Genomic DNA, 66,113 nt, shown 5'->3' with positions numbered 1-66,113 from the left:
AAATATCTTGTGTTTTTGTTTTGGCCTAGCCACAAACAAGAAAGTAAAAATATTTGGTGAAAAAAGTAGACATTTGGCTGCAATAAGCTAGTAAATATAATGAAGATTAAAATAACCGTGTAACTACATATGAATCGTGTGGTTTAATTAAAATCATGATTTGGACAGTGTTAGCTTCAAAGGTAGTATACTACATAGTTTTTGAACTTAGAAGCAATAAATGTATTTCTCCTCCACTTGGTTTCATTTAATTTTAATATATTGCTTAATGTTTGATCTGATGATACATGTTCCTTTCTAAATCCATCATTATGTTTCTATTTTTCTTCTTTTTCGTATTTTAAATTCATAAGATTGAAGTGGTATTTTTTTATATATAATACATTAGATATTTCTATGATTATCCGTTACGACATTTTGATTATAAAAAACAAATTGTAGGACACTCGAACAATTTGTAACTTTGTTCTCAGTGTTGCTAAAAGGACCGAACCAATACAACTCATTCCACAGACATTAAATCGTTACTAACCGCAGCATTGCTCCAAAAGACAAAAGTGTTTTTCAAACATCAACAAAGAGGCATTCGTTTTATCGGCCTTATTTAGAAGACAAGAATCTAAAGCGAAAAACATTTTTGGTATGAGAACATCCAAGTGCCAAGTGAAAAGATTGAAAGAAAGCTAAGATTAAAAACAAGTGAAGAGAAGTTATAACAGTGTATTATGTTTGTTAAGATTACAATAGCGTATTCCAATATCATCCAACTATCCAAGATATAAACTATAAAGGACTAAAACCTTCCAAACAAAGAAATGTCGAAGTTTCTACTTGGATAGAGCATTCTGACACATAAATAAAGTATAGTATTTCTGTATTTGTGATGAATGGCAAATTCTTTTCCAACAATTTTTTTTTAAATAGCAAGAGGATATTTTGGTTTAAGAAATGTTTTGTAGTTTACTCATAGCTTTTTAAGTGTTTTAACACGAATCTTATTTTGTCTATTATTTTTTTCAAAAAAATATTTATTTTTGTTACATAAACATATTATCTAATCAAATTAGAACACAACAATAAAAAAATTGTGACACAAAAAATATTCTACGTAACTATTTACATGTTAAATATCAATTTATCTATTTTGTCTATTTTTTTTTTGTGTAGTTTAATAGAAATGTTGTGTAGTTTACTCATAGTATTTAAGTGTTTTAACACGAGTCTTATTTTGATATTAATTTATTTTAATTCAAAAAAATATTGATTTTCGTTGCATAAATATATATCTATTAAATTAAAATACAACGTTACGATAAAAAAATATAATACAAAAAATATTCTGCGTAATTATTTATATGTTAAATATCAATTTATCCATTGACGAAAGTACCAAATGAATACATACTTTTAGAATGATATTTTAAAATAATGTGTTACATTTCACCAATATTTTGTTGGTACGTTTTTGTCATTTTCTAATAACAATTGACATTTACCTATACTCACTTCGTTTTTTATTATTCACCTAATTAATTCCAGATGATTCGAATGTATTTATAACTATGTTAGAAAACGTTTTTGAATAAATATTGGCCATGAATGGGTTTTATTCAAAAAATATTTGGATATCCTATTCTTTTTTCTTCTATCTTTTTTTTTCTTTTGTTTTTATGTTTTTATAATGTTACAACTATTCTTGTGTTTTTTTTGATATAGAAAACTAAGGATTTTTTTTTTTTTTTGGGGGGAGGAACTAAGGAATTGTAATCGTGGGCACTAAAAGAGCATCGACTTGTAAGGAAAGGGAAAATTAGTGTTTCGGAATGATCTTTGGTTAATGGCAAAAGACCATTTGCTCATTTAGTGACAAAATATCGAAAAGTCTTTAATTGCCGAAGAAAACCCTTTAATGCATTGCTGACAGAAGCCATTTACTACTAACAATTTGCAAATTTAGCGTTGACAGAAGGCCTTGTACTGCTATATAGGAAGGTTCTTTACCTTCTTTAGTGCTGTGAATTGAAGAAGGTGGTCTCGATGGCTAACTTCTAACTATTAGTATATCATCTTACTGTTGGAAATCGAATGCATCAATTTTAAAGAAAAATACAATCAGAATAATAAATTATGATGTTTTGATAATTCCGACCACTTGAATGTTCAAAATATACATCACGAGTTGGATAAGATGATTGATGGGTACGTTGTCATCATCATAGTATCCTACACTCTTAGAAGTTGGAAGCCAAAACAAAGAAACTTTTAAATTGGAGTCAGTACATCATAAGGTCGAATAATGAATTATTATGTTTTGACACACCAAAGTCTAGGTTAGGTACTTGAGTTTACGTTGGTGAACGTCTAAATCATCACATAAATCTCACATACAAAACATTGATGCCCATCGTATACCCCTACAGAGATCTAATTAGGTGACACAAAATCTCATTCGTCAGCTTTGTCATAGGACCATGTAAGTTTTGAAACACATTCATTATGTTTAAGATGTTAGACTGACTTGCATATAGTGTGAGACATTGTAAAGTACAACGGCTAGTCTTATTGCATTAAAATTGTTTTGATGCGTATAGGTATAGAGTATAGTATAGGGTATATCATCATGTTTATTGCTTTGATCTTTTAGGATATCTATAAATCGGCATTAGAATCATGCATGTTAGCATTTAGACTACAACATAATTTTGGAATTGTGATACAGTGATATACTAACTTTGGATCATATTCATAAGTTATGATTATAGTAGAAAATATGAGATCCTTTTTATATAACTGTTTCTAACAGGGAGGGGATCTAACATTGAACATGAGATTATGCTTTATATAAGATTGTGAAAGTATAAGGCAACAGACCCAACCTGCAAAGCCTTCTCAAAGTCCATCTGATCACAAGTCGTTATCTCCTCAATATAAGTGTGGTCCTTCTCTGCATCAGAAACAGAGTGGTCCTTCTCCGTTACAGTGTCCTTCCCCGGAACATATGCCGACAATCTCACAGCCGATGCAGAGCATGACGACGGCTACTCCAACTAGCTGCTCACCCATAGTATTAGCTAATCAGTTCAATGAAATCTTGACTGAGGTGTGTGGCTAGATGTTAGACAAGTGGCAGCCGATCTTATACTCTTGTAGTACTCTAGAATGTTCTCTTGGTTCTATATATGTAAGCCCTATGGGTTCATTGTAGGTTGAGAGAGGAAGTTTAATAAGAAAAGTATTATTCAGTAAATTCCTTTGTTTCTCTATTTTTCACATGGTATCAGAGCTCTCTTAAACCCTAACCGGTGCTGTCATGGCAGAGCGTCCTGGTCCTTACCCGTTTCCGTCGTCTCTCCACGTCGCTAGCTCAGTCACAATAAAACTGAGTGATAGCAACTATCTTCTCTGGAAAACCCAGTTTGAATCTCTCCTTCGTTGTCAAAGACTTCTTGGTTTTGTCGATGGGTTTGTCGCAAAACCTCCGGCGATTACAGTCACTAACGCCGTCGAAGCTCCAAATCCGGAGTATGAAGCTCGGATCTATACAGACGAGCTCATAAAGTCATGGATATTTGGTACTCTTTCTGAAGAAGTGTTGGGGCTAGTTCATGCCCTGCCCACATCTCAAGATGTCTGGTTGTCTCTTGCCGGAAACTTCAACAAAAGCTCCGTTGCTCTCGAATTCGACCTGCAACGCCGGTTGCAGCTCCTAAACATCAAAGGTAAAAACTTTACCACCTATTGCCGTGAGTTTGGGGCTGTGTGTGACAGTTTAAGCTCCATTGGCAAACCAGTCGATGAGAACATGAAGATTTTTACTTTTCTTAATGGGCTAAGCCGCGAGTATGACCCCATAGCCACAGTTCTTCAAAGTTCAATGTCTCGCACTCCATCTCCAACGTTCAATGATGTCGTCTTGGAAATCTCTGGTTTTGATTCGAAGCTGCAGTCTTATGAGACTCCACCTGAGGTATCACCACACATTGCTTTTCAAACTCAGAGAGGTGGTTGTCATGGTCCTGGACAGAGAGGTCGTGGAGGCCATCATGTACGAGGAGGCTATTCCACCCGTGGTCGAGGATTCTCCCAACAAGTTAACTCCTCTGGTTGGAATCAAAATCAGTCTGGTAATTCTGCTAACCCTCGTCCTGTATGTCAAATATGTGGTCGCACTGGTCATGTGGCTCTTAAGTGTTGGAATCGGTTTGATGCGTCATACCAAAGTGATGATGTTCCCCAAGCTCTTGCCACATTACAAGTCTCCGACAGCAGTGGTCGTGAATGGCTGACTGACTCTGGAGCTACTGCTCACATCACTCCAACGACGGATTCTCTCCAATCTGTGACACCATACAATGGGGCTGAGAATGTGATTGTTGCTGATGGCACACATCAACCTATTACTCATGTTGGATCCACTACTCTTGCCACAACCTCTGGTAGTATTCCTCTTTGTGATGTTCTTGTTTGTCCGTCAATGCACAAGTCCTTACTCTCAGTTTCCAAGTTGTGTGATGACTACCCCTGTGGTGTCTTCTTTGACTCTAATGTTGTATATATCATTGATTTATACACTCATAAGGTTGTGACAAGAGGGTCCCGTAGTGAAGGGCTCTATGTGTTGAGGAATCCAGAGTTTGTAGCTTTTTATTCAAATCGACAAGTTGCTGCGAGTGACATAGTGTGGCATCAACGTCTTGGTCATGCAAATCTTCAGGTTCTTCAACTTCTCTAAACCAGCAAGGCAATTCCCATCAATAAGAGCAACACTACTTCCGTTTGTGAACCTTGTCAAATGGGAAAGAGTTGTCAACTTCCTTTTTATTCTTCTACTTTAAATGTTATGAACCCTCTTGATCAACTACATTGTGATCTTTGGGGTCCTTCCCCGGTTGTATCAGTTCAGGATTTTCGTTATTATGTTGTCTATGTGGACGAGTTTTCTCACTATTCATGGATCTTTCCTCTTAAAGCAAAGTCTGATTTTTGTGATGTGTTTATTGGTTTTCAAAAACAAGTTGAAAATCAGTTCAGTAGAAAGATAAAGGTTTTTCAAAGTGATAGTGGTGGTGAGTTTATAAGCGGTCGCTTTCGCACACACTTACAGAACATGGTATTCGTCATCTCATCTCATGTCCAGCAACGTCCCAACAAAATGGTATAGCCGAACGAAGACATCGATACTTAACTGAGCTCGGGTTATCAATGTTGTTTCATAGCAAAACATCTCTCAAGTATTGGGTTGAGGCGTTCTACTCAGCTAACTTTATCGGTAATCTGCTTCCGTCTAAGGTTTTAAACCAGCATAGTCCACATGAGAAGCTATTCAACAAGAAACCGGATTATTCTTTTCTCCTTATATTTGGTGCTGCGTGTTATCCCTGTCTTCGGCCGTTTACTCAACACAAGTTTGAACCTCATTCTCTCCAGTGTGTTTTTCTCGGATATCACCCTCAATACAAGGGATACAGGTGCCAATACCCGCCAACCGGTCGTGTCTACACTAATAGACACCTTTATATTTGATGAATCGTGATTTCCCTTTATGGACAAGTATAGGGAGCTTGTTACACAACATAAAACTGGTCTACTTGGGGCTTGGCAATCTGCTGACACTCAGTTCCGCACCTTGCCAATTATCTCACCACAATCTACAACTAGTTCTCCGAGTAGTACGATATCTCTTGATTGTGTGGTGGAATATCCTCAAGATGACACACTATGTGCATCCCCGAGTCTTCCTTCTTCACCCTCTGATAATGACTCCACTCTCACCACAGAGGACATGTATTCTTCTTCATCACTTGTTACTGATGACAATACCATTACCACCATCTCAACTCACCCAATGACAACACGGTCTAGAGACGACATTCGCAAACCAAATCCACGGTATGCTCTTGTGGCGAGTAAAACCATCCCCTCTCTTCCCACAAGTGTAGCCGAGGCACTGGCTCATCCAGGGTGGCGACAAGCTATGCTCGATGAACTTGACTCCATCTACAAGAATCATACATGGTCATTGACCCCTGCTACTGCTGACATGAATATCTTAGGGTGTCGCTGGGTGTTTACGGTCAAACTCAATGCAGATGGCACGGTGAACAAACTTAAGGCCCGCCTTGTTGCTAAAGGTTTCAATCAGGAACCTGGAGTTGATTTCAATGAGACTTATATTCCAGTGGTCCGGACATCTACAATCCGCATTGTGTTCACAGTTGCCACTGCAAAGAACTAGGATATCACTCAACTTGATGTGAAGAATGCATTTCTTCATGGTGATTTGCAGGAACAAGTCTATATGATTCAGCCACCGGGGTTCGAAGATGCTGCTTATCCCAATCATGTCTGCTCTTTGAAAAAGGCCTTATATGGCTTGAAGCAAGCTCCATGTGCCTGGTATGACAAGTTCAGCAATTATCTCTTGGAGTTCGGTTTCATATGTAGTAGAGATGATCATTCTCTGTTTACTTATCATCGTAATGGTAACACTATGGTCCTTTTACTATATGTTGATGACATTTTGCTCACTGGATCCAACCCTACTCTGTTTAAATCTCTCATTGCTGAGCTCATTTCCCGCTTTGCAATGAAAGATTTAGGGAACCTGCATTACTTCCTTGGGATCCAAGCATAGTCTTATCCTCAAGGCTTGTTCCTCCATCAGACCAAATACACTGAAGAGATCCTTCATCATGCCAATATGTCCACCTGCAATTCTTGTCACACTCCATTGCCGCAACGTCTTGATCATGTTTTTCGTGATACTCGATTGTTTTCTGAGCCATCCTATTTTCGCAGTCTTGCTAGGAAACTCCAATACTTGACCATCACGAGTCCTGATATCCAATTTGCCGTTAACTTCGTCTGTCAATGGATGCACTCTCCCACGGTATCTGATTTTGGTCTTCTCAAACGCATTCTTCGGTATCTTCGTGGTACCTCTGCGATGGGTCTGCATATTTCCAGACACACAAACCTCTACCTTGTCTCCTATAGTGACAGTGACTATGCAGGATGCAAGGACACACGTCGTTCCACTTCTGGCATCTGTGTCTTGCTAGGCTCAAATGTTGTTTCTTGGTCTGCTAAACGTCAACCGACGGTGTCCCGGTCCTCTACTGAGGCTGAATATCGAGCACTTGCCTCTACTGCTTCTGAGTTAACCTGGATTTCCTCTGTTCTTCGTGATTTGGGAATCTCACAGTCTCATCCTGCTGTTCTCCGGTGTTACAATCTCTCTGCGGTTTACCTTACTGCCAATCTGGTTCTTCACAATCGTTCTAAACACTTTGATGTGGATTATCATTATGTTCGCGAACGTGTTGCGCTTGGTGTGTTGGAAGTTCAACACATTCCTGCTGAGCAACAGCTTGCTGATACGTTTACTAATTCTCTGGCTCGTCGTCCCTTCCAAGCTCTACGTCACAAACTGAATGTTCAAGTTTCTCCCATACTCAGTTTGAGGGGGCATGAAAGTATAAGGCCACATGCCCAACCTGCAAATCCTTCTCAAAGCCCATCTGATCACAAGTCGTTATCTCCTCAATATAAGTGTGGTCCTTCTCTGCATCGAAATCAAAGTGGTCCTTCTCCGTTACAGTGTCCTTCCCCGGAACATAGGCCGACAATCTCACAGCCGATGCCGAGCATGACGACGGCTACTCCAACTAGCTGCTCACCCATAGTATTAGCTAATCGGTTCAATGGAATCTTGAATGAGGTGTGTGGCTAGATGTTAGACAAGTGGCAGCTGATCCTATACTCTTGTAGTATTCTAGAATGTTCTCTTGGTTCTATATATGTAAGCCCTATGGGTTCATTGTAGGTTGAGAGAAGAAATTTAATAAGAAAAGTATTATTCAGTAAATTCTTTTGTTTCTCTATTTTTCACAGATTGAACATCGAGTGACCACAACTGTAACCCTCAAACACTACATACACCTCACGGTGGAAAGAAACATTCGATCTTAAGTAGAAAGTGTTTCTCTTAATTCGTTCATCTCTTGCACCAATTTCGTTTGTCTAGGAACAATCCTCCCAACCGCACCTGCCTAATCACACTAGCTCATACAATAAACACAACGTCCCCGACAAACTTGACTAACATTGTTTTGATGAGGATTAGAAAAATCAAAGTCTTAAAATTCGCCAAACAGTTAAGTTCCATTACAAATTTCACCCAAAAAAAAAGAAGGAAAAATGGTAAAATCTGTAACAAATCACTTCCTTCCCAATTGATCGAATTATTTACAGCATTGGTTTAAAAAGTTAGTGGTTAATAATATAACATATAAAAAGATAAAGGGTATTATCTGCAATAAACATAAAATTTAAGGCACCAGTTAAACCCAAAACCCTTGTCCTTTTTTTTCTCGCGCCGCCGACGGTCTCAAACTTCTCATCGTTTCCTCCATCACAAAGCTTCTTTGTGATTCAATTCTTAAGTTTCCGTTGTCTTGATCATCATCGTGACGGCGAAACCCTAATTTCCAGCAACCTCAACCTCAGAGTCAAAACCAGCCCTGTTTTGAGAGCAAACCCTAGTCACCATGGTTGTGAACGCGAAAGACTCGACGGTTCCTAATGTCGAAGACTTCAGGGAGCTTCACAATCTCGTCACACATCATATAGAGTCGTTCGATTACATGACAGATAAAGGTCTCGATGTTATGTTCAATCGAATCAAACCGGTTACTGTCTACGATTCAGACTCCGACAACAACTTGAGCAATATCCTTTTTTTAATTTAACATTGGTGTTAGTATCTTTTGCTTTGTGCTAATATAATGTTGAATTTAGTGTTTGTGAATGTGATTCCCTTGACAAGTATGATACTTTGGTTAGAGAATCCTGTAGTATTCGCTCCTCAGAAGGAGAGTTCCAGTTCAACATCAAGGAAAGAGTCTTTGTTTCCCTTTGAGGTGAAGTGTTTGTTTTTGAACTTGTATCTGACTTGTTAAAGGTTTCTACTTTTTGGTTATGTTAATACCTTTTTTTGTGTGTTTCTTGGTTTCTTGAATAAACAGGCTAGGCAGGCGAAGATTTCGTATACAGGAACGTTTATGGCTGATGTTTGCTTTAAGTATAATGATGAAGTTGTTGTCAGAGACAAATTTGATTTTGGGCAATTTCCCATTATGCTTATGGTTGGTGCTCTGTTCTCTTCTTTACTTTGCTTTATTATGATTGCAAGTCTTTATTGATGAAGCTAATGGAAATTGATCTTCGTATTTTGTTATTGCAGTCAAAGCTTTGCAGCTTAAGAGGTGCTGATTGCCGGAAACTGTTAAAGTGTAAAGAGTCAACTTCTGAAATGGGAGGGTAAACGTTCTTCCACCTCTTATGCGTTCATGATATATCTTTCTTTCTATAAGTCGATTGTGATAATAAATTTAGCTTTTCTTGAAATAGGTACTTTGTTTTGAATGGGATCGAGAGAGTTTTCCGATGTGTTATTGCACCTAAGCGAAACCATGTAAGCCACTTCGGCTTTTAACTGACTTAAGTTTATGAGTATAGTGTTTTGCTTATAAAGTTTATGGGTATAATAATGTAGTCCTATGAAGTTACTTGTATCTTGTCTCTCATAATTTATCTGACTAAGATTCTCTTATAATAGCCAACAAGTATGATCCGAAACTCATTCCGTGATCGTCGGGAAGGATACAGTGACAAGGCAGTTGCCATTAGGTATGTGAATTTTATCTCTTTGTTATGATCTTTCATATAATAATAATGCCAATCTTCACCTAAAGTAGCGATATATCATATAGAGTTGTTCATGCGGTTTTCTTCTTCTTAATTCATAGGTGTGTTAGGGACGACCAGTCATCTGTCACTGTTAAACTGTATTATCTTCGCAATGGAAGTGCCAGAGTTGGATTTTGGTTAGTTTTAGTTAACTTGACATTTGGAATATGGAAGACATTACCTGCAATTTGAGCTACATGTTAAACTTATCTTCTTATGGACACAGGATAGGAGGAAGGGAATATTTGCTTCCTGTCGGTCTTGTTCTCAAGGTATTAGTGACTCTAATGTATCTTTCTCCTATATCATGAGAACAAAACTTAATTTAAGGAGAAGTTTTTTAGTATATTCTTACATTTGATGGTTCTGGATGCATGTGTTTTCTGTTAGTAAATTTTCTTATTTTATATTATCATTCAGTCCTCCATTTATTCCTATCTGTCCTTATATATTCCTAGGCTCTCATTGAAACCAACGATGAGGAAATATATAAATGCCTGAACTGTTGCTACAATGAGAATTATGGAAGAGGCGATGGAGCTATTGGAACCCAACTCGTTCGTGAGAGAGCCAAAATTATTCTTGATGAAGTGCGAGACTTGGGTCTTTTTACCCGGGAACAGTGCCGGAAGCACTTAGGTGATCTAACTGTCTCAGTGTTTATTTATGCTTATCTCAAAACTAGTAAGCTAATCTTTTACTTCTAAAACCAACAGGAGAACATTTTCAACCTGTTCTTGATGGGTTAGAAAAAGAAAAATATCCTACTGTAAGTTTTCTTGATCATTCTTAACCTCCTTTATTGGTTCATTACTACAATAGAGGTTTTGTTTGCAAAAAAGGTTTCTTTGCAGTAGGCTTTCTAAACAATGATAAGTAAAAAACTAACTTCTTTGAGATTGGGCTGTTAGCTTCTTGGATTTCCTGATTAATTTCGTAAACAAATTTTTACAACTGCAGTAAGTCCTTTCTAATTACTTTTCCCGCTTCATTCTTACATATTTAGGTTGCTGAAGCTGTGCTCAGGGATTTTATATTTGTTCATCTTGACAATGATGACGACAAGTTCAATTTGCTCATGTAATTTCTTACTTTTGCTTCTTGATGGCTCTCACGTTGAGTTTCCTTTTTGGTGTGGTTGTGGTCAACATTCTTTTTTTTGGCTTTGCAGCTTCATAATTCAGAAGCTCTATTCTTTGGTGGATCAGACTTCTTTACCTGACAATCCGGATTCTTTGCAAAATCAGGAAATTTTGGTCCCAGGTCACCTTATAACTATTTACCTTAAGGTATACAATAATTTTCCATATGGTAGAAACATGTATGTCGAGGCTCATTATATAAGAGCATTTGATTTTGTCATTATCAAATGTTTCTGAAAATCTACAATTCTGTTTTGCATAACCATGAAGTGTTGTGCTTACTAGACAAAGGTTTTCCTTCATTAAACTGACGTCACATGCATTGGTCATCTAGGAAAAACTTGAAGATTGGCTGCGGAAGTGCAAAAGTCTTCTTAAAGATGAGTTGCATAACAAGAGTTCGAAATCAAAATTTTCCTTTGAAAGCCGTAAGTCCTCTTTTACTGTTTTCCCTTTGTATTGCTCTATCCTCTGCATTCCTTGAAAGTTGAAACTATGAAACTCATTTGTTTTCATTTGTTTGTTCTCTTCCACAAATATGTCTTGTGCTTGGTGATGACTCCTTAACTGAATGCAGTTGCTGATGTCAAGAAGGTTATTAACAAAAATCCTCCCAGGAGTATTGGTACGTCAATTGAAACATTGTTGAAGACAGGAAGAATGAATACCCAGTCTGGTTTGGATTTACAGCAGGTAAGCACTTTTAGTTGATCACTTGCTTGAGAAGCTTTTTTCTTATATAGCTAATCTCCATTGAGTATGATGTAGTTCGTTCGATAGAACAGTACTAACATATATATTCTCAATTCTTTACCAGAGAGCAGGTTACACTGTTCAGGCTGAGAGATTGAACTTTCTCCGTTTCCTTTCATTTTTCCGGGCGGTTCATCGAGGTGCTTCTTTTGCTGGACTTCGTACAACAACTGTGAGGAAGCTGCTTCCTGAGTAGGTTCTTTCACTTTGTACCCATCAAACTCTAGATGTGATGATGCGGTCCCAAAATAGTATTCTTCACATTTTTCCTGTTTCATTGTTATCTTGTAGATCTTGGGGGTTTCTTTGCCCTGTTCACACTCCTGATGGGGAACCTTGTGGATTACTGAATCATATGACTCGTATTAGCCGTGAGTTTCTCAAGCTCCCTTCTTCACGCATCATTTTGTGATATTCACTATTCTCCAAACTTGACATGTCACTAAACCAAGTTGGAGTTTACATAGAATCATGTTTGTTTAGTTAGAGTGTCTTTTACATATAAATTTTTAGACTTGGTCATTTTGTTACAAAATAAGATTGTGTTCCCTCGTCATACCAGAAAATGTCACTTTTCTCTAGTAGTACAACTTTACTTGTTGTGTTCTGATTGATTATGGTGTGTTCAGGAATCACTTCTCAGTTCGATTCCAAAGGAAACATCCGGGATTTTCTGAAAATAAGAAAGTCAGTTGTTGAGGTTCTTGTTGGGGTGGGTATGGTACCTTCATTGCCAAAGCTAGTACGAGCGGCACCACCAGAAGTCATTCATGTTCTTTTAGATGGTCAAGTTGTAGGCACGCTATCTTCTAACGTAGTCACGGACGTTGTCTCCTATTTGCGGAGACTGAAAGTGGAGGCTCCTTCAGTGGTAAGGCATATTCACTTCTTATCAGTATTTGTTTGACCGTAAATTATTTCATTCGAAGATAATTATATATGTGAATGCTACTCTACAGATTCCTGAAGACCTCGAAGTGGGATATGTACCTACAAGCATGGGTGGATCTTATCCTGGATTGTATTTGGCATCATGTCCTGCAAGATTTATTAGGCCTGTTAAAAATATATCTATACCTTCTGAAAATATTGAACTTATTGGACCGTTCGAACAGGTAGCAGATCCTAAGAATATGTTTATCATATCCACCTTTCTCTGTACAATCAAATTAAAAAAAAATTATTTCTACCATACCAGGTTTATATGGAAATAAGCTGTCCTGATGGAGGAAATGGAGGAAGGAATAACTCTTGCTCAGCAACTCACGAAGAAATTCATCCAACTGGGATGATAAGTGTGGTTGCTAATCTTACACCTTGGTCAGATCATAACCAAAGTCCGCGTAACATGTATCAGTGTCAGGTATTAACTAGAAAATTTGATTCAAGTTTTATATGATTTTTCTACTGGACGTTGTTCTCAAAATTTTACCTTGTACAGATGGCGAAACAAACCATGGCATATTCTACTCAAGCTCTCCAATTTCGTGCCGACCAGAAGATTTACCATTTGCAGGTCAATTCTGATTTTATTAGCTTATTTTTTAGAGATCTAAAAGTACATGGTACAATTTTCATTTTAACATTCTGTCTGTTTTGGTCCCATGTCTTACTAAATTCTTTTGTTCTCTACAGACTCCTCAATCCCCTGTTGTGCGTACCAAAACATACACCACTTACAGTATTGATGAGAATCCTACAGGGACTAATGCAATTGTTGCTGTCCTCGCTCATACAGGGTAAGAAACTTCTTTTGCATATAAGAGCTTGACAATAAGCTTTTTGCATTACTGTTCTCTTATCCCTTTTTCCACCTATCTGTCTCACAGATTTGATATGGAAGATGCTATGATTTTGAACAAATCATCTGTGGAGCGGGGAATGTGCCATGGGCAAATATACCAGGTTCGAGTTCCCATTCTCATTTTTTTGATTAAGAGTCCTGAACTTTAATATCCCCTGCACTCATTTTTATATGAACCCCAGAGAATAATAGTCTTGTAGTTGCAGCAAGCAATTTAGTACATATTTCAGAAATTTAATCTTCTTATTGAATTTCTAACTCTTGTTATATGCTCGTGCAGACAGAAACTATTGATCTATCAGATCAGAATAGCCGATATGATAGTGGTCATAAAAGTTTTAGGAGGAGTCATGCTGACAAATCAGTTCATTCTAGTATCGATGCTGATGGGTTACCATATGTTGGGCAGGTAAATAATGCTTCTATAGGTTAATTATTTGGTTTCCTTGTCACTAATTTGTTGGGTGTAACGCAGAAAATATATCCAGATGAGCCGTATTATAGTGTCTATGATGAGGTAACTAGCAGAATAAGGACCACGAGGCGAAAAGGTACCGACCCTGTCATAGTTGACTTTGTCTCTGTTGACATGAAAAGCAAGAAACATCCTCAAAAGGTGAGAGTTAACTCCCAACTATCGTTTAGACTGATTACGATTTGTTTTAAATCTAATTTTCGAGTTTCTTGGCAGGCGAATATTCGTTTCCGGCATGCAAGAAACCCCATAATTGGAGACAAGTTCAGTAGTAGACATGGGCAAAAGGGTGTTTGTTCCCAATTGTGGCCTGATGTTGATATGCCGTTTAATGGAGTTACTGGAATGCGTCCAGATCTGATCATTAACCCTCATGCTTTCCCATCAAGAATGACAATTGCTATGCTTTTGGAATCTATTGCTGCTAAGGTATCCTTAGAAATTTGTCTGATTCTTGGGTTCCATTGACGCTGTTGCTGTGCATATTATGTTTGTGTGTCGTTTAACCAACTTCCCATTTTATTTTGCTGGTAAGTGAAGTATATATAATGCTTATATCCTCGGCTTTTGCAGGGAGGTAGTTTGCATGGAAAATTTGTAGATGCAACGCCGTTTCGTAATGCAATGAAAAAAACAAATGGAGATAAGGAGAGCAAGTCCAGTTTGCTTGTTGATGATCTCGGTTCCATGTTAACGGAGAAAGGGTTCAACTTCTATGGGACTGAGAAATTATATAGTGGACTTTTAGGAGTAGAACTGGAGTGTGATATATTTATGGGCCCTGTTTACTACCAAAGATTGCGTCACATGGTCTCAGACAAATTCCAGGTTTTGCAACCCCTCTGGTTTCATCTCTTTTATCATATCGTCTCCAACTTGCACTTCTCTCATCTTCGTCTGAATCATAATATTCTGGCTTGCAGGTTAGGTCCACTGGACAAGTGGATCAACTAACTCATCAGCCAATCAAGGGAAGGAAACGAGGTGGAGGGATTCGGTTTGGTGAAATGGAAAGAGACTCACTACTTGCTCATGGAGCTTCCTATCTATTACACGACAGGCTTCACACTTCTTCAGATCACCACATTGCAGATGTATGTTCACTGTGTGGAAGCTTGCTCACTTCGTCTATTGTGAACGTTCAACAGAAGAAGCTAATTCAAGTTGCTGGAAAGTTACCTCCTGGTAGAACTCCAAAGAAGGTAACTTGCCATTCCTGTAAGACAAGTAAAGGCATGGAGACAGTTGCAATGCCATATGTGTTCAGATACTTGGCTGCAGAGTTGGCTTCAATGAATATTAAGATGACTCTTCAGTTGAGCGAGAGAGAAGGAGCAACCGATGAAGATTTAATACCAGAGGAAGAAAAATAATTAGATCTCGCAATGTACTAGTGTGTAGAATAATATTCTTAAATCATTTTTGGTTTTGCTTCGTTAGTATCTTCCCTAGTGGAAAACGTTACCTATTTTGAATCAAAGTGATTGTCTTAAACATCTGTGTATGATGACTTGTATGGATAAAACCAATGCGTTTGATTCTACAATACCATTAACTTGATTGGTGACATGTTCAACTAAGTTGCTCAATTGTGATTGCTGCAATTCAGCAAACCTAATTTTATAATATTATCATTGTATTTGAAGAGATAAGTATGAGAGAAAAGCAGAGTTATTTGATTAATGACAAATCATACAAAAGTCTTTGCAAATTTTACATCTAAAACAACCTCTCTTTCTCCTCTCACACACGAAGCAAAGACTGAAACAAATTACAGATAAAACTCCGCTCACTTTCCGGGAACAAAGTTGGTGGCGAAGGCCCATGCGTTGTTGTTGACTGGATCAGCCAAATGGTCAGCAAGGTTCTCTATCGGTCCCTTACCAGTGACAATGGCTTGAACGAAGAATCCAAACATAGAGAACATAGCCAATCTTCCGTTCTTGAGCTCCTTAACCTTCAACTCAGCGAAGGCCTCTGGGTCGGTAGCCAAACCCAATGGGTCGAAGCTGCCTCCGGGGTAAAGCAAGTCCTCGGCCTCACCAAGTGGACCATCTCCTGCAACTCTGTAGCCTTCAACGGCTCCCATCAAGATCACTTGAGTGGCCCAGATCGCCAAAATGCTCTGAGCGTGGACCAAGCTAGGGTTTCCCAAGTAATCGAGACCTCCATCGCTGAAGATTTGTGAGCCGGCCTTGAACCAAACGGCCTCTCCGAACTTGACTCCGTTCCTGGCCAAAAGCTCAGGGAAGACGCAGCCAAGGGCTCCGAGCATGGCCCACCTGCTGTGGATAACTTCTAGCTCACGGTTCCTTGCGAATGTCTCGGGGTCAGCAGAGAGTCCGGCGGTGTCCCATCCGTAGTCTCCGGGGAACTCTCCGGTAAGGTAGCTTGGTGATTCGCCGGAGAATGGGCCCAAGTACTTGACTCGGTCAGATCCGTACCATGGGCTGCCTGATGGTCCCTTTGGCTTGGCAACAGTCTTCCTCATTGTCACACGGCCGCTTCCGAGGACTTCTGATGCCGCTGGGGAAAGCTTGACAGCCTTACCGGCGAAGGCAGGGGAGGAGAGAGCCATTGTTGAGGCGGCCATTGCGGTTGAAGTGTTGCACAAAGTAAAAAAAACGTTTAAGAGTTGTTGTTGTAGGCCAAGAAATGGGTGGTTTGGGATCGATGGAGTTTTCAGGTATATATAATATAAAAATCTAAAGAACGTCTTATCTTGTAATATCAATCTCTAGAGTTTCTATTGGCTGGTCACAACTATTTTTGAGACTTTAGATTTTTTGTTTGCTTACGTGGTGAATAGCACGCACTTCGCAGATTCGCAGTTGATTTGTGTCTTAAGATATCTTGGTGCGTTTCAAGGATGATGAAACACCCACTCATGACGTGACACGTATAAGACTTGATCTCTCTATCCTTTTGAAATCCTGAGACTATCAAACAAACAAATCTCTCATAATTACATTTTATATTGTTGACCAAAATAAAAAATTACATTTTACATTTTATTGAACCTTTTTGACAGCTGGTGAAACTTTTCTATGTATATGCTCTTTTTCCTAAATGTGTTCTTATAAAGTTAAAAAAACAAATAATAACAATTCATTAGATATATAGTCTGATAGTCATATAGACAATTAAAACAAAGTAGATAAAACGATTACAAGTGTTGGAAATAGGTTATCAAATTTATATAAAAAAGTAATGGGGACAATTATTTAAAATGCAGAAATGTAATCAAACTTAACCTCAAAAACATAACAAATTATATATAACCTCCTAAAACCCTGTATTGACCATAGTATATATCACAAGAAGTAGGAAAATAATGACCTGTAATTTTATTAGCGACTGATAATAATGTCTGATGTACTAATGTCAGGACAAAAGTGGAATCCACCAGATCATGGTGATGGTCATGGTCACAAGACAACTCCACGAGTCAAGTTCATAGACTCATAGCCACAAGTTAGCATCTCCCTAAGAATCTTCTTCGAACGGCTATAACAACGGCCACAATAAGCCAACGTAACAGTCCATCTGATAGACGACTGATACTGTAGATAGACCCAACAACGGCTACAATATAAGGTCAAAGGATTAGAAAAGCTTTCAAAGGATTCTACAATCTTTCTCACTTGAAATTTTCTTGGTCATGGGTCAAAATTTTCAATTTGAAGCATATAAAAGAATGCATGCACAGCGTATTAATTAGTGTTATCAGCTCTCACTCAAAACTTAGAGAGTAGAATTCTTCTGGAATGATTCTTAGTGTTGATAGTCATGATCAAAATATGATATGTAATATGTATATTAGAGAGTGCTTTCAGTCCCAAAATACTGTTTGATAGTTCACAAAAATCACGAGGTGTAACCGTTAAAGTATTAAACTCTTGTCAGGACCTAAATTCACAAAAATTTAAGTTCTTATGCAAAGCAAAGTCACGAGGTGTAACCGTTAAAGTATACGACGGCTCATAACTTGTGGTCACAAAAATGCTTTGGCTGCAACGAAAAAATCAAAAGTAAAAGCTGGTGGACTAGAGATTGCCACGTAAGAGTAATAAACGATAAAACAAAAATCTCACAAACCCAATGACTGAAGGGATAAAGATTACTTCAGAGATAACAAACGTTACTCACAATATCGCTATTTAATCCAAACCTAGCTAACCCTTTTCAATCACTCTCACTCACAAGTTAGTCACTAAAAAAAAAACCAAAAACATTTCAATGGCCGCCTCAACAATGGCTCTCTCCTCCCCTGCCTTCGCCGGAAAGGCTGTGAACCTTTCCCCGGCGGCATCAGAAGTCCTCGGAAGCGGCCGTGTGACAATGAGGAAGACAGTTGCCAAGCCAAAGGGTCCATCAGGCAGCCCATGGTACGGATCCGACCGAGTCAAGTACTTGGGTCCATTCTCCGGCGAGTCACCGAGCTACCTCACTGGAGAGTTCCCCGGAGACTACGGATGGGACACAGCTGGTCTTTCCGCTGACCCCGAGACATTTGCAAGGAACCGTGAGCTAGAAGTTATCCACAGCAGGTGGGCCATGCTCGGAGCCCTTGGCTGCGTCTTCCCTGAGCTTTTGGCCAGGAACGGAGTCAAGTTTGGAGAGGCCGTTTGGTTCAAGGCCGGTTCACAAATCTTCAGCGATGGAGGACTCGATTACTTGGGAAACCCTAGCTTGGTCCACGCTCAAAGCATTTTGGCGATTTGGGCCACTCAAGTGATCTTGATGGGAGCCGTTGAAGGCTACAGAGTCGCTGGAGATGGTCCATTGGGAGAGGCCGAGGACTTGCTTTACCCTGGTGGCAGCTTCGACCCATTGGGTTTGGCTACCGACCCAGAGGCCTTCGCTGAGTTGAAGGTGAAGGAGCTCAAGAACGGAAGATTGGCTATGTTCTCCATGTTTGGATTCTTCGTTCAAGCCATTGTAACTGGTAAGGGACCGATAGAGAACCTTGCTGACCATTTGGCCGATCCAGTCAACAACAACGCATGGGCCTTCGCCACCAACTTTGTTCCCGGAAAGTGAGCGGAGTTTTATCAGTTTGTAATTTGCTTTTTTCAGTCTTTTGAATTCGAGTGAGAGACGAGAGGAGAAAGAGAAGGTTTGTGTATGTGGTGGATGATTTGAGACTTTCAGATGTAAAATTGCAAAGACTTCGTATGATTTGTCATTAATCAAATAACTCATTTTTCTCTCATACTTGTTTTGCAATAACTCAAAAAAAATACTTTTATTGGCTCTGCAATATGTACAAAGATTCTGTTATTCATGCCTATAGAAAATGTGCAGTGATTCGTATTTTCTGAACGAGCCAATCTTTTGATATTCCTTCGACATAAATTATGTCACATAATTTATATCATCTCTTCACAAAATAAGATCGAATTGACGACAGAATTGAAACCAGTTTATATTTGGAGAATATATAATGTTTTTTTTTTTTGGTGTATATGTTTTTAGTTTGTAGAAAGATAGAAATCAACTACGGGAAATATGTTATTCGTTTAATTGCTAAACTGTTTTTGAAATTTTTTTGGTCGGCAAAATTATGGTTTAATCTTTTTAGAAATAGCGATGGATAACTGTGAAGAACTTTCCAAACGGAAAAAACAGTTGTGACCACTCAGAGTACCAACGAGTAGGCACTAATACCTTTTCTCGTATTTGACATGTTATCCGTATTCGACCTATCTAAGAAAAGGTACTCGTGATCTTCAAATCCGGTAAAAGATATTATATAATTCTATTATCCGTGTGTAAGAATCGAGCATCCGTTACTAGGGACTAGGGGGTGCCTTTCGGAAACCCTTTTGATGTTCAAATCATTTAAAGAAAAATGTTAGATAGCTTAGTATAACATACATGAGATGGTACATATGAAGATGTTTAAGTTTATTGTTTTTCTTTTCTAGTATTAGTTTCTTAGTAAGTAATGCACGTACGTTTTTTTATCTCTAGAAGAGAAAAAGCTCATATACCCTCTAAAAATGGTGTTTAGATTGATATGCTCGGATAACAGTGACCAAATAATATGGTGGGCTAAGCGATCAAGTTTATCAATATGTCGGTTTCTCACATGAAATACATATGGAATAGATATGGCGCTGCAACCCCTCCTACAATATGCCATATGTTAACTTAATGATGTTTTAAGTATTTATTTATCGGAAGGTGTGTGTGATGTGTCTCATCACATGTTGTCTATGTGCATCATGCATGTGTTAGTTCCTTCCGTGTTTGGTTGATTGTGAAGCTCGTACGATGGACTAATTGGAGAGATTGCCTTCCGCGAGATCCTCTGTGTGGACCAAGTTCATTGGTCACGCTACAATATTGTCCAATACATGATCACGAATTTCTGTTTTCTATCATTAAGCTACACGAGTGTAAACCGTTTTCTATCAAAGTGATTGAGGACTTGGGTTGTGGCAAATAAAACCTCAAATAAATTTTTGTGTTGTGTTTTTTTTCATCTCTAAATTTTCTGAGTTTTACTATGTATTAGAAAGATAGATCATAAATAATATTTTAAAAGGTTGTTCAAGTTAACAACATAGATAACTGGAATGATGGTTAAGAAATTTTATAAGCTACATATTGTCTAAACAGATGATGGTGAACATGCCCATATTGTCTAAAAGTTTTTCCTTGTTTTTGAATAAATGATTATTAGATAGTTTTTATCTTTTTGCTAAATATTCAAATAATCAATGTTTTTTAGTCTTTGCATTTTGATTTTTTTTTTACCTTTCAAAACCAAAATTAAGTAGATTATGTATCAAATTTATCAGGTTAGTGGATAAAGTAACGATGTTGACGTATAAATATGAATTGGTAGTGACTGTGGATTTGGACTTACTATTGAAATTATTTATAGACTTATAGTCATGAATCATCAAAGCATCATATACATTCTTATGATGTTACTTTCCTATGATCTTTTTGATCATTAATATCTTCAAAAAGTTACTTTCATTTAAAGAGTAAAACATCACACAAAGTAGTTATTTCTTTTTAAGCCAATTCCAAAGACTTACTACAGACTACAGTTACAACTTGTGGTCTCAAAATGATTTGGCTGGAATGAAAAAATCAAAGCAGAAGCTCGTGGGCTAGAGATTGCCACGTGAGGCTAATAAACGATAAAACCAAAATCTAAAAACCCAATGAGTAAAGAGAGATAGATTACTTCAGAGATAACAAACGTTACTCACAATATCCCTATATAATCCAAACCTAGTTAACCCTTTTCAATCACTCTCACTCACAAGTTAGTCACAAAAAAAAAAAAAAAAAAACCAAAAACATTTCAATGGCTGCCTCAACAATGGCTCTGTCCTCCCCTGCCTTCGCCGGAAAGGCTGTGAACCTTTCCCCGGCAGCATCAGAAGTCCTCGGAAGCGGCCGTGTGACAATGAGGAAGACTGTTGCCAAGCCAAAGGGACCATCAGGCAGCCCATGGTACGGATCCGACCGAGTCAAGTACTTGGGCCCATTCTCCGGCGAATCACCAAGCTACCTTACCGGAGAGTTCCCCGGAGACTACGGATGGGACACCGCCGGACTCTCTGCTGACCCCGAGACATTCGCAAGGAACCGTGAGCTAGAAGTTATCCACAGCAGGTGGGCCATGCTCGGAGCCCTTGGCTGCGTCTTCCCTGAGCTTTTGGCCAGGAACGGAGTCAAGTTCGGAGAGGCGGTTTGGTTCAAGGCCGGTTCACAAATCTTCAGCGATGGAGGACTCGATTACTTGGGAAACCCTAGCTTGGTCCACGCTCAAAGCATTTTGGCGATTTGGGCCACTCAAGTGATCTTGATGGGAGCCGTTGAAGGCTACAGAGTCGCAGGAGATGGTCCCTTGGGAGAAGCCGAGGACTTGCTTTACCCCGGAGGCAGCTTCGACCCATTGGGTTTGGCTACCGACCCAGAGGCCTTCGCTGAGTTGAAGGTGAAAGAGCTCAAGAACGGAAGATTGGCTATGTTCTCTATGTTTGGATTCTTCGTTCAAGCCATTGTCACTGGTAAGGGACCGATAGAGAACCTTGCTGACCATTTGGCCGATCCAGTCAACAACAACGCATGGGCCTTCGCCACCAACTTTGTTCCCGGGAAGTGAACCAAGTTTTATCAGTTTGTAATTTGCATTTTTTCAGTCTTTTGAATTCGAGTGAGAGACAGGAGGAGAAAGAGAAGGTTTGTGTTTGTGGTCGATGGTTTGAGACTTTCAGATGTAAATTTGCAAAGACTTCGTATGATTTGTCATTAATCAAATAACTCATTTTTCTCTCATACTCGTCTCGTAATATGGTAACTCAAAAACTGAAATGGATCTATGTTCCTCGATTCTACAATTGCGCAATTTGATTACATAAACATGACACAAGTCTAAGCCATAATGGCTACATGATCTGATATTCTGATACAAACAACGACTTACTGATAAAATAAAATGTATGTTGCATTTCGAAAATGGGACCTTTGAGGATTATTCATAGAAATGCTTGTGGTAAACAAAATCCGTTGAAATTTAGTCGACATCGTAAAAGTTCCACACAAACGATCAAACATGTAAATTAAAAACTAACTCAGACGAGCAAAGAAGATACATCCTTAACCTCAAAGAAGTCCTGAAGAGCGGTCATTTTAATGGCACTTGATTTCAAGCTCTTGATTCCCTCAGCAGTGGCTAATGCTCCAGCCACCGTGGTTATAACAGGGACCTTGTAGGCTAGAGCCATTTGTCTGAGCTCTCTCCCATCTTTCTGATCTAGAGCATCTCCCGAGCTTGTGATCAACATCAAATGGATCTGACCATTAGCCACCATATCAGCAGCATGTGGTCTTCCTTCATGCAACTTCAGCACTTTCTCCACGGGAATGCCTTTCAGTTCCAGGAAATGAGCTGTTCCCGAGGTGGCAATGATCTTGAACCCGAGCTCGAGGAAGGACACCGCGATTTTCTCTAGGTGTGATTTGGTCATATCGTTTAAGCTGAGGAAGACTGTGCCGGTTAAAGGTAACTTTTGACCTGCAGCGATCTGAGCCATTGCAAACGCGCTAGAGAATTCAGAACTGATACTCATCACTTCTCCTGTGCTTCTCATCTCTGGCCCAAGTATCACATCACATCCTTGGAACTTCTCAAACGGGAAAACAGCTTCTTTTACAGAGATGTGTTTAGGGATGACTTCTTTTTCAAAGTTTAGATCTTTCAGAGATTTGCCCGACATGACCAGCGCTGCATACTTGGCAAGAGGGTGTCCAATAGCTTTTGAGACAAAAGGGACAGTACGGGAAGCTCTGGGATTGGCTTCAAGCAAGAAAACATCCCCAGATGTTGTGATTGCGTACTGACAGTTCATCAGCCCACATACATTTAGCTTCTTCGCCAGCTTAGTGGTCCATGTACGGATAGTTTCCAAACAAGAAGATGGGATGGTTTGTGTTGGAAGCATACAAGCCGAGTCACCAGAATGCACACCAGCTTGTTCGATATGCTCCATTATTCCACCAATTACCACATTTCCATAGGAATCAGTAAGGGTATCAACGTCGATCTCAATGGCATCTGAGAGATATTTATCTACCAAAACAGGTCTCTCTGGGTCAACTTCAACCGCATTTTCCAAGTAGGTTATTAGTCTACTGTCATCATAAACTATCTCCATTGCCCGCCCACCTAGAACATAAGAAGGTCTTACCACAACTGGGTAGCCTACCTCCTTCGCTATGGCTAATGCATCAGCTTCGCTCTTTGCAATGCCTCCCTTGGGCTGCTCAATCTTCAGCTCGTCGAGAATTGCATTGAACCTCTCTCTGTCTTCAGCAGCATCAATGGAGTCAGGTGATGTACCCCAGATGCGAACAGGTCCCGCTCCGCTCAAGCTCATGGGCATGTGCTTATCCAAATAATGTTTGATCGGGAGAGCAAGTTTCAGAGGAGTTTGACCACCGAATTGCACAATGATTCCATCAGGTTTCTCAAGGTCGATAACATTGAGAACATCCTCAATTGTGAGAGGTTCAAAGTAGAGCCTATCGCTTGTATCATAATCTGTGGATACGGTTTCAGGATTTGAGTTCAACATTATGGTCTCATATCCAGCATCCTGCAAATTTAAATAGTAGATAAGTAATTTAGCGAAACAATGTTAACTGGCTTTGGGAGAGACGCTTAGATTGCCTAGGGACAGACCTGTAAGGCGAAAGATGTGTGGCAACAACAGTAATCAAATTCAATCCCTTGACCAATACGGTTTGGCCCTCCACCCAAAATCAAAACCTTCTTCTTGTTGTTTGGAGCTGATTCACATTCAAAATCATATGAAGAGTACATGTATGGTGTATGCGCCTCAAACTCTGCTGCACATGTATCCACTCGCTTGTAAGATGGAACAACTCCTAGAGAAATCCGCTTGGTACGGACTTCTTCCTCAGTTGTCTTTGTAGCAAAAGCGATTTGCTTGTCACTAAATCCCCGCTTTTTGACTTCGTAAAGGTCTTCTTTTGTAATCTCTGACAATGATCCGCACATAAGATACTGTTCCACGTCCACGAGCTCTTTAAGCTGGGTTAGGAACCACTTGTCTACCATGCTCAACTCGTGGATTTCATCAATTTTCATACCCTTCTTCATGGCAGCATATATCGCATGGATCCTGTCCGGATTTGGGACTCTAAGGCTGTATTTAAGCTGATCCCAGTCCCAGTCTAGCTCTTTGATTTTTGCACAACCCCAACCTGAGAATCCACACTCCAGAGACCTCAGAGCTTTCTGGAAAGATTCTTGGAATGTGCGGCCGAGTGCCATAGATTCCCCAACAGACTTCATCTGGGTCGTTAGCAAGGGCTTAGATCCTGGAAACTTTTCAAATGCGAATCTAGGAATCTGCATGATAAAGAAATATATATGATTAAGCAAAAAATGCATGAAGTTTGTATATCCTCAAGTGGATATATATGTCTTCAAAGTCAAGAGCATCTCATTTCGCAACACAAGAAAAGCCAAAAGTATGCACACGAAAGAATGAACAAACCTTAGTCACGACATAATCGATGGAGGGCTCGAAGCTAGCCGGTGTTTTCCTGGTGATATCATTAGGAATCTGATCCAAGGTATAACCAACAGACAACTTGGCCGCCATTTTAGCAATGGGAAACCCTGTAGCCTTGGAAGCAAGAGCAGAAGATCTCGAGACCCTAGGGTTCATCTCTATGATCATAACTTCACCATCAGCCGGGTTAACAGCAAACTGTACATTAGATCCACCACACTCAACACCAATCTCCCGTATAATCGCAATGGAGTAATCCCTAAGCCGCTGGTACTCTCTATCCGTTAGCGTCTGTGCAGGCGCCACAGTAATGGAATCACCCGTATGCACACCCATAGGATCAATGTTCTCAATGGAACAGATAATGACAACATTGTCAGCTAAGTCTCTCATCACCTCAAGCTCATACTCTTTCCAACCCAACAACGACTTCTCAACAAGAACCTGACTAGTCACACTCGCAGCCAAACCGGCTTTACAAATAGACTCAAACTCCTCTTTGTTATACGCAATCCCACCGCCAGTACCACCTAAAGTAAAGGCAGGACGGATAATCAAAGGGAACTCACCAATCCTCTGAGCAATGTCGAAACACTCATCAAGAGTGTTACCAATCCCTGAAGGTGGAGTCTTTAAGCCAATGTTCTTCATAGCCTGCTTAAACAAATCACGATCCTCAGCTTTCTGAATGGCACCAAGCTTAGCACCAATCAACTCAACACCGTATCTCTCGAGAGCACCACTCTCAGCGAGAGCAACAGCAAGGTTCAACGCGGTCTGACCACCCATGGTGGGTAACAAAGCGTCAGGCCTCTCTTTCTCAATAACCTGCTCAACGAGCTCAGGAGTCATCGGAGCGATATAAGTCCGGTTAGCAGTTTCCGGGTCGGTCATGATAGTAGCCGGATTCGAATTGATGAGAATCACCTCGTAACCTTCTTCTCTTAGGGCTTTACAAGCTTGAGTACCAGAGTAATCAAACTCGCAAGCTTGCCCAATCACAATCGGACCAGCGCCGAGAATCATAATCTTCTTCAGATCGGTTCTTTTCCCGACTACCTCCGGAGAAAAGGCCTTGGTGGTGGTGGTGGTGGTGGTGGTGTCGGCGAGCTCTGAGACGGGTTTGAGAACACGTGTAGCGGAGCCATTTCTTCGGTTGAGACATGGGAGAAAAGTGGAGAAAGAAGAAGAAGAAGAAGAAGAAGAAGAAGAAGAAGAAGAGGCAAGTTTGGATTTTGCTCTGTAATTGTTGGTGGAACGAGAGAAGAAGGTGGGATTGGAGAGCTTGGAAGGAGAGAAACGATGATGAGATTTGGAAGAAGCGAAAATGGAGGAAGAGAGTTCTAAGCAATGGTTACTCATTTTTTGCTTCTTCTCCTTCTCTTCTGAGTTCGTCTGTGTCGGCTCTGTAACTGTGTGGGAGAGAGAGAGAGAGAGAGGGGTTTTAGGGTTTTCTCGGCGGAATTTGGATTATTCCGGTTTAATTTTATTTTGTCGGTTTTTTTATTCGGTATTATCCACGTTTTCAACAAAGGACCAATTATATTTTTGGGAAAATCATAATAACGTAAAATATATGATCAATGACAACTGTAAATGACACATTGTGACGATGTACATCGATCACTGTTTAGTCTGTTTTCCTCGTTTCTTATAAACTTTTGTAAAGAACAAATGTGATTGTTATTTGTTTTTAAAATATTTTTTTTTGTAACATTAACATTATTATAGCTTATTTCCTTTATCTAAATATAATATAGTTTAGATATAAAAATTAACAAATTCTGAAATGAATTAATAACCACTTATTTAAAAAAAAAGAATTGACCAAAAAATGGGTTAAAAAAAAATAGATACACAGAAATAATTATTAATGAGTGATTTTAGTAGTAGCTAAAATCAACTCTTATTATGTTGACTAATGACTATGCAGCAGATTAAAGTATTAAACCTCGTTTAAGGTACAGTTTTTGTGTGTTTACTACTGTGTAATTTTCTTCGCGTAAAAATCCAAAAAAATCAACAACTATTTTTATCGGTTTGAGAAAATACTAGCAAGTAGTAACAACCTTTTTCTCTGTGCAACTTTTAACTTCCCTGTTTCTTATTTGTGAAGTCTTTTTACAAGTTCATATTTCTCATACTGAATAGCCAATGCGAATATATACTCCAAACAAGCATATATTCCAAGCTTAGGGTCAGCTGAAGATTTTTGTTTCGTTTTTGTTTGTTTGTTTTCTTTTGTATTTTTTGTTTGTTTCACTTTCATGCCCAGACCACTTGTCAATCTTCTATCAATAGTTTATTCATTTTCGGCCAAAATCTCTATTTGTGTTAAAAATGTATACATAAATGTTAGAAAAGAAAAGATGTGTAAGTAGCGTATAGTTTCATTTATTTACATTTTTTTTTGTTAGAATTTTAGAGTAATATACTTTTTTTCCTTATATATATATGCAATGCATAATTTCTTTAAAACCGAAACTCATGGTATAATTTTGCATGTTGATCTTAATAAATTTAAAATCAACACGGAAAGTGCGAGAATCACAAAAGGTTTATACGTATTGTATTATTACGTTTGGGTCTCTTAAAGAATTAAAAGAAGACTTCAAATTAAAAAGGTAAGACTCGTCCCATTATCCTTTGGAAGGTTTGGGACGAGGTAGGTAATTAAATCTTAGTTGCAAACTTGCAATCTAAGAATGTAGCACTCGAACCCACTACATGGAGCATGGCTAACATGTTAAATTCCTGAACCGGTCCTAAACATTATTTAAATCATCTCATTCCCATTTTCTATACCCATAACAGAACCCGACATGGGTTTCGACTCGTGTTACCATGCATTTATGAGTCGGTGACGAATCAATGGAGACTTCGAGAAAAGGGAAACAACCAGGCGAAGTTGGAATGCCTTGGAGGCGTGGAAGAGAGGTGAACGAGATGGTGAAGAAGTGAATCTAGATTATTTACTTTTAACTATAGTGATCAACTTTTGTTTTCTTCTTTTATCAACCGTTTCTGTGCCTTTATGAGTTGTTTGAGATTCTATTGTTGATAGTCTCTGTTTTTTTTGGTTTTAGTGTTTTTATGAGTTAGTTCTCTTTGTCGTTAAACTCCTCTGCTCCTTTTCTTTGTACGATGGGTAGGGATTATTGTTCCAAATATCCTAAAATCACCAAAAATTTCATATATAATAATATCTCACTAAATCCTAAATCATTTAATAAAAATCTCTAACAAATAACAAAATCTCCTAAAATAGCAATCAAATCTTTCAAAATATTTAAATCCCACCAAATTCCCTGAAATATCAAAGTTTTCAATAATCTTCTTTCATTAAACTAGATTTTGAACCCATGCTACGCGTGGATTTATTTGATATATTTTGATAAAAATTATATATAATTGATTACGGTAATAAAATATTATCTCATAAAATAAAATAAAATTAATACTAAGGAACAAAATTAAATTTCAGATACACAATTTTTTAAAATATAAAAATCAGTTGTGTTATAAAATCAAATCTGATTAAACAAATCATAAATTTAACTTGACGTCCAGGCGAGGCAAATCAAACTGATGACCTCGCATATACTAAATCATTTTCTTTGACCACCAGAAAAACGAAATAATTTTATAATCATGAATTTAACTCGTTTTCATATTTAATTGATCGCTACCACCTATGTTTTCGTATTTTTTTTATTCAATGTTTTCTTATTTTTCATATTCGTTCTTGTCATTTTCATTGTCAAATTTTGTGTTAATTGTCATTGTAACTTTTACCATTTGGTTCTTCGTTATACTCTTTTTCTTCTTCTTCCTCGTCAACTTATTCACATTCTTCCACTGAAAAACCTTTTTTTAGACTACCACACAACTTGTTAACCCATCAAACTCCAAGAACAAAATCATTTCTTTTCTCATAAAATTTGTAAAATTCATGATTACCAGCATAGTCAACACATGCACCCAATTATTGACAATTTTATTCATATACTTATTTGGTTTTAGATCCACGCGTTTAGAAACTTCTCAAACCAAAATCCTTACTTGGTTTATAATATTTTAAAAATATAATAAAATATACTAATAATTATTTATTTAATATGAATCATATGATATATAGAAATATGAGTACACTATAAGAACATATTAATTATAAATAAATAATATCAACCGTATCATATTATCAAATAACTGTAACCGTATATAACAGTAACCGCTTGAACCGTAACCATATTTAAACGTAACCGTTTAACCGTTTGTTAAACGGTTCTGGTTAAGGTTACACAAATTTCGAACCATAACCGATGGTTAATAAACCTTAACCGTGACAACGTAACCCTGGTCATGTCTATGTATAGCTAATAAAACATGTGTGTTTGTCGTCCATCTTTCTTCTTTAAACCTCAAAATTTGACTCAAACATCAAATTAAGGTCTTGCGATGTCAATCCTTCTTCCTTATACCCAAAAATAAAAAATTAATGAAAGAATATCAACTCATCTCAAAAATCATACACAAAAATATGTTTTACAGCTCATAAGAAATAAAAAGCACAAATGTAGATAAATAAGATAATTTTGTTTTGCATCAATATTTATAATATTTTAAACTTATAAAAGGTTTCGAAATATAAAATTTGAACCTTTTAAATTTTTCCATATTTATAATATTTTAAACTTTTAAAATTTAAAACTTATAATATTTAAAAACTTTTTAAAAGCTAAGAACTTTTAAAAGTTTCAATATTTATAATATTTAAACTTTTAAAATTTCTAAATATTATAATATTTTTTTGAAACTGTTTAAAGTTTTAATTTGATCAAATAAAAAACCAGATCAAACCAAATAAAATTTTTAAACTTGGATGCCTGATAAATCAAGTTTTCCTGCGCATTCGTCGTTGGAAGCATATTAATCTTATTTATACTGGTTCTGAACTATTGTCTAAAAAATTTCTAGCCGATGTGGGATATTGTGCTTAGTTCTTTGATTTCCATAAATTTAAAATTTTCCTTTTTCTAAAAAAATTTGTAAATTTAAAAAATGTTAATAAATGACATGTCAAATCATGATAGGTTGTTTAAAATAATTTTTAATATAGAAAATTCTGAAAATTGTATAAAATGTTAATAAGTGATATGTCAAATGTCTATTTCTATTGGTTGTTTAAAATCCTATGTGGACGGCCTTAGGAGCTTATAGCTCCTACTTTTTATTAGTATAGATTACACATCATTTTTCTCATTTGTTTGTGTATGTTCTCATCTATATTAATTAAATATCTAATATTATTATTAAAAAATCATGTTTAGAATAAAAAAATTTAGCTTAAAAAATCATGTTTAAAAGATCGGAGGGAGTATATGTTATAATTGATGGGAGCCAGATGATATAAATGTAAAATATAAACAACACAAATTTTGATTCACCATATGGTAATTAGGATTGAAAATTATTTATAGAGAAGCAACCCTAATTAATCTAAATTGATTGGGCCTAATGTCATGGCCCAAACTAATTGAAGTCATATCTAATTAACAATATATAATTATATGTAGCTAAGTTTCCCGTTAATACCTAAGTAACAAATTCACTTTTTCTTTCTATACCATTACCCATCGCTCCGATGCAGACTACAATGGAAGCTGCCCAACAATCGATGAAACCCTCCTCCGTCGAGTCTCATGGTAACGCCGTCGAGGTAAGCCTCCAAACTTCCCTGAGCTCTGGAAACCTTGACGCTTTCCGAAAAGCCGTCGTCAATACGCTCGAGCGGCGTTTGTTCTACAAACCATCTTTTGAGATCTACAAAGGTGTCGCTGGACTATACGATCTTGGCGCTCCTGGCTTTCTTGTTGAACTCAATATTATTAACTTTTGGCGCAAGGTAAGAATTAAGGATCATTCTCATATATATCTTTCTGCACAACTCGGTAGACAAGAACATGATTTGTGTTTTGGTTTTGGTTTTTGTCGTTTATAGTTTTTCGTACGTGAGGAGAACATGGCGGAAGTTCGTTGTGCAAGTTTGACACCGGAGGCTGTTCTCAAGGCATCTGGTCATGTAGATAAGTTCACTGATCCTATGGTTAATGATGTGATAACTGGAGAATGTCACCGTGCGGACCACTTGCTTAAGGATTACTGTGAAAAGAAACTGGAGAAAGATGCTGCTACCATCTCTGCTGAGGAAGCTGATGAGTTGAAGAATGTTCTCGCTGTTTTGGAAGATCTTTCTATTGAGGATCTTGGTAGGAAGATCAAAGAGTATGGGATCACTGCTCCCGTCACAAAGAATCCACTTTCTGATCTTTACCCGTTTAACTTGATGTTTCAAACATCCATTGGCCCAGCTGGTTTGATTCCTGGGTGAGAGTCTATCTAACATTTTTCATGTTATGATTAATTAGGTGTTTCTGAGCTCCTTTAGTTTCTTTCTTAACAAGTTACTTTCTGTGTGTGCTTCTGCTTCAGGTACATGCGTCCCGAAACTGCTCAAGGCATCTTTGTCAACTTTAAGGACTATTATTATGACAATGGGAAAAAACTTCCGTTAGCCGTGGCTCAAACTGGTCTAGTCTTTAGGAACGAGGTGTGTAGTTATCTCCATCTATAGTCTTTTAGGGGGATCTTGTTTCTTATTATCTCTAGTATTCAATAAGTAGTAGCATATTACTTGCAGATATCTCCTCGTCAAGGGCTTCTTCGAACTCGTGAATTCATGCTAGCAGAAATTGAGCACTTTGTTGATCCTGACAATAAGTCACATCCTAAATTCCCTGATGTGTCCAAACTGGAAATCCGTATGTTCCCAAGGGAGGAACAAACGTCTGGCCAAGCTGCAAAAAAACTTGTCCTTGGTGAAGCTGTTGCCAAGGTCAGTTAGCTATCGCATACTTATTTACATTATATGCACTCTCACAGACTTATTATACTAATGCCTGCAAGTGAAAATGTATTGGAACAAACAGGGTACTGTGAATAGTGAAACTCTAGGATACTTCATTGGGAGAGTGTATATTTTCCTTACCCGTCTTGGTATAGACAAGGAACGGTTGCGGTTCCGTCAGCATCTAGCAAATGAAATGGCTCACTATGCAGCAGACTGTTGGGATGCTGAAATTGAATGTTCATATGGGTGGAAAGAATGTGTTGGGATTGCAGATAGGTCTGCATACGACTTATATGCTCACTCTGTAAGAATCTTTAACATTGTATCTCTATTTTTTCATCATTCTGATTCACAGTTAGCTAGAGAGTTGATGATCAAAGCCCATTGGAGTTTTATATATATTTCCTATTTTAAAATTACTCAAGTAGATGATTGTGGATATATGCATTGTTTTATGACAGGAAAAAAGTCGAGTCGCTCTTGTCGCTGCAGTAAAACTTGCTGAACCAAAAGAAGTAGAGGTATACATGAGTTACTCAACATTTTCATATCTGTCTTCATAACTTGCGTTTAATATGGTTCTCTTTTATTTCAGAAAATTGTTATTACTCCTGTGAAGAGAGAATTGGGTCTTGCATTTAAGGGAGATCAAAAGAAGGTTGTTGAAGCTTTGGAGGTTAGACTGACTTGAGTCTATATTTTTTTAACTGAATAGCTTCTTTGTCGCATATTGATGGTTTATAATAATAGAACATGCTCCGTGTAACTAATGTTTTGTTAGGCGATGAGTGAGCAAGAAGCTATGGAGATGATGGCAACCCTAGAATCCAAAGGGGAAGTGGAGTTTGAAGTCTGCACACTCGGAAGAAACGTGAGCATCAAGAAGAACATGGTGTCAATCACAAAGAAGATGACGAAAGAGCACGTGAGGGTTTTCACTCCGTCAGTGATTGAACCATCATTTGGGATTGGTCGGATCATGTATTGTCTGTACGAGCATAAGTTCAGCACAAGGCCAAGCAAGGCAGGGGATGAACAGCTGAACGTGTACCGTTTTGATCCTCTTTTAGCTCCCTACAAGTGCATGGTCTTCCCGCTTGTTCAGAACCAACAGTTCGAGGAAGCAGCCAAGTTCATTTCCAAGGAACTCAAGTCTTTTGACATGTCACATAAGATTGACATCACTGGTACGTAGGACCAAATTTTGAAAACTGAAGTTATTTAAAAGTTTGAAATGAAGAAAAAACGAGTGAAGATTTGTGTGTGTATGTGAACAGGTACATCGATAGGCAAGAGATACGCCAAATCCGATGAATTTGGAGCGCCATTTGCAATAACAGTGGACTCAGAGACATCAGTGACAATCAGAGAAAGAGATAGCAAAGACCAAGTCCGAGTCAACGTGAAGGAGGCAGCTTCCGTCGTGAGCTCAATGGTAGAGGGGAAGATGACATGGCAAGACGTCTGGGCAAGCTTCCCACACCACTCTTCTGCTGCTTCAGACGAGTGAGTAGCTAGCTCTTTAAATCACCATCCTTGCAGATATATACATACTAAAGGCTAATAGGATGCTTTACCTTAAATTTCTTTCTCTCTTTATACTTTTCTAGCTTGAACCAAGGCTTAATTAGTTGAATGTGGCCATTTTAGTGTCTTTTTCTTGTCACAAAAAAAATATCGATACCAGGTTATTTACAAAACAGAATTGGGTAAGTATGTGTTTGTTTCTCAATGTGTTTCGTCCTCTCCACTTAGACTTGTCAAATTTCCGTGTGACCGTAAGTTTTTTTTTTCTATACTCTTTCCGTTTTATTTTAGTCAAGGTTTTTTCATTTTCTTTTCACAATTTTTTTTTTTATTAATACATTTTATAAAGGAATTTATTGGTCACTACATTAAAACAATAGAAATAAAACTGGATTTATTTTGTATCAAATATAATATTTACATCAAAAACCCATACTTAAAATATATGACACCAATTTAAAGTCTTTAAATGAAAGGGGAAGAATTAACTGACATGTATTTTATCTATGCTTAATTTTTGTTGAAAAATACTTTTCGGTTAATTGAAGTCTCAAAGAACTGATTTAGGGTGAACTCGTTGTCGTTAGTACAGTATTACTACTATTATATAACCACGAGTCAACAATTTCTGCATTTCCACGCGACCAACAAACAAAGAAAAGACTTTTATTTAAAAGCAAATTAAAACATAAGTTAGTAATTTTGTTGACCGATAATGAAATCATATTCAGAATACTCGAACCACATGATATAATACTAAGTTTTCGAAGAGCAGGAAATGTAAAACATATATAGAGACGTACACAAAGTTTTAACTCTTACAAGAATCAAAGTCCATATAATTAGTAGGCTGTCAGCAGTGGAATACATATACACATGCATTTAAAGATATATTAATAAATATTAGAACACCTAATAATCTACTCTTCTATATATATAGGGTACTAAATTATTTCTCTTTATATAATTTATAATGTAATCATAAAGCTTCGATTATATAGTACGTGTCCAGTGTCCTCTCTCAAGATTCGTGCTTCAAGAACATTGAAGGAACAATGTCCTGAAGAAGACCATAGTCAGCACCTGATTGATGGTTATTATTATTGTAACTATTGATAACATGACCTTGTTCGTACGACATAGAAACCACTGGTTGATAACTCGCCGGAGGATGCTTTACCATGAGAAACTCTTGACGGTGACGAGGGAAGCTATGGAGGAAACTGCTTCCACCACCACGGTGGCCTAATAGATGTTCAGCAGTCACGGTTCCTCTCAACGTCGATGGGATTGGATGGTTGTGTTTTCCTTCGTATGTTGTAATTACGATCGACGGATCATGGAACGATCTCTCTACACGTTTCTTCACGTTGCACTTTTGTGTTGTGCACCTATAGTAACTCCTGACAAAACGCATACATAAACTCTTAAATAGATATTATGATAATATATATATACCTTTTTTATAACCAGTATGATATATACGTGTAACTTGTAATAATTGCATATGGACACGTAAATAAATGTGTGGGTTTGAATAGGGTGTGGTGACGTGGTGTAGAAGTAAACCTTGGATAAGGGCTGTTCTTGACGGCCTTTTGTCCATATTTTCTCCACCTATAACCATCTTCAAGATGATCAATCTCGCTTTTGGTCATAAATGCAACCCTAGCTTCTCTCGCTTTCTTCACACCTTTCTTTTTACCTTGTTTTGTCCTGACCATATTCATCCACCAAAAGCATTAATCTCTAGGGTTTCAACGTTCTAAAACCTTGAGAAAGCAAGTGATTGTTGATTTTCATAAGATTGATCACATTATATCGTCTAAATTTGGTTCAGAATGAACTGTTAAAGGTCGAAAAAGAACTCACACTAGCTTGGAACATTCACCTACACCATGTTGATCGCCTTCGATGTCCTCCATTCGGTCACTCTTATTATCGTTGGGGTTCTCTTTAGGATCGGCTTCATTGGAGGAAGATGAAACCACCGGAGAATTCGAGTTGAGATTTAGGTAAGGGTTGTTTACGAAATGGCCCATATTGGATGGTGAAAAAGGTTGAATAGCGGAACTATAAGGTGGGAATTTGAAGACCTTCTCGAGTGAGTTATAATCCATAACTAATGAGCTTTGTAAGCAATCAGTTAAACTCATGAAGGATACTTCTTCTGAAGATGTGTTCGTGTGCTCAACATGATCATCCATCGAAGAAGGGGAGAAGGAGAAAGAAAAGGAAGAGATTTGGTTCTTCAAACTTAGGTGTTAGGTTATATGTGGACTTTGGGTGATCATCAAGTCATATAAATATAAGTCCATTCAACTTTACTTTATTACTTCGATGGTCTTTAGTTCTGAATATTCAATAATTAAGGTCTTAAATATATATTTTGGAGCCATCGCATTTGGAGAACAAATAGTAAACCACTCTGATTTTATTTGAGAAACCCGGCCGCAATGAGAGAAAATGGACATAGATGATGAATTATACTATAAATTTTGTGTATATAAACTATATGTTTAAAACGAAGGAGCTCTACGAAATTCTCTACAATGTTCAATACTTTTATCTCTTGTTTTGATGAAATTTCTTTTTTTATTGTGTCTCGTGAAAACAATCGTCGAGCTAGCTGATGAACTTGCAAAATCAGCTATACGATCGATTTGTAATTTACCAACTCTGGTACCGATTTAATTAAAGAAAATCTCTATGAGATCAACCAAAAAAAGAAAACTTTATGTTTAAATCGCTATTGGCTGGATCCAAATTTTAACATATAATGTATCATCAATCTACGTACGTATGACCAATCTAAAACCCGTAACAATTGTTCTTAAAGTAATTAATTTTTTTTCTTCAACAGAAATATCAAAAAATTGTATGTAATTTGAAATTATAATATATCAATAGTCTCTCTAAAATGTGATATAAAAAATAATTTGAAAGAATTCAAGAGGGATATCGGAAAGTTCAAAAGGGTCATAATCTTTGAAGACTTTAGTGGGTATAAACTATAAACATTGCTAAAATATCTTTATGTATGTGAAAAAGAGAGGTTTGAAAAATTCAACTTAAAAATAATCAGCTAGAGAGCTATCTAACAAAAAGTGGTTTCTATAAAGGAAACATTTAACTATATTTTTCTCTCTAATCATATCTACCACACTATGCTTTAATTTGGCTTCTTCTTCTTTTTTTTTTTTTTTTTTTTTTTTTTTTTTTTTTTTTTTTTTTTCGTTTTGTAACTTATGATATAGCTATAAACTGATCAAATGAATTAATCTACAATATTTTTTGTTTGTAAAATGGATAGAGTATTTGCTACTGAGAACGAAATCCATATATATAAAACAATAAGGTTAAGCACAAAAGTCTCACGCACGGTACATGTATTAGATAATCACAATAATACAGCAATGATGCTTTTGATATTTTATTTGTTTTTTTTTCGTCTTGTAAAACATACATTTGGTTGCGTCGATGAATAGTTTTTTCTTAAAAGTATACGTTATTAAAATTCACTATGAATATGGTTTTGAGTTTTGACTAAACAAACATAAAAGTAAAATATATAGGAAACTCGTTTGACAGACATAGGTACATCCTCTTAAATATGTCGTAGTAGACATGATCATGATCACCATATATGGTGTTTCGTATAGCAAATTTAAATGGCCATCATGTCCTTTAGTAACGATCCATTAGACAATATCAGAAATTGAGATCTATGTAAATGCAATATATTTCCAAAAAGTATACTCACGTAAAAAGTCCTATTGATGGATATTACAAATAAAGATAAAAAAGAATGCAAATGCATAAAGCAATGTAGACATTGTACATCTACTTCCAACATCTTTGCACTCGTCAAAAGCAAACTTTCTTGGTGAATTATAACGAATCATATATTAATTATGCATAAACACAAAACGAGTGAATATTTAAACTAAATAAAACAAAAGTCTCCATTAATTTACCCTCTCCCTAGAACCCTTAATTTATTTTTATATTATAACCTTTTTTGTTTTTGTTTTTACTACAAATAACCTCCATAAGAAAAGAAGCTAACTGATGTAAAAAAAGCTAACTAATTTCTTTAATTTCATATTTAAATAAGGGTTTTAATTAGATATATACGAGCTACATTATTGTTGTTGATTCAAAGTCAACGAAGACCACTTAGCTTGCTTTATGAACATTCAACGTCCTTCAAAGCAATAACCTCAGTTTCCTTAGCTTTATAAATTACTTCAATAAGATAAGGTCTTAAAACATTAGTCTTATCCTGATAATAGTAGGAAAAAAATCTGATCGTATATAGCATATTGAAAGAAAAACATAGAGAAACGAAATATATATCAGATAATGATTATAGCAACTAATATTCTTATATACTCAAATGGTTGGATCTTAAAAAATATTTTGGTCTTTCCCTTTGGAATTCGATCGGAGAACATAAATATACTATATGATTACATTTTTTATCTTAGAAACAGAAAAGTTAAAGAAGAGACGTGGAGGCAAATGGCAGCGTCTTTGACCATTAGAGTCAGAAAAGTCGTGCGTGCATGTCATGTGTTCTTCCTTCCTCTTTTTTGATAATGATGAGCGAAACCCTATGTCATTTTATATATTTAGTCCACGCTTGATACTATTTCTGTCACGTATTTGTGTTCGTTTAATTAAAGTTATATTAGTTACTTTAAAATTCTATAATCACCGCTTGAACACTATGTGAGCTGGTCGAACCCACTATTCATATTCGTGTGTGCTATATTTTGCAGTACAACTAAGTAACTAACCTTTTAAAGGCTTAAACCCAAAATAACATTCTTTTACCAAAAGTGTTCAGGTGGGAACAGGTTCAACTTTCTTGATATTAAGGAGCCAAAAAAGCTTCATTCATTCGCTTTTTGTTTTTGTTATTGGAGTTAGAAAATGCTAAAGCACTAGTCGGAGTTTCTGTAGCATATATATATATATCGATATTATTTTTTTTCTCGATTACTTGATTATCACAAAACCAAGAAAAGTTTTATAATAATACACTTAAAGTCTAGGTGGTTTGATAAGTCAATTAGACGTTTGAGCTTTTTAGTTATTATAAAATAAACATAAAATGTTTCTAGAAATAAAAACTGATCATAACAGATTATTATCATATAAAGAAATTAAAATAGTACGAGATTAATTGATAGGTAAAGCGTGAGACACTTTGTACAAGTATAAGGGGTGCATGGTTGTCGCTTTCTCTTAAAAATTTCACCTACAAATTACTGCTTATATTACTCTTTAAATTTCCCTTAAGTTTAAACTCTATACTGTTATCATAAAGGACTTAATCGAATTTTTCTTTATATAAAATCATATTGTATTTCTGAATTGTTTTCTAGTTACATAAATAACTAATTTATCTATTAAACATATCAACAAGGTTCTGATAGGTTGAATGATCAATTCCTTTACCATAAATTAAATACATTTTCACATTCAATCATCATCTATGTATGTCGTGTTATACCTTTAGTTTCAATAAAGCTCTATGACTCATCCAAACTATACAGTTTATCAGTTTCAATTATATAACTAAAACATGAAATATAAACTTTGAACTAACTACTCATGTCAGCTTGACAAAAAAGAAAAGACAAAAGAACCACTCATGTCAATTCTTCTTAGTTGAGTGTGAGTGTGACACTAAAATTATGTATGTTTCGACGATCAGAGCAGGTACTGTGTTTGGTAATATAAAGGGTAATATAAGCAGTCTTTCAACTTATGAGTTAACATAAAAGTTAATATTTAGTTGTTTGATAGGTCACAATCTAATATATTCGCTAAGTATTTTTTACTTATCCTTAATTTCGTCAAAACAATGAGAAAAATCAATTACCGTGATGTCCTTGCCGTTCAGGGACATACGTTTCTCCTTTCTAACCATCGACTGTCTAAAAAAATCGAAATTGTTGACTGATTTTTCATTGTTTATATATGACCTAATAAATATGTATTTTTAAATAGCATCATCAACAAATGGGTAGTGTTACATTCATCTATGCTATATTTTGTATGAGATAAATATGAAATATAACAAAGGCCAAAGACAAGCCGACAGATAATTAGGAAATTTAAATAAGAAATCAAAAGTCATAAGTCAACGTTTACGCTTAGTTGAATTAGAGATATAAAGTTTCAACATCCACTCCACTAATGTCGTTTTCTTATCACTTATTTAAGATTAACAATTTTTTAATCGGATAAATTGTACGGACCGTAACACACTTGGCATAAAATGTAGTTTAATTGTCTTTTTAGTTTACGTTTTTTAAAATAGCCACGTCTTCATCATTGCAGAACTGCGTCATATGGTCTACGTCTACGCGAAAAGATGGTTTATCGAATGGTTATTATTTTCGCTTAAACAACAATGATCTCGAAGAAAATTATTTCAAAAATATAAACGTTTTGGAGAGGAGATATATGAAAAATTCTTGGGTTCACCCGTAGCTGAACAACTCTCGTTTACTTTTTCTTAATTAACTAATCAGAATACATTTACCTTTTCTTGATTAATTAATTACGACAATATATCATATCATATTATATTTAAGAAAATAAATTAAAATTAAAATAAAAAAACAAAACAAATTAAGCAGATACATTATGTTGGTTTGGGTTTATAAAAGAAAAGTTAGGGTTTAGATTTTATAATTAAACAAAATTATATGTCGGTTTGGGTTTACAATAGAATGATTAGGAATTAAATTTTACAATTAAATGAAATTATAAATCGGTTTAAGTTTACAAAAAAGTGGTTAGAGTCTAGATTTTACAATTAAACAAAATTATATGTCGATTTGGATTTACAAAATAGTGGTTATGGTTTAGATTTTATAATTAAACAAAATTATATGTCGGTTTGAGTTTATAAAAAAAAATTATGGTTTAGATGTGATAATTAAAAACTGTAATATCATATTAAAATTAACAAATTTAAAATTAATTGATCTACAAAATTTGTTTTCTTAATTATGATTTGTTTCATTAATTTAAAAGAGATGAACAAGAGAGGTTCACCTCTAGAATTATCCGACGTCAAGACGACGTCGCCTTTTTCTCTGCAATTCTTGAAGTAACAGCTAACAACTTTGATTGTCAAAGTGAACTAAGAGCAGTTTATTTTTTTTTAGTGGTAAATAGTAAGGTAGATGTGTCTACATAATAGCAAGTCTTACATTTGCATTCATCTATGTTGGCTACAATAATGTCCCCTTTCTTTAATTATTTGAAATAACAGCTAACTACTTTGAGTGTCAAAGCTAATTACTAAGAGCATTTTTTATTTCTCACTGTTTTTGAGAATCAAAACTAACAGGGCTTAAACTAAGGCGTTACTTCTTATGATGGAGTAGGCCACAATCAATCCTTCACTACCAACAGAGCATGAACTATTTATCCACAAAATGACTTTGAGTAAATCAAGAATTAGTAGCAATATCATCAAAATTATGCCAAGTAGAAAATAGAACAGAATCGTTTTTCTTTCTAATACTATTCAAATCATAGCAGGCAATGTGAAAAGAGAGCATCATAAGATGAAGATAGTTAACAGACGAAATGCCAAAAAATAAAAATGCAGAGTTTCAGTTTTACTTTAATCCCATCCCAAGCATCTAGAAGAAAATCATCAAAGATTCACTGACAATAAACATATTTAACAGTAGCTTTTAAGTAGTGAACGCACACTGGACAGTGAGATCCCCCATAGATTTGCAAAGTACAGCATAACATTTTTCTTCCTAATCGTCATCCACCCCACGGCGCCTATGGATCTGTAAACACATCCAAGATAAACTTAAAACTCAATGATATTTTTGAAGGTTAAGACAAAATCTGTTTTAATAACTTGTTTTTTTTGAGGATTGTGTAGACTGTACCGTGACTTTCGTTTGTTTGGCAGTTTGGCTGTTTATTTGTTCCAAGAGTGTTATAAGCCGCTCCTCAGAAACCTGTAAAGAAAACAGAGTATTTCAATAACTATTAGATGCATAACACACTCATGCAGACTCAGTAACATTTGGGTAAAACCGGATGATACCTAAGAATTATGAAATACGAAATGGAAAAGCGTCTGGATCTTTACCTTTTCAACTATCTGTCCCATTTGAGCAGCCCTCAAAATAACATCCTCAACACCTCTAGCTTTCTCAGGTTTTACCAGGGCAATTCGAGCAACTGTAGAAAAAAAAAATGAAGGAGAAGCATCAAAGATATATTGTGTCTCCCTCGAGCTTTGGAAGATCATCATACTGATGACATGATAAAGGAAAAAGGTAAAGTAACTAGATGAACTCCTAACACATATTAGATGAGACTTACTTCTCTCTCGGGCCTGGGAAGACAATATTTGACTAAGCATCATTTGTCTGCGTTCATCAGCTTCCCTACACGAGAATGTTCCAATCAGAGAATACATTAGTTCAAAAACAGAATTCCAAACCGCAGAAAATCATTAAACAAACTAATTACACACCTTCTAGCATCATCCTGTTGTTTCTCTTGCTCAGGATTCTGCTGATTACCACCCTGCTTACCCTGCAAAATTATGCAGTTTAGTGAAAATCTCATAAGGGAAACGAGACACAAAAAGTACGCATTAATTTGAGACGAAATCAGATATCAGTTAAAGGTTTATCAAGAAATATTACCAAGCCTTGTCGAGCCATAAGCTCTTGCATTCTCCTCTGTCTAATAGCTTCTAGTTCAGGATCCGCCTACACACATCAGGAAGTAAAAGGGAGAAGATATAATCATGAAAAATGCAGCTAACAATAATACAGTGCCACGATAACTGAATCAAAGAAAACAATCATTTTCCCAGGTCTATCTCATCTGACACCCAACAACCATTTCCCTACTTAGATATAACTCACCCAATGACAAAGTGCAATGAATGTTAACCAGATAGATAAAAAATATTAATTTACAATCATCAATTATATCAAAGGCGAATTCAATGAGTTTGATTTCACTAACACACCTTATTCAAACAAGACAGCTTCAATCAAAAAAAAAGAAAAAAAAAAGAAGGGGCCACCTAGAAATCAAGCAGATCCAACTCATACACGGCACAACTGATTCAAACCGTAAAGTAACAATCATGAAGTTTCAAAACTCTCTAAGCATACCAAACTTGGCACTGATACTTTACTTTGCATCAAAAAAAAAAATTTCGAGATAAGAGATTGAATCTAATTCTCAAGCAGCGAACCCAGTTTCAAATCAAGAACAGAATCAGGTTCAATTCGTTCAAATCACGTTCTATTCCCGAAACAAAGAGATGTTACGAGGGAAAACGAAATCAACTCAATGAGAAATCTAACTTAGGCATAAACTGAAAGAAGAATCTAACCATTAATTGCACAAAACCCTAAAAAATTGACAAAAACGAAATTGAAAGAAGCGTAAATAATTAGAAGAGAGAAAAGAATCTAACCATTGGAGCAGTGTTCGTCTCTTTCCTCTTCGATGCCAAATCGAAATTAAAAAAAGCGCAACACAGAACAGAGCTCTCTCTTAAAGGAGAAATGCTTCAAAAGAAAAACCCAAACGAAGCTTTAGCTTAGCTTTTGTTAGACGCGCTTCATCATCATGTAGTTAGGGATGGGCACGACGGACGGGTACCCTTGAATTTTCTCGTACCCTTTACCCGACCGGATCCTAACCGGTAATAGAAAAAAATTACTCGTACTCGACCCTTAAATAACGGGTATCCAGAAAAAAATAGTTGATCCTTGAAATACCCGACCCTTTACTTTTACCCAGAAAAATAGATATCCGATAAATTTTTTTTGTCAATAATCGCAATAATAATTTCATATTCCAAAATCCGAAAAAGGAAAATTTCATAAATATATGCAACATATAGTTCCAAAAATTATAAAATTACAAACTTTAAAATAAAAGTAATATATAATTCAATTGGGCGTCGTATATATCATTTCAGTTAGGTTAAGTTGAACTTAGGCTTTAACTTTAACTCTATTATATATTTATAATTAATAATAAATAATAAGAATACAAAATATTAAAGAATATTAACGGATCGGGTAACAAAACGGGTAAAAGGACGAGTAACGGAACGGATATTGAAAACTAAACTAATACCCTATACTCGTCCCTTACTCACGGATAATAAAATTATAATACCCTTTACTCGACCCTAAAACTGCGGGTACCCTTTTTTCGAGACGAGTACGAGCCGAGTAACGGCTGAAATGCGGGTAACGGGTATTAGTGCCCAGGCCTACATATAGTATATACAGTCTGTCTCATTTTTTACATAATCGCCCCCATATATTTTTTAAATTTTTATTACTAACACAACAACTTATGATTTGTGAATTTACCCCCATTTTCCCTCATTTATTTTATCAAGTCAACACTTGTTCAGCGGGGGTTAGAAGAAGAATAAAATCTGAGAATGGATTCGTCTCAGGGAAGCTCAGCTGCTACGATTGTGATTCCAAACAACAACAACGAGAAGCTGATCGGTCTGCTTCATGATACTGGTTCTACTGAAATTGTGGTCTTGTGCCATGGCTATCGATCTAACAAGGTTAAGTTTTTTGCTTTTTACTCTTTCTTCTTCTCAGCTCTTGTGGGTCGTGACTGAGAGACTCTGACACTTGGATCACTTCAGACTTCCGTGTTCCGCTGTGTTTTGAAACTTACATGTAAATTGCCTAATTTATTTGATCAGTTTTGTGTAATTGTTGTGCCTTTAAAAAATAGCTAGGCATCTTAGTTGTTTTGTAACTTTGTTTTGTCTTTTTTTACACATTGGAGTTAGGTAAATGGGTGAATCTGGATTGTAATCAATATGAATGTTTAGGGTAAAAACTTCAAATCTGTTGATCCCAATTTGACTTCTTCAAGCTGTTTGCTTTTTGCCAATTAGATCATAAGACTTCATGGTGTTTAACTTGTCATAAATTTGGCTTATGATATTATATATATGCAGAATGACCCAGTCATGATAAGTGTTGCTACTGCTATAGAGAAAGAAGGGATCAGCGCTTTCCGTTTTGATTTCTCTGGGAATGGGTATATATATTACTCCTGCTTGCTTGCTTTATCAATTATCATTTGTTTTGCATAGTTAGTTTTGATCTTCTGGGGGTTTGTGGTGCTTCCATCGTTGCAGAGAGAGTGAAGGCAGTTTCTATTTTGGTAACTACAACTACGAAGCTGATGATCTACGTTCTGTTATCCGATACTTCACTAACATGAACCGTGTGGTTCCTATCATTCTCGGCCACAGTAAAGGTAACTAGGTCTAGCATCACTGTTTCATTTTCTGCCTCAAGCCACGGATTCATACAAGGGGACATTTGCAAGAGAAACTCTTTAACTTATTTTTGACATTGCATAGGAGGTGATGTGGTTCTCGTCTATGCCTCCAAGTACCACGATATCTGCAATGTAATCAATCTTTCGGGACGATATGATCTAAAGAAAGGCATAGGAGAGCGTCTTGGGGAAGATTTTTTGGAAAGAGTTAAGCAACAAGGATTCATTGATGTTAAAGAAGGTAGGTATATTATTGTTAACACTCCTTTGGTCTTCCTGTACTGTGTCATTTCAGCACTCTAGTGTTTTCATTAATTGATGTGCTGGTATTTTACAGGAAACTCCGGGTATCGTGTTACCAAGGAGAGCTTAATTGAGAGGTTGAACACTGATATGCATGAAGCTGGTCTCAAGATTCACAAAGAATGCAGGTGAGGATAGCTGAGTTCTCTCTAAATCATATCGCATGTTTGGATATAAACAAACTATGATTGATTGTAATGATGGCAGGGTCTTGACGGTTCATGGATCCGCGGATGAGGTAATACCCCTGGAAGATGCCAAGGAGTTTGCGAAGATCATACCGAACCACAAGCTGGAGATTGTGGAAGGAGCTGATCATTGTTATACCAAACATCTAAGTCAACTAGCTACAACAGTTATGGAGTTCATAAAGACAGTCATTGTGACCAACTAGTTTTTTTCCCCCTTTTAAAGTAATGTTCATGATGCGCAATTTGGTTTGTTTTTGGGTTTAAGAATAATGGTAACCAAAATTAAATTCTTCGTTAATTAAGCGCTCTTGCTGCAGCACATGAGACTTACACGAAACTGTGTTATATGTCAATATTATTTTTGTTAATGGCAATCAAATACACTGTTCTAAATGAATTTGTCACTAAACTAGCAGGATACCAATGAGCAGGGTCTTGATGAACATCACAAATCAAAATCATAGCTCAAATACTGTTATTATTTAGGCCTTTTTTCATAAAGTTTGAAATTAATTAAAAATCTTATCCATTGCTATCACTCGACAACGATGAAAGGTCTTTTTTCAATAATTGACAATTTAACGTCACTGTCATCCAGACAGAACAGCTCTTTTGTTACAATAAATTGCAATTATTGTTCCCCTTTTTCCTCTCCTGGAACAAAGCAAACAAGCTGAGAATGGATTCGTCTCAGGGAAGCTTAGCTGCTACTATTACACTACAAAAGATTGTAATTCCTAACAGCAACAACGAGAAGCTGGTGGGTCTGCTTCATGAAACCGGTTCTACTGACATTGTGGTCTTGTGCCACGGCTGTCTATCAAACAAGGTTAGTTTTGGTTTATTTTGATTTAAAAAATAGAAACATACTGACACATAGAGTTAGATAATGGGTGAATCTTGATTGTAATCAATATGAATGATGATATTGAGGACAAACTTCAAATCTGTTGATAAGACTTCAAGGGTAGCCTATGTTGGTAGGAGTTCTACATAGAATTAATTACTTGTCTTTTGGCTTATGAAACTATGCAGAATGACCCAATCATCAAATATGTTGCTGCTGCTATAGAAAAAGAAGGGATCAGCGCTTTCCGTTTTGATTTCTCTGGGAATGGGTATGTTTTCTCTTGCTTGCTTACTTTATCATTTGTTTTGCATAGTTAGTTTTGATCTTGAGGGGTTTCTGGTGCTTCTATTGTTGCAGAGAGAGTGAAGGCAGTTTCTATTTTGGTAACTACAACTATGAAGCTGATGATCTACGTTCTGTTATCCAATACTTCACTAACATGAACCGTGTGGTTCCTATCATTCTTGGCCACAGTAAAGGTAACTAGGGCTGTTTTTGATTTTTCTGCCGAAGGGGTGAACTTGACATTGCAAGAAACTTTATAACTTATGTTGACATTGCATAGGTGGTAATGTAGTCCTTGTTTATGCCTCCAAGTATCACGATATCCGCAATGTAATCAATCTCACTGGATATTCTGATCTGAAGAAAGACTTAGTAAGGCGTCTTGGGGAAAATTATTTGGAAAGAATTGAGCAACAAGGATACATTGATGCTAGGGAAGGTACTGTAATGGCTCATTACTTTTACTGTACTGTCTCAGATCAGTAATCTAGTACTGTCTGTATCGATGCGCTGGTCTTTTGTTACAGAATGGCGTAATATAAAGGTTATCGACTATCGTGTTACCAAGGAGAGCTTAATGGAAAGGTTAAACACTAATATGCATGAAGTTTGCCACAAGATTGACAAAGAATGCAAGTGAGGTTCGCTGAGTTCTTCTTTTAACTGGGATATAAACAAACCATGATTGATTGTAATGATGGCAGGGTCTTGACGGTTCATGGATCGGCTGACGAGGTAATACCTCTGGAAGATGCCAAGGCGTTTGAGAAGATCATACCCAACCACAAGCTGGAGATTGTGGAAGGAGCTGATCATTGTTATAACGAACATCTAAGTCAGCTAGCTACAACAGTTATGGAGTTTATAAAGACAGCCATTGTGAACAACTAGTATTTTGTTCTCTCTCTCTGAGTTATAATAATGTTCCTGATGCCATAAAACATAAATTTTCCAAACTCAGTCCGCATTTTGGTTTGTTTTTGGGTTTAAGAATAATGGTGATCAAAATAAAAATGTATCTTGCTTGTCATCTAAGTCTTTATGCCTGCTATAAACATCATGCGGGGACTGAATTATTTACTCCATATGATGGGTCTAGAATCATGGAACATTACAATCAGCAGCAGTCATCTTTTGTCTCAAAGCACACAACATTAGTTTGTGATATTAGGCAACCACACATGTGAGAAGCCCTTTGGTTTGCTTGGAAACTTTGTAGAGCAAACCTAACAGCAAGTTCGGCCTCTGCTTTGTATATGGCTCACGTCATATTGAGTACATGAACATATGGTCAAAATCGTGGCGAAAAAGTTGATGGCACATAGAAAATTTAACAGAGACCTCGTCTTATGAGCTTTGTTATCTCAGTGATTCAGACAATTTTACGTGTCTTTTATGCAACAAGGTGACTGACAACTGACATGTATCATTTAAGAGTACAGTACTATCAATACAAAAACTGATTCTCAGTTTTGTTTACTGGATGAGAATATAATCAGCATCAAACATATCTCCAGCCGTTGGAGAGAGGTTGTTTCTCCTGAGTTGGGCATGAGTCTCTGCTTCATGTTGAAATATTTTGACGACATCTTGTAGCTCCAACTTTCTAACTTCCACTTGTTCTTCTGTGATTGGCGGTTTAAGCCCCAAGTATACCAGACCAATCACAATCAAAACAACTCCAAGAAGAACCATAAGGATAGTGAACAAAAGAAACGCATAAGGCGTGTTCTGTGCCCCAGGAATACCATCAACGTTGATTCCAAAGAGTCCTACAATTATAGTAAGCACAAGCCCACATCCTCCAAAAACAGCTAAGTTGTGGCTTACTCGTAGGCTTTTGTCCTGAAAGTGCAAATTGCGGTTTCAGCAAAAGGTTCTATTATGCTAGATCTATGAGTAATAATACGATGATAATTTTGTTCGTCGTAGGAAGAACCTGTAACCAAGCGCGAACACTGCTTTGCATTACGTCCTGAATTGTGAAGAGACGTCCACGGACGGCTTCTTGTTCCTCCAGCATTTCTCTCGTGTTCTTTCTCAAACCCTCTAACAAATGTCGAGGTATGTTTCCCCTCAGATGCTGAAGAAGCTCAAAGATAATCTCCTCTCTTGCGTGTAGTGACCACTTCACTCGGATGACCTGCCATGAGAAAACAAAGACTTTATGTTCATGACTATAGTTCAGTTTGTCCCACATGTAAACATTAAGTCTCAATTATAACATCAACGAAGGCCTTTCCAACTCAAGACCAATAATTTTCCATTTAATTTTGTATTGAGTTAAGCTACACTGAAGAGAAGATGACCTGTCTGGATAATTTTCTGATCTCTTGGTTGAGAATGATACTGAAAAGATTCAAATCCTCATGGTTTCTCCTAATAACAAGAAAAGATAGCATTTGTTACTAAAACATGTATTGTTTATCATCCCACAAAAATGGATATATACGTATATCGGTATATGTAAGAACCTGTTCATAAACTTCAATTCGATTTCATCGGCTGCACCAAATATAGATTTACGGAATAATCTATCACCAATCAATGGACAAGAAAAAGATCTTGTTAGATACTCTCCAGAAAAGAACATATTATAGAACACAAGTCCCTTGTTTGGTCAGCAAAACTAGACAAGTGTTCACTAAAGATAAACCAGAAAATTCTCGTCACCTATCATCCCATCGAGAAAGACGGCAAGCCAAGTGCGCTATAACTTCATGAACTGTCCTTGGTACATTATAGCCTCCTGCATAAAGCAACTCCTATCATGTAAAAGAAAAGAAAAAACGCATGTCAGTATCCATAATGCAGGCCTATGTAATGTAAGCTTAAACAATTATAATATTTGGACACTTTTTGAACGAACCTCTACTTCAGTGATGCCGAGGACATTAGTGTTTGATACATTTCCTTTAATGTGCATCACAGATACCAAAAAGTTCTTCGCTTGCCAAGAACGGAAAACAACGGGTACATCATCCTCACTGATTACTGGATCACCGACTGATTGTCCTAACAGCTCAAACAATAAACCCCCAGCAACCCTCACTGGAACCTAAGAAAATAAACCAGAATGGAAATTAGACAAAACATCCAAGAAAAAAAAAAAACTAAACATGATTAAACTGTAATAATTCATCTCACGTAACACTAAATGAAAAACTTTACTATATTAATAGACCATCACACATCTTTTATCCTATCTAAAACCACTATGATCCATGTGGAATTTAGACACTCAACTTGCATTGTATTTGGATAGGGAACAAGGGACATATATACCTCATATAGAAGGTGTCTCATGCGTTCACTTATGAGCTTACTTTCATCCCTCAATGCGAGACTAATTGCAGGATGCAACCATGTAGCACATTTAAGCCATCCCTCGACGAAAGAATGTCCAGCAGCCATGTGACACCACCATGTCGGGCCACCTGGTCGTTCCCAATACGGAGCAGCTAAATCAGTAACAGGTACATCCTCTTCTTCATCCATTAACTCCAAGTTAGGCCACTCCGCATTGACTTGAACCATTTGAACAAGTTCAGAGATTCTAGTCCAACCAATAGGTACCCAATGACTCCCCTCGTATCTCTCAACTTGTCCGGTTGGATTCAAATCCAAAGAAGGTACCGACCTTGACCTTGAAATATCGACTGGAGACGAATCAACAAACGGGTTATGATGACCAGGGGAAGTATGTCTGGTTAGTCCATCTTCTTGCTTCAAGCTAGTTTTGTCAACATGTTTCGAATCAACATGCTTTTTTGGGCCTCGGATAAATTCAAAGGCGCAGATAATCCCATCAGTCCAAAGATCACTCTTGGCAATGCCGGAATGATTTTTACTGTCAGCCTTCTTGGAATTACTCTCTTTAGAAACTGAATGATTCTCCCCATTCTCACCCATGGTCAATTAAATAGTATATCAACCAGCTTTTTTTACTGCATGTATCAAGAAATAAGACAGTGAATATCATCATCATCATTCACATCAGCATCAAGACAGATAATTGTATGTAATCAAAAGCAGCAAATATAACAAGAAGACCAAAAACTGCAAATCAACAAATACTAGAAAAATTTACATACATGCAAGAGACAGAATTAATTGTACGGAATAGTATCAATTCAGAAACTATACGGTTAAGAACGAATATTATTATTATAAAAAAAAAAAAAATCGTAAGGATGTGGTGTCAATCGAAAGTAACATCTAGTAGGGTTTTGGCAGAAACCCAGAATTTATAATAAGAAATAGCAAGTTCAACAGAATGAATCATAAATTCATAATCCAAAGATGAAGATGATTGAGATACGTGATGAAGATCATAAAAGTTTTCTCACCATAGAAGCAGTTTGTATCTCTTTTCTGTAGATTCCAAACCCCAAACACTTCAGAGTTCGCAACCACACTAAGGAATACTTTTTTGTTTTGTTTTGTTTTGTTTTTAATCTTTTTTTTTTTTCCCCTTCCAATGACTTTATTAAGGACCACAGTTAAAATCTATGTTTACAGCAGAGTATAAAAAGTATGGGCAAATGTGATACAAAACATATGGTTGGTAACTAGTGATCGCAGATTTGGCTAAAATATCAGCACAAGAGTTGTGTTGTCGTCGTTGGAAAGAGAATTGGATATTATCAAATCTTGAGCACCAATGTGTTATCGTATTCATATAGTGTCGTAAACGTGTGGATGCCTTCGTGTTGATGATTATGATAATGTTGATATTGTCACCTTCAAACTCAACTCTTCTATAGCCTAACGTCCATGATGATTGTAGTGCCCACAGAAGAGCTGTGCATTCCGCTTCTTCTACTGTGACTCGACCTTTAAATTTTCCCATTCTTGCTTCAAGAAATTCACCTGCAGAGTTTCGGAGAATTCATCCCAGTCCCGAGTCCCTGTTACCTTCATGATGGGAAGCGTCGAAGTTGCATTTCACCCATCTTTGATCTGGTGGTTTCCATTTTCCATGTCGTGAAGGTACCTGTTGGTTCCCCTGATATTGTTCCAGCTTCTCTGTATTGTTCAACCATTCTTTTGTATCTGTGAAAGCTTGTGTTTTTGTATCATTCTGATCAATCTGTTTCTTGTTGAAAACCATTGAGTTCCTGCTTTTCCATATATGCCACATCAGCCAAAATGGGGTATACCGATCAAGTTTGGGGATACGTGTATCCTGGTGAAGGTGGAACAAGTATCGTAGTTTTTCCTCAAGTGAGACATTTGAGTCCCTTAAGATAGGAGTAGGTATACCAGTAGATCTCCACAATGGTGCGATGTTAGGACATGAGAAGAGGATATGTTCGCTTGTCTCTTCCTCATAACAACAGCTTGAACAATATGGGTTTATCATTATGTTTCTTCGTCTAAGGTTCTCCGCAACACCAATTGCTCCAGAAGCAATACGCCAAAGAAAGTGCTTAAGTTTAGGAGCAATGTCTAGATTCCAAATGCTTTTAGCAATATATGGTCTTGTAGCCAGGGGTGCCTTTGGTGTATCATCAGTTTTGGCGAGGTCAAGGGCTTTCCAATAGCCAGATTTCACAGTGTAATGGCCATCCGTCGTGCAGCTCCATAGATACTCATCATCAATCTTTTTGGATGGTAGATATATCTTATGAATGAGATGATGATCGCTTGGATCAATATATATATAGAGAGCATATTATCATCCATTGTTTAGACGAAGCATTAATCAATACACCAACACATAATTCTGGATCAGTGTCATTGATTAGTATCGGGGCTCTCGGGGGTACTGTTGGCAACCATGGATCAATTCCCATTCTTGATTTTTGTCCATTCCCAATAGTAAACTGGATACCCGTAGCTAGGAGATCCCTTCCAAAACGTAGTGAGTTCCAACCGTATGAAGGTTTGTGTCCCTTTGAAGCGTTAAATATATTGCTATCTCTAAAATATCTGGCTTTGAGAAGGCGGTATACTAGGCTCTCTGGTCTATTAATGATTTTCCATACCTGATTAGCTAGAAGTGCTTGGTTAAAGGAGTGGAAGGCCCGAAATCCTAGGCCACCCTCTTGCTTCGATGTGATCAATTTTTTCCATGCTATCCATGAGAGTTTTCTTTTGTTTTTTGTGGAGCCCCACCAAAAGTTAGCTATTAGACTGTCTAACTCTGAACATAATTCCATTGGTAACTGAAAACAGTTCATCGAATATACTGGCATAGCATATGCCACTGCTTTGATAAGTATTTCCTTGCCTGCAGGGGAGAGGAACTTATTCTGCCATCCATCAGTCTTCTTCAGAACTTGGGTGTGAAGATACTGTAGCATCTCCTTTTTTTTCCTTCAAACTGTTCCGGTAATCCTAAATATTTACCGCCACCTCCACTATTTGGTATCAATAGTGTCTGCTTAATTCTTCCTTGGTTATGGTGATAGACTCTGTTTCCAAAGGTGATTGACGACTTTTCAAGATTGATCATCTGTCCAGAAGCGTCCTCATATTCTTTAAAGATCTTAAGAAGAGTTGAGCTGTTACGGTGGTCCGCTTTCACGAAGAATAAGGAATCATCAGCGAAGAAGAGATGTGAGACCCTAGGTCCTCCGTTACTTATTTGAATACCCTGGATTCTCCCTTCTCTTGTGGCTTCAGATATCAGAGAACTTAACACATCAACACATAAGATATAGAGGGCAGGGGATAGTGGATTACCTTGACGTATGCCGCGTGTTGGTCGAAAAGAGCCATATGGGCTTCCATTTATTATAACAGAGAAAGAGACTGATCGAACACAAGACATTATCCATTTGATCCAGGTTGTATGAAATCCTTTATGTATCAACACCTCTTCCAGAAAGCTCCATTCAATGCGGTCATAGGCTTTGCTAATATCTGTTTTGACCGCCATGTAGGATGTTGCACATCGCTTACGAACTCGTAGAGAATGAAGCACTTCATGAGCAATCAACACATTGTCAGTAATATAACGTCCTGGGATGAAAGCAGCTTGACTTTCAGAAACAACATTGGGTAGAACACTTTTGAGACGTTTGGTCAAGATTTTCGAGATGATCTTATATGTAACGTTGCAGAGGCTGATGGGTCGGAGGTCTTTCATAGCCTTAGGCTCTGTTATCTTTGGAATAAGGCACAAATTAGTGTGGTTCCACTCATTCTGCATTATACCAGTTTTGAAAAAATGTCGGACTTCCGTAGCAATGGCTGGTCCTACGATCGTCCAAAAGTGTTGGTAAAAGGCTGCGTTAAATCCATCAGGGCCGGGAGCTCGCGTTGGACCAATAGAGAACAAAGCAGTTTTGATCTCTGCGTCTGAGACTTCAGCCATAAGTCCTTCATTCATTTCAGGAGTTACTACGCTATGGATATTACGAATAATAGTAGATGTACTAGTTTGACGTGTAGTAGAAAATATATCACCAAAATAGTTGATTGCTTCGGAGGCTATATCCTTATTACCATAGATCAAAGTTCCATTTGAATCCTGAATTGAAGTAATCTGGTTCCTGGCCACTCTGTTTTTTGTTGAAGCATGAAAGAATCTTGTGTTACGGTCGCCTTGATTTAACCATAAGTTTCTGCTCTTGAGGTGCCAATAAGTTTCTTCCTCTCTGTATGCATTGATCAGTGATCGTCGTAGGTTGTGGATATGATGTAGAGGTATTGACGTATCTGTATGAGCAGTATCTATCTCCTGTATCAGCTCTTTTATTCGCTTAGCAGAGTTAGTATTATTGGCCCGTTTCCAAGCGGATATATCCCTTCTGCAGGTTCTAATTCTCTCGTAAAGGTTTCATACTAGAAGACTCTTCTGTGTTCCAGCTTTGTTCAACGAGATGTTCAAATTCTGGGACTTTACAGAGCCTTGTATCGAACTGGAAAGGCTTAAATCCAGTATCAGTAGTGCGTCTGATTTTGATAACGGCTGGGGCGATGATCTGATTCTATCATCTCAAGATAGACAACTTCAGAGGCAGGATAAGTTGCTTTACATTGATCATTAGCCATAGCCCTATCTAGCCAACATTGAACCGTGTGTGTTCGCCTTTTACCAACCCAGGTCATATTATTCCCTTGGAAAGGAAGATCTGATACTTTGCAAGCTTGAACCATATTCCTAAAATCAACCAAACTCCAATTTTCACGAGGAGGACCACCACGTTTCTCATTCGGATGAAGTATTTCATTGAAATCACCACACATCAACCATGGATCGTTTCTATGCATTGAAATCCTTTGCAATCGTTCCCATAGGATATGTCTTAATTTACGAATGGGATGACCATAAACACAAGAGAAACAATAAAGAAACTTCTTTATTATTGATCTTGCAGTCGATGATTCTTTCATCTACATCATAGAAACAAACTGAAACAGACTTATTCCAAAGTAAAGCTAGACCACCCCCTATACCCAACGGGTACACACACTTGACATAATCATAACCCAACTCCACAGCAGCATCCCGAATGACATCATCGGGATTCTTAGTCTCGATCAGAAAGAGTACGTCCGGGGAATAAGTAGCCTTAATTCCCTTGAGGCGTCGAACTACCAGGGACCTTTTTCAAGCCCCGGCAGTTCCAAAATGCTGTATTCATGTTGGCTCCGGTGGCGTATGGCCCACCGTACCTTCACCGTTGGTATTTGGGGTTGTCGGAGTCCCTCTCTCTGTCGCGGTTGTTGGCTGTGCAGTATCTATTGGCATCATGAACCAATTGCGAACCTCCAAGATTTCAGATTGTCGTATGTTACGCTTGGAGAAACATTGTTGAGCATCTTCCGTAGCAAATGTTTGCCTCATATCACAATAGAGCAGATATGATAATTCTACGTACACCCTAATTAGGAATACTTTAAAAGCAAATAGCGGCTTTAATACAGACGCGCGTCAATGTTTTCACATTATTAGCACCATATGTTTTGGATTCTTACAAATTTAACCGTAAACTTATGAATTGTAACATTTAACCCTCTCACTTTCACAAAAGTTCTCACAAGTCTCTGTTCCGTTTTCGCAACTGCTTGCGGCACCAATGAGTCGGCTTTTGCTGCCTAAACTTTTCTCAATCTCTAGAACACAGGTTAACCCTCAAAGCATCTGTCTTTCTTCGTTTCTGTATATATGTGCATTTATGTCATGATTTGCTTGTGTTAAACCTCTCAATTTTTGTTTTTGGTGATACTTTCAGGTTCCAGCTGCTACATCAGTATTGCATAATCTGTACGGACGTCACAAACGGTAATGATTTGACAATCTTTTTTTTGGTTTTGGTTAGGAATAGTAGGCAAAGGACGGATTTTGATACTTGGGTTGTGATTATAATCTGGGTTTTGATATGTATGTGTTCATCTTTAAGATTGTTGTTCTTGTTGTCCGTTTGAATCTTAAGATGTTGAAATCAAATTCACTGATTTGTTTAATACTTAGTACAAGAACCCTGAGTTTTGACCATATGTAAACTGAACCACAGTTCATTACTGTTGGTGAATTTGGATGTTCTATAGAGGAAAAGCTTCTATGCGATTTACACAGTTACTGGCTTGTAAAGATAAATTGCAATTTTCTTTGCAGCTTTGTTCATTGGACAAGTAAGATGTCACAAGATGGTGTTGGTTCTGCTTCTGGAGCTAGAACATTTTGCTCCCTAGAAGGTAAAAATTAGTTATTCCGCTGCTTTACAACTTGATATTTAAACCAAGATTTTGCTTGTTTTGCCTTAATCGTGACATGACTTACATGCTTCATTGATGGTAGTGCTTGTGTTTGTAGAGGTTTGATGTCTATGGACATCCAGTTGATTGAGTTCTGTATCGTATATGGCGAACTTAGGTCCTCGTATAGAGAACCTATTCTAGGCATCCTAAGCTTTTTCTATAATGTAAAACCAGCAACTGATGTCAACTCACCTCTGTAATATTAGAACAACTTCTATTAAGGACCCCTTAGCCTCTTCCCATCTCTACTTTAGATAAGTCCGTGGTGAATTAGAGGCAAGATGATGATGATGATTAAGGAAGTATAAGTTTCAAACAAGTGTCACTCTTCTAATGTGGTACACTGATCAATTCATGTATCAGTATCATCATTCTCATATCCCTCCTACTAGCTTAAGTAGTTTTCTGGTGACTTGCAGTAAATTCCAACTTTTTTTGTCATGTCGTTTCTGAATTTTTGAAATATTGCTATGATTTCCTTGTTGCTGCTCTCATAAACAACTTCTTCACCCAATTTGGTTAAAAGATGGATTTGATATTTATATTCTTCAGCATATGTGTAGCCAAAAACTCCTAAACCATGTAACTTGGTTATTAATATGGTATTCTTTTCGCTCTGTTTTATATTTTTGTTGTAGATTTATTAGCCAAAAAGTGTGTGCCGTGCAATGCGAAGGATCTGCGCCCCATGACCGAACAAAGTGCCCTAGACCTACTTCAAAAGGTAATACGTTTGTACTTCTTGTTATGGCAGGTGAGATCTATAGTATGCACCCCTCCTCAATTATCCCTTTTACACAGGTTGCTGGATGGGATTTGGCCAATGACAATGATACATTAAAGCTGCATCGGTCATGGACAGTGAAAAGTTTTACAAAGGGGCTAGATTTCTTCAAACGTGTAGCTGATGTCGCTGAATCAGAAGGTAAATAAATCATCAGCAATAATACATCACACGTGTTCTGTGATCCCTTCTGAATACGATTAAAATAAGATAGCTCAAGGAAGATCTGTTACTGTTTTGTCTTATGCATGGATCGGTATGATGCAGGTCATCACCCAGATTTGCATCTGGTCGGCTGGAATAATGTGAAAATCGAGATATGGACACATGCTATAGGTGAGAATCATGGTCTCTGGTGCTGATATGAAGATATGAATCTTATCAATTGCCTGAACCTTAAGAAGCCCTTCATCACCAACTATTTTCTTTTGTGAACATTATAAGTTGCAAATGCAGACTAAGTGATATCGGATTCTCTTGCAACAGGTGGTTTGACGGAAAACGACTTCATTCTTGCTGCTAAGATCAACGAGCTCCAAGTGGAAGATCTTCTGAGGAAGAAGAAAGTTGCCAAATGAAATGGAATTGAGATATATTCTTCAAGCTAAAGTAACATCGTTAAAGACTAGTTCAGAGTTTGATACGAATAAGCACCTTCAGCTCTTTACTGGGATGTGTTGGCCTTAAAACTTTGTGAAGCTCACACAAGCGTTCGATCTATGTAAGATACTAACGAAATGACAGAGAGATTGAGAAATTAATGTTTCTTCTGGGTCTATGGTTCTTGTAAACCTGTTTCTGGCCTTGAAATCTCAAAACTCTAAGGCAGTGGCTTTAAGTTTGAAACAAGTAACTTTTATTCCAGAACAATTTATAATTTCAGATATATCATAATGTATGATTATTTACAACCACAAACTATCCAAACCTCCATAAACTATGTACATTCAAGAATTGCATGAATCTATATACAAGATTGTTGTCATTCTTCCAAAGAGATGAAGCCAACTCAACAAGTTTAGTCTTCAGACAACGGAGGAATTGCCGGAGACGGAACAGTTTCACTGCACACCAACAAGAAATTTTCCAGGTCAAGAACTTTCCCATCATTAAAGTCAGAATTACAAATTCCCTTCAACTGTGTTAAAATCACCTCCCCATCTTCTGATACAGATCGCCAAGCGCACGGTAGAGAGAAGCAGCAGCTGGTGGTCTTGGCAAAGAGCCAAGGAGGATGTCAGGCGCAGATAAGGATTGGCTCCCATAGAACCGTGAGTTCTCACTTGTACGTGTCGTGAAGATGCTCCCTTCAAGCGAGCAGCCAACAAATGCACCTGTTCATTTTAATGGCGGTTAAGTAAGGTTTATGCAACCAAAATATCATAGGACTGGTTATGACTTACGAGGCTTAGTTTCAAAAACGATTTTTTAATAGGAATAATAGAATGGTTGCAGATTTAGAGTGTCCAATGAAATCTCGTTTTAGACATGAAAGGGAAGAAGTCTAAAACCATTAACCAAAAATTAACCTACTAAACACTTTTGGCTAGAGACACATGAATCATATCCATATGGTTACCTTTGCTGCAGCTGTAGGTATAGCAAGCAGCATATCCACCGCTACCTGCTCGGATATCTGCTTCAACTGCTCGTCCAGTAACACCAACTGCAGCACTTAAACCAGCTCCAACAACAAGATGGGTGTTACTCCCAAACGTTTGGATGGCTTCACGAGTTCTCAGAACGATAATAAAGTCTATGAACTCTCCTCCTGCCTACAGGTGAATGATGAGAATATAAACCAAGCAGTGTTTGCAATATCTACGGATTACTAAAAAAGAGCTATGTTACCTGAGCACCCCATCCCAAACCAAATGAAGAGATGGCGGAGGGTGGAGACCAGGAGCCATCATCTCTACGAGCAACCACAAGTCCAGTCCCAATTTTATATGTAACCATAACTCCAACTCTGGCAACAGTGATTACTGCAAGACCTTTTGCTTGTCTTAAAATAGCATCTGGGATGGACCTCTCAGTTCTCGAAGAACCAACCTGATGAGAAATTTTCAAGTCAAAGACACACTAGTCAGCCATTAACACAGTGACATAGTTGACATCTAAGAATGTTCACAAACTAAAAAGGTTAAGAGTGAGCTCAGAACCCACAAAATCTCACCTTGGTTATATAACCCCGAATAGTGTTAGTCGCCTTATAAATCTCATACTCCATAGATTGTCCCCAAGGAAAATTCACCCAAGACCTCAACGTACTAAGATCTGTCAAGTCATGCGTTGGCAACTGAGCAGCAGGACTAACTTGGTCCATCAAATAAGGCTGGACAGACTCCAACCTCACAAAACACACATCACAAACCCTTTGAGGATCTGAAACACGAAACTTTGCAGGAACCAAGCTTCTTCCTTTAGAACAGTCCCTACAGAATATTCCACCACAATATCGACAATGATGACGAGAACACATAATCGGATGAAACCTCACACTACATAACATACAAGCAGAAGCAGCGCTATCCGGTAACCATTTAGGTGGCTCAGTCTCCAGAATCTCTCTCGCATTACCAAAGTTAGCCTCAGTGAGAGTATGAGCCATCTCTTGCCAAGCTTGTTCAAGAAGATGACCCGACAAAAAATTAATGCCACATCTCTCAAGGTTACCAGAACTAAGAGCACTCGCTTTACCACGAGCTGCAATCAACATATCCACTATGACATCCCACATAGTTAACTCCTTGTCTTCATCAAATATCTGGTTCCATCCCATATCTCCCTCGGGGAAGTAACCACCATTGAAACTAAGACCTCTTGACCACTCCTCGTGATCAGGTTCTAACATGGGCGGGACTGAAACAGGTATCCAAACCCCTGTTTCCTCAGATAGCGGCGTGTCGTAGAAAAAATATTTACCACGCTTTTGTTGTTGTTCTGCTGGTTCCAGTGTTTTGCTCTCTTCAACAAAGCCATCACATAAACCAGAATCTTCTTCTCTAGTATCTTTTATACTTTGATCAACATCAGAATCACCATGAGAACCACGAGTTTCTCGATCTCTTTCATCCTATGATCACCATTTAACAAACCATTTCTAGCTTAAATTTTAGACCTTTAACTTAAAACTAATACAGAATAATCAAAATTGAGACACCAAACACAGGTGAGATCAGAGATGTCTATACGCTAACGATCATCATAATCACAATTGTTTGTAAAAAAAAAAACTCTCCAAAACTACGATTTTGTTTTTTTTTGAATTGAAGTGATAACCCTAGAAATTTTGTATGATTGCGTAGAAAAATTGAAAGGGAAGAAACAAAATTGGGAGTGGAATCAAAATCGGTAAAGCGTAAAACTCACCATATTCTAGAATTGTTCCTTCTCTCGATTGCCGAAGCTGATCTTTTGATTCTTACAAATCTGTAGTTGTTTGGGGGAAACTCAGAAACACGACTATGTCCAGAGAGAAGAGAACGATTTACAAACTTCACAAGTTAACACACCGTCGCTAACCTTTCTGAGACGCGACCACATAACATATCATCACATACATCTTTACTCAATTTTATAGTTTAATCCTCCTATTTTCTACTTATTAATGCATTTGACACCAAACTTTTATTAGTTATATTTTACCCCAAATTTTAAAGGAGTGTGTGTTTATGTCGGTAAAGATGTTACACTGACGCGTATGCAATTTATATATAGTCCTCATCTACACCGATCACTAATAATATGGGGATGTGATAAGCAGGGGCGGATCTAGGTGTAATGGAGGTGGGGCACGTGCCCCAACTCATTCATATTAATTCTTCAGTTTGATTTATTATGTATAACATATTTTAGCTCATTTGGTAAAAAGTGCTACAGACTATGTCAAATGAGAAGGGTTTAATGCCTCTCATCTACATATTTTTTTTTATCATTTTTTATGTTTTGTCCTTGTAAAAAAACTTTGTTAAAGTAAATGTTCAGTTGTGCCCCATGTAAATTTTCCTTCTGGATCCGCCATAAGTTCTTTATTAAGTGGTGTTTGAGTGCAACGAGATATAGGGCATGAATCTTGTTCATAGATCTCTTTCATTGAGCAATTTGCTAGCTCTAAGATCTTTTGCATGCAGGCAAAGCAAAACGAAGTTTTATAAAAGCAAGTCAGGCTCGAACTCAGGTTGATGTTCGGATTTGCGTCAAGCATCGAGCCAGGTCTTGTGGGCATGACCACAGTATGGAGATAGATGGATTATACTAAAGGAGAAGAAATATATACGTTCTTAGCAAAACATCATAAATTAACTTGCCAAATTTTGAACTTAACCCTGAAACTGAAACTTCTTTAAACAATTTTGCAATCTGCCTTCCACAAAAAAAATACCATCTAAGGAATAATATAAATTCATATTAGCTATGATAGAAACAAGCAGAAGATTCCATAATTTATGTATACCACCATGTTTCTCTCTAACAACAATATCAAATCTTGGTTACAAACACCCCCTCTACTTCTTGTTCCGCAGAAGAAATAACATCGCTGCTTCTGAGCTTACAGCTGGAAAAAAAGCTTTCATGTCTGAACTGAAATCATCCAAGAATCTTGTCTCTATTAAATCTTCAACAACAGTAAGCTGTTTGCTACAAACATACACATTCTGATACTCGAGGAAAGTGCCCTACAAAAACAACCCACAAGTTCCGATCAGGCGAATAACTTAACACCAAAAACAACCAGGAGCTCTTAAAGACCAAACAAAGACACAGTATCTGAGTTTTCCTGTGACTAAATGTTTCTTAAAACAAGAGTAAATGACTAAAGAGCAGTTTTACTTATCATCATCACTAATACAACACCGGTCTCTAAGAACTAGCTTCACAACTTATCACGATTTGAACTAACTACAATTTCTCTGATGTTCTTACTTCTACATTTTTGCATCTCTTACCTAAAAAAGCAAAGTTCTACAAAGTCCAACATAAGTTGCACTATTCAAAGCAACAAAAAAAGCACACATCTACAGTGAATTCAAACTACATATATGGTTGATTAGGCAATTCTCCAAAGTTGGATCATTTGATCAAAACAGAGCAAATTTGAGGATTGAACCAACTTCCAAATTCACAATTTATACCTCAACAAAAAAAAAAAGGATTCATCATCTTGCAACAGGTTTCTGAAGCAGAGCCGTCAAGAACACTTCACCATGTTTCGAATCAGCTTTATTCGCCACCGCCCATTTCACCTTCTTATAACCCAATTTCCCAATCATAGGCGCATAAACGTTTTCAAGATCAATTTTTTTACTAAAGAACCGATCCAACCAAAGATAACCACCACCACGAAGTATCCGATCCAAATCAAAGAAGAAAAACTCCATAACCGTAACCGGAATCCACCGGTTAACCGCTCTCCCACACCTAACCAAATCCACAACACCATCAAACACAGGGAGCCTCTGCTGAAGCGGCACATGAAGCGGCACAAGCCCTCTCATCGCCACCGCTTCACTATACGGCGCGTTGAAGTTCATCGTCGTCGTCAGAACCGTGACGTTACGAGCCTTCATCGCCGCGGCGAAAGAGCCAGTCCCACCACCGACATCGATCCCGAGGCGGAGAACTGAATTGGCTGATTTAGCGATCTGGAGAAGCTGCGAGATCGGTAAATCGAGCTCGGATTTGTAAACGGAGAACTGAGATTTGGATTTCTCCAAGGAGAGATCGAACCCTAGATTTGGGAATTTAGTAACCAAGCAATCGAAGCTCTTGCAAGAGTAGTAAGACCAGATGACATTAGATTCAGGCTTCGAATCTGACGGGGTTCGCGGCGTTCGCGAGAAGCAGCGGCGGCGAGGAAGCGGGTGGCAGCCGCGGAGGATGAGTTTCTCGACGAGATCGGTGTCGGAAGGACAGAGAGAGAAAGGAGTGTAGTTCATGTACTCGTGGAGAAGGTCAGGGTAGTTATGGCAAGAAGAAGCTATAGGTGAGAGCTTTGAGTAGATGAGAAGCTCTTTAGGTGCGGATGAGGAGGAAGAGGAGGAGGAGGAGGAGGAGCGTGAGGTTGATTTGTCTGGTTGGTGAGTAGTGAGGTGGTTAATGGCGGCGCGGATAGTGTGGAGCTGACGGAGGAGGTGGTCGGGGACAGTGGGAACAGAGGATTGTGTGGATTTGACGGTGGATTGGAAGAAGTTAGTGGTGGAGGAGAGATGGTAGAGTGAGAGGATGTTTGTAGCTACCATTGCTACTAGTAGAATCAAGTTCAAGCTCATGGTGAATCCCGCCATTTTTGTTCCTCTGGATCCAAGTTCTTGAAGTTTCTTGATTTTGGATGGAGTAAGTAAGCTGAATCTTGGGGCTTTTAATGGTGTCTTAAAGGCGAGATTTGTGGGTGACGGTTTATTTTTAGAATCTTGGGAGGTAGTGACACTACTTGAGAGATGTAATGTAAGCAAGTGTAGTAATAAGATAAGCTTTTTTTCATCTGAGACTCAACCAAGTCAAATCTCGTAGTCAATGGTTGAGATACAAACAGAGATCTGAGTTTAGGTGTGTATTTATATAAAGTATTATTACGACGGGAAAGGGGGAAATATATCGAATCCAATGTCATTATTTGTGTTTTTTTTTGCATGGGAGAGTAATAATCCTGGTGAAAAGTTGTTGGAACAGTAAATAAAAGGGACCTCTTTCTTGGTTTTTAATAGGCAGAGGCAGACTAAAGAAATTTAAGCAGATCTGTGAGTTTAGTAGTAGTGTTCACATGTCTTGTCTTTTTATTCCCTTTTTAGACAAGTTATGTCTTTATTGCAACAAGATGATGTATCTAAAAATTAGTAGCATGAATACATGAAAACTTATTAGAGTTTGTTTCGCCACAAACTGCGTATGAATGAAGCTAAACTTGCTAAGATATTAAAACAAAGTAACAAACACCTCGAAATTCAGTGGCGGACCCAGGAACTTTTTTTAGGGGAGTCAATAATTTTTTTTAAACAGTTGAAATGAAAAAAAAAACAATTTTTTAGTGTGGTATTGGGGAATCGAACTCAGGTTTGGGGTGTCACACTTAGAGGGGAAAACCAACTTGGCTGCAGAAACTTCGATAATTTATAAGCAAAAATACCTATTTCAATAATTTAACCAGGTCAGTTGACCCATCCATTTCCCATATAGGTGCGCCATTGCCTCGAATCTATCACATTTCACATAACATAGATTAATAAGAATAAGAATCAAAAACTAATTGTATGAAACCTAAATGTTCACATAGACCAATTTGGGAAATTTTCTTGAAGAAACCAAATGTAAGCTCCCCAATGCAACAAACAGAGTTCTCTACTACTAAAAGTTGGGAAGCTTAATAAAGTAAAAAAACAGTTGCTTCACAAAAGTGACTGCCTTTGTTAATGGTGTATAAACGCTAACTTGCGCGCACACACGCGTGAATATATTCGCACACGTGTGTAGATTTGTAGGCCGACACGAGGAAGAAAGATCTCGACAGGGTCTCCCCCTTTTCGCCGAGTTTATAACAGAGAAACAAATTAAAAAAGACAACTTTCCAAAAATACTTTTTTTTGTTTCCCCTGTTGTTGTGTCAATCAATGGCAAAATCTAGCTCAAGCTTCTCGTCACTCTTTCTCATACTAATCATCTTCTACCTCCTTATACTCTGCCCATCGCTTTCTTCTTCCGAATCTGAAGTTCATGTCTTAGATCGAGAGCTATTAGAGAATCGTACAAATCCGAAGCTGCAGGGAAAGGCTAATAGGAAACCCAAATGCTGCGAGATGCGATCTAGATCTCAGTGCTCGGCTTTCCCTAGATGCAGGTGGTGTCGTAGTGAAGCTCTCGACGACTTGTGCTTCAGTAAAGCTGAATCCTTGCGACTTCCAAGTCAAGTCTTCCTCTGTGAATTATAATTTTTTTAACAGGTTTGATCTAAAATAGGTTGTTGTAGTAGTCCTTGCTGAGTTTTAGCGGATATGAAAGAGAGTTACTTGTGTTGAATTGCTTGCTCCGTTTTGTAATGTCTGTTTGATGTTGTTGTAATTTTGTTTTGTGTTATCACAAGTTTTGAATTGTACTACTGGATCTTCATCTTCATATCTATTATAAAGGTTGCTTCTTTATTGTTTCTTTCCTGTATTTTAATTGTACTGGATCTTGATCTTTCATATCTACTGGAAGTTGCTTCTTTATTGTTTGTAATCGTTTTTGCTAACAAGATCGGATGAATTTGCAATCACTGATATACTTCGTAATCTTGGAACATTGTTAGAGAAGTTGATTTCTAATCAAGAAGTCGCTGGTTTGCTTATAATTGTGGAAGTAGCTGAATATATCAAGTATTTTACTATATATCTCATCTTTGTATGCGATAGAGAAGACTCTGGCCTCGATTGTTTCCAAAACTGAAACAAAAAATGTTAGCTTATCGTTTTAGATGTAAATATAATGTTTAGAAATGTAAACACCGCAATGACACGATCAAACCCTTAGTGGAATCAACTAGGATTTGTGTCTGATATGCAGCCTTTTAATATGATATGTTCTAGTGATCTTGATTGTTTCGAACGCAACTTCACATGGTGATTCATTCTTAGATTGACTTCAGCTCAGTTAGTTCACAGAAAGATGATATAGCCTCTCATTACTTTCTCAGTCGTTACAACAACTGTACTTTGTTATGTAGGTTTACTATATATATTTTTTTCCTCTCAGAGGATCTACGGATGTCTAATTTGCAGAACCCAATTAAGGAAGCATATATCTAAAGAACCTCATTGCTCGTGCTGATGATGAAAAGACGGTTCAAGAAAGAGAGCTCCTCTCCATCTTCTTCTTCTTCTCAGAGGCTCACGGTTCTGTCTGTCTTTTACATTTAGCACGTTGGTCAATGCTGGCTGATCCATCATAGCAAACAAAAAGAGCATCGTATTGGCTGATCATTGTGAGAACTGAAACTAAATTCTCCTTCCGAAGTGTTTCCGAACGGAGGAACCTACCACCGTTATAATTCCAAACTGAATCTAGAGACAAAGTGTTGTGAAATAGAATAAGTATTCTTGCTTAAGAGAAAGTTTTTCGATCCCCTTTACAATCCCCCTTCTCTCCTATTTATATCACCCTATTACAATCAATGTCAAATCAATTTTCTGCATAAACCTCGCGTCTCAATTAATTCGTTTAATTGCG

The 66,113-nt window shown here is 37.4% G+C and overlaps 14 protein-coding genes and 1 pseudogene across 17 annotated transcripts; 7 read left to right on the top strand and 8 right to left on the bottom strand.

Moving 5' to 3' along the window:
* The first annotated feature begins 7,828 nt into the window (after window positions 1–7,828).
* Window positions 7,829–15,491, top strand: LOC104741582 (DNA-directed RNA polymerase I subunit 2). The gene is made up of 27 exons (XM_010462468.2): window positions 7,829–8,730; window positions 8,836–8,921; window positions 9,027–9,146; window positions 9,245–9,321; window positions 9,412–9,475; window positions 9,620–9,690; window positions 9,810–9,887; window positions 9,977–10,022; window positions 10,209–10,389; window positions 10,467–10,519; window positions 10,757–10,830; window positions 10,922–11,039; window positions 11,227–11,320; window positions 11,470–11,585; window positions 11,710–11,837; window positions 11,937–12,016; window positions 12,275–12,516; window positions 12,605–12,760; window positions 12,844–13,008; window positions 13,087–13,161; window positions 13,281–13,384; window positions 13,475–13,550; window positions 13,730–13,858; window positions 13,925–14,065; window positions 14,141–14,353; window positions 14,498–14,752; window positions 14,848–15,491. The coding sequence occupies exons 1-27, from the start codon at window positions 8,550–8,552 to the stop codon at window positions 15,295–15,297; spliced, it is 3,573 nt and encodes a 1,190-aa protein (XP_010460770.2). The 5' UTR covers window positions 7,829–8,549; the 3' UTR covers window positions 15,298–15,491.
* Window positions 15,492–15,579: 88 nt separating this feature from the next.
* Window positions 15,580–16,579, bottom strand: LOC104741580 (chlorophyll a-b binding protein 1, chloroplastic). The gene has a single exon (XM_010462467.3). The coding sequence runs from the start codon at window positions 16,515–16,517 to the stop codon at window positions 15,714–15,716; it is 804 nt and encodes a 267-aa protein (XP_010460769.2). The 5' UTR covers window positions 16,518–16,579; the 3' UTR covers window positions 15,580–15,713.
* A 1,443-nt stretch (window positions 16,580–18,022) lies between these two features.
* LOC104741578 (chlorophyll a-b binding protein 2, chloroplastic) lies at window positions 18,023–19,139 on the top strand. Its single transcript, XM_087484366.1, has one exon. The coding sequence runs from the start codon at window positions 18,164–18,166 to the stop codon at window positions 18,965–18,967; it is 804 nt and encodes a 267-aa protein (XP_087340492.1). The 5' UTR covers window positions 18,023–18,163; the 3' UTR covers window positions 18,968–19,139.
* Window positions 19,140–21,210: 2,071 nt separating this feature from the next.
* LOC104741579 (chlorophyll a-b binding protein 2, chloroplastic) lies at window positions 21,211–22,231 on the top strand. The gene has a single exon (XM_010462466.2). The coding sequence runs from the start codon at window positions 21,255–21,257 to the stop codon at window positions 22,056–22,058; it is 804 nt and encodes a 267-aa protein (XP_010460768.2). The 5' UTR covers window positions 21,211–21,254; the 3' UTR covers window positions 22,059–22,231.
* Window positions 22,232–22,403: 172 nt separating this feature from the next.
* LOC104741577 (carbamoyl phosphate synthase arginine-specific large chain, chloroplastic) lies at window positions 22,404–26,534 on the bottom strand. The gene is made up of 3 exons (XM_010462463.3): window positions 24,979–26,534; window positions 24,138–24,830; window positions 22,404–24,051 (listed from the first exon to the last, which is right to left on the bottom strand). The coding sequence occupies exons 1-3, from the start codon at window positions 26,356–26,358 to the stop codon at window positions 22,528–22,530; spliced, it is 3,597 nt and encodes a 1,198-aa protein (XP_010460765.1). The 5' UTR covers window positions 26,359–26,534; the 3' UTR covers window positions 22,404–22,527.
* Window positions 26,535–30,440: 3,906 nt separating this feature from the next.
* Window positions 30,441–33,638, top strand: LOC104741576 (glycine--tRNA ligase, mitochondrial 1-like). Its single transcript, XM_010462462.3, has 9 exons — window positions 30,441–30,901; window positions 30,998–31,383; window positions 31,489–31,606; window positions 31,697–31,891; window positions 31,986–32,210; window positions 32,368–32,427; window positions 32,502–32,582; window positions 32,688–33,093; window positions 33,184–33,638. Exons 1-9 carry the CDS (start codon window positions 30,641–30,643, stop codon window positions 33,414–33,416), a joined length of 1,965 nt encoding a protein of 654 aa, XP_010460764.1. The 5' UTR covers window positions 30,441–30,640; the 3' UTR covers window positions 33,417–33,638.
* A 587-nt stretch (window positions 33,639–34,225) lies between these two features.
* Window positions 34,226–35,710, bottom strand: LOC104741575 (WRKY transcription factor 71-like). Its single transcript, XM_010462461.2, has 3 exons — window positions 35,306–35,710; window positions 35,003–35,149; window positions 34,226–34,836 (listed from the first exon to the last, which is right to left on the bottom strand). The coding sequence occupies exons 1-3, from the start codon at window positions 35,638–35,640 to the stop codon at window positions 34,455–34,457; spliced, it is 864 nt and encodes a 287-aa protein (XP_010460763.1). The 5' UTR covers window positions 35,641–35,710; the 3' UTR covers window positions 34,226–34,454.
* A 5,246-nt stretch (window positions 35,711–40,956) lies between these two features.
* On the bottom strand, window positions 40,957–43,217 carry LOC104741574 (uncharacterized). Its single transcript, XM_010462459.3, has 7 exons — window positions 42,930–43,217; window positions 42,142–42,207; window positions 41,967–42,028; window positions 41,813–41,877; window positions 41,577–41,668; window positions 41,371–41,442; window positions 40,957–41,265 (listed from the first exon to the last, which is right to left on the bottom strand). The coding sequence occupies exons 1-7, from the start codon at window positions 42,930–42,932 to the stop codon at window positions 41,233–41,235; spliced, it is 393 nt and encodes a 130-aa protein (XP_010460761.1). The 5' UTR covers window positions 42,933–43,217; the 3' UTR covers window positions 40,957–41,232.
* A 558-nt stretch (window positions 43,218–43,775) lies between these two features.
* LOC104741573 (uncharacterized) lies at window positions 43,776–45,672 on the top strand. Its single transcript, XM_010462458.3, has 6 exons — window positions 43,776–44,051; window positions 44,457–44,539; window positions 44,640–44,761; window positions 44,868–45,026; window positions 45,123–45,216; window positions 45,296–45,672. Exons 1-6 carry the CDS (start codon window positions 43,917–43,919, stop codon window positions 45,480–45,482), a joined length of 780 nt encoding a protein of 259 aa, XP_010460760.1. The 5' UTR covers window positions 43,776–43,916; the 3' UTR covers window positions 45,483–45,672.
* A 156-nt stretch (window positions 45,673–45,828) lies between these two features.
* LOC104741571 (uncharacterized) lies at window positions 45,829–47,444 on the top strand. Of its 3 annotated transcripts, none has more exons than XM_087484364.1 (6): window positions 45,829–46,108; window positions 46,315–46,397; window positions 46,487–46,608; window positions 46,695–46,853; window positions 46,942–47,046; window positions 47,119–47,444. In XM_087484364.1, the coding sequence occupies exons 1-6, from the start codon at window positions 45,959–45,961 to the stop codon at window positions 47,124–47,126; spliced, it is 627 nt and encodes a 208-aa protein (XP_087340490.1). In that variant the 5' UTR covers window positions 45,829–45,958; the 3' UTR covers window positions 47,127–47,444. The 3 variants fall into 3 exon arrangements, with proteins under 3 accessions (XP_087340490.1, XP_019091322.1, XP_087340489.1); XM_019235777.2 differs by having other exon boundaries at window positions 46,942–47,050; XM_087484363.1 differs by having other exon boundaries at window positions 46,942–47,055.
* A 299-nt stretch (window positions 47,445–47,743) lies between these two features.
* LOC104741570 (uncharacterized) lies at window positions 47,744–51,062 on the bottom strand. The gene is made up of 8 exons (XM_010462455.3): window positions 50,764–51,062; window positions 49,700–50,361; window positions 49,284–49,472; window positions 49,088–49,179; window positions 48,889–48,948; window positions 48,724–48,793; window positions 48,354–48,557; window positions 47,744–48,259 (listed from the first exon to the last, which is right to left on the bottom strand). The coding sequence occupies exons 2-8, from the start codon at window positions 50,324–50,326 to the stop codon at window positions 47,891–47,893; spliced, it is 1,611 nt and encodes a 536-aa protein (XP_010460757.1). The 5' UTR covers window positions 50,327–50,361; window positions 50,764–51,062; the 3' UTR covers window positions 47,744–47,890.
* On the bottom strand, window positions 50,406–55,214 carry LOC104743622 (uncharacterized). Its single transcript, XM_087486044.1, has 9 exons — window positions 55,043–55,214; window positions 54,712–54,961; window positions 54,467–54,644; window positions 54,218–54,354; window positions 52,769–54,174; window positions 52,135–52,649; window positions 51,332–52,019; window positions 51,158–51,286; window positions 50,406–50,473 (listed from the first exon to the last, which is right to left on the bottom strand). Exons 1-9 carry the CDS (start codon window positions 55,212–55,214, stop codon window positions 50,406–50,408), a joined length of 3,543 nt encoding a protein of 1,180 aa, XP_087342170.1.
* Window positions 55,215–55,246: 32 nt separating this feature from the next.
* On the top strand, window positions 55,247–57,830 carry LOC104741567 (pterin-4-alpha-carbinolamine dehydratase 2, mitochondrial). The gene is made up of 7 exons (XM_010462452.2): window positions 55,247–55,494; window positions 55,603–55,652; window positions 55,986–56,065; window positions 56,767–56,852; window positions 56,930–57,053; window positions 57,180–57,248; window positions 57,399–57,830. Exons 1-7 carry the CDS (start codon window positions 55,447–55,449, stop codon window positions 57,488–57,490), a joined length of 549 nt encoding a protein of 182 aa, XP_010460754.1. The 5' UTR covers window positions 55,247–55,446; the 3' UTR covers window positions 57,491–57,830.
* LOC104741568 (uncharacterized) lies at window positions 57,746–60,617 on the bottom strand. Its single transcript, XM_010462453.3, has 6 exons — window positions 60,285–60,617; window positions 59,089–59,988; window positions 58,764–58,964; window positions 58,492–58,687; window positions 58,066–58,246; window positions 57,746–57,976 (listed from the first exon to the last, which is right to left on the bottom strand). Exons 1-6 carry the CDS (start codon window positions 60,285–60,287, stop codon window positions 57,931–57,933), a joined length of 1,527 nt encoding a protein of 508 aa, XP_010460755.1. The 5' UTR covers window positions 60,288–60,617; the 3' UTR covers window positions 57,746–57,930.
* Window positions 60,618–61,300: 683 nt separating this feature from the next.
* Window positions 61,301–63,610, bottom strand: LOC104741566 (putative methyltransferase At1g29790 pseudogene; annotated as a pseudogene). Its single transcript, XR_015580629.1, has 2 exons — window positions 62,048–63,610; window positions 61,301–61,591 (listed from the first exon to the last, which is right to left on the bottom strand). The product of XR_015580629.1 is annotated as a putative methyltransferase At1g29790 pseudogene (transcript).
* Between the last annotated feature and the right edge of the window lie 2,503 nt (window positions 63,611–66,113).

This window comes from Camelina sativa, chromosome 14, assembly GCF_030686135.1.
Source record: "Camelina sativa cultivar CO46 ecotype springtype chromosome 14, ASM3068613v1".
NCBI lineage: Eukaryota > Viridiplantae > Streptophyta > Magnoliopsida > Brassicales > Brassicaceae > Camelina > Camelina sativa.
The sequence above is the reverse complement of the archived record's forward strand: the minus strand, read 5'-3'. Positions and strand labels throughout refer to the sequence as shown.

Coding starts and splice junctions, on each gene's coding strand:
- LOC104741573 (XM_010462458.3), top strand. CDS start 43,917: ATGGATTCGTCTCAGGGAAGCTCAGCTGCTACGATTGTGATTCCAAAC. Junction 44,762..44,867: donor CATTCTCGGCCACAGTAAAG/GTAACTAGGTCT, acceptor GACATTGCATAG/GAGGTGATGTGGTTCTCGTC. Junction 45,217..45,295: donor AAGATTCACAAAGAATGCAG/GTGAGGATAGCT, acceptor TAATGATGGCAG/GGTCTTGACGGTTCATGGAT.
- LOC104741577 (XM_010462463.3), bottom strand. CDS start 26,358: ATGAGTAACCATTGCTTAGAACTCTCTTCCTCCATTTTCGCTTCTTCC. Junction 24,831..24,978: donor TCGATTATGTCGTGACTAAG/GTTTGTTCATTC, acceptor TTTATCATGCAG/ATTCCTAGATTCGCATTTGA. Junction 24,052..24,137: donor ACACATCTTTCGCCTTACAG/GTCTGTCCCTAG, acceptor TTAAATTTGCAG/GATGCTGGATATGAGACCAT.
- LOC104741574 (XM_010462459.3), bottom strand. Junction 42,029..42,141: donor TTATGGCTCGACAAGGCTTG/GTAATATTTCTT, acceptor ATAATTTTGCAG/GGTAAGCAGGGTGGTAATCA. Junction 41,669..41,812: donor TTCCCAGGCCCGAGAGAGAA/GTAAGTCTCATC, acceptor TTTTTTCTACAG/TTGCTCGAATTGCCCTGGTA.
- LOC104741580 (XM_010462467.3), bottom strand. CDS start 16,517: ATGGCCGCCTCAACAATGGCTCTCTCCTCCCCTGCCTTCGCCGGTAAG.
- LOC104741568 (XM_010462453.3), bottom strand. Junction 58,965..59,088: donor TTCGGGGTTATATAACCAAG/GTGAGATTTTGT, acceptor ATTTCTCATCAG/GTTGGTTCTTCGAGAACTGA. Junction 57,977..58,065: donor CTGTATCAGAAGATGGGGAG/GTGATTTTAACA, acceptor GTTGGTGTGCAG/TGAAACTGTTCCGTCTCCGG.
- LOC104741571 (XM_019235777.2), top strand. CDS start 45,959: ATGGATTCGTCTCAGGGAAGCTTAGCTGCTACTATTACACTACAAAAG. Junction 46,398..46,486: donor TTTGATTTCTCTGGGAATGG/GTATGTTTTCTC, acceptor CTATTGTTGCAG/AGAGAGTGAAGGCAGTTTCT. Junction 46,609..46,694: donor CATTCTTGGCCACAGTAAAG/GTAACTAGGGCT, acceptor GACATTGCATAG/GTGGTAATGTAGTCCTTGTT.
- LOC104743622 (XM_087486044.1), bottom strand. CDS start 55,214: ATGAGGCAAACATTTGCTACGGAAGATGCTCAACAATGTTTCTCCAAG. Junction 54,175..54,217: donor CAAAGCTGGAACACAGAAGA/GTCTTCTAGTAT, acceptor TAGAACCTGCAG/AAGGGATATATCCGCTTGGA. Junction 52,020..52,134: donor ACACTGATCCAGAATTATGT/GTTGGTGTATTG, acceptor CCATCCAAAAAG/ATTGATGATGAGTATCTATG.
- LOC104741576 (XM_010462462.3), top strand. CDS start 30,641: ATGCAGACTACAATGGAAGCTGCCCAACAATCGATGAAACCCTCCTCC. Junction 31,892..31,985: donor TTGGTGAAGCTGTTGCCAAG/GTCAGTTAGCTA, acceptor TGGAACAAACAG/GGTACTGTGAATAGTGAAAC. Junction 32,428..32,501: donor CTGAACCAAAAGAAGTAGAG/GTATACATGAGT, acceptor CTTTTATTTCAG/AAAATTGTTATTACTCCTGT.
- LOC104741582 (XM_010462468.2), top strand. CDS start 8,550: ATGGTTGTGAACGCGAAAGACTCGACGGTTCCTAATGTCGAAGACTTC. Junction 9,691..9,809: donor GACAAGGCAGTTGCCATTAG/GTATGTGAATTT, acceptor CTTAATTCATAG/GTGTGTTAGGGACGACCAGT. Junction 12,517..12,604: donor AAGTGGAGGCTCCTTCAGTG/GTAAGGCATATT, acceptor GCTACTCTACAG/ATTCCTGAAGACCTCGAAGT.
- LOC104741567 (XM_010462452.2), top strand. CDS start 55,447: ATGAGTCGGCTTTTGCTGCCTAAACTTTTCTCAATCTCTAGAACACAG. Junction 56,066..56,766: donor AACATTTTGCTCCCTAGAAG/GTAAAAATTAGT, acceptor TTTTTGTTGTAG/ATTTATTAGCCAAAAAGTGT. Junction 57,054..57,179: donor TGATGTCGCTGAATCAGAAG/GTAAATAAATCA, acceptor GGTATGATGCAG/GTCATCACCCAGATTTGCAT.
- LOC104741570 (XM_010462455.3), bottom strand. CDS start 50,326: ATGGGTGAGAATGGGGAGAATCATTCAGTTTCTAAAGAGAGTAATTCC. Junction 48,949..49,087: donor CTTTCTCGATGGGATGATAG/GTGACGAGAATT, acceptor GATTGGTGATAG/ATTATTCCGTAAATCTATAT. Junction 48,794..48,888: donor GAATTGAAGTTTATGAACAG/GTTCTTACATAT, acceptor TCTTGTTATTAG/GAGAAACCATGAGGATTTGA.
- LOC104741578 (XM_087484366.1), top strand. CDS start 18,164: ATGGCCGCCTCAACAATGGCTCTCTCCTCCCCTGCCTTCGCCGGAAAG.
- LOC104741575 (XM_010462461.2), bottom strand. CDS start 35,640: ATGGATGATCATGTTGAGCACACGAACACATCTTCAGAAGAAGTATCC. Junction 35,150..35,305: donor GGTGAATGTTCCAAGCTAGT/GTGAGTTCTTTT, acceptor GAATATGGTCAG/GACAAAACAAGGTAAAAAGA. Junction 34,837..35,002: donor AAGAACAGCCCTTATCCAAG/GTTTACTTCTAC, acceptor GCGTTTTGTCAG/GAGTTACTATAGGTGCACAA.
- LOC104741579 (XM_010462466.2), top strand. CDS start 21,255: ATGGCTGCCTCAACAATGGCTCTGTCCTCCCCTGCCTTCGCCGGAAAG.